The sequence below is a fragment of the Engystomops pustulosus genome, chromosome 9, assembly GCF_040894005.1.
Source record: "Engystomops pustulosus chromosome 9, aEngPut4.maternal, whole genome shotgun sequence".
In the NCBI taxonomy this organism is placed as follows: domain Eukaryota; kingdom Metazoa; phylum Chordata; class Amphibia; order Anura; family Leptodactylidae; genus Engystomops; species Engystomops pustulosus.
Window position 1 is genome coordinate 25,237,650 of NC_092419.1, and position 56,235 is coordinate 25,293,884.

A 56,235-nucleotide genomic window follows, 5' to 3' on the forward strand; every position below is an offset into this window, starting at 1 on the left:
GTCCATCATAGACATCTCCAGCTCCACTACGGCATTACACAAGATTTTTGTTACCTTTACAATACAAAACAACATGATTTCTGCCTCGGCCTGTATGGCACAGTTGTATATTTTCTGCTCAATATCCCCCAATGAATCTTCAGTTTTGGCCGCTATGAGTTATGATCGCTATGTAGCCATCTGTAGGGCTTTGCATTATCACTCTATCATGGGTTATAGACTCTGTGGTCTGGTGGCCTCAGTCTGCTGGGGACTGGGGTCCATAGAATCGGTTCCCATCACTGTGATAATTGTAAGATTCACTTGTTACATTTCCAAGGAAATTGATCATTATTTTTGTGATATTTTGCCCATCCGGGACATTACATGCAGTGATACTTTAATTCTGGATCTTTATATTCTCATATTTGCCAGTGTGAACATGTATCTATTACTTCTCCTCATCATATCTTCATATGTTTATATTATCACAAGTATTTTAAGAATAAGCTCTGGTGCCGGCAGACGTAAAGCCTTCTATACATGTTCCTCACACATCATGGTGGTTGTCATCTTCTATTTGTCTCTCGTCCTACAATATATGGCGACTCTTTCTTTCCGGGGGAAATATGGAATCCAACAAAAGCATCTCCCTGCTGAACCCTCCGATCTACAGCTTAAAAAATAAAGACATAAAATCTGCTCTACAACAAAAACTTAAATTTTGTGGGAAAAAAAATGTATATTTGAAAGTGTAACTCACCTTTGGAAAAAATGTTATCTATGAAAAAGTGCAGATGATAATTGTAAACACTGTAATATATTTTATTAAAGAAATCTGTTCCGGTGTCCTTGTTTTTCCCTTGCCTTTCTTCCTTATTTAAGCAGTTTGTGTAAATTAATTTTCTGCCTTGTATCCACTGACAGCTGAGAGATAAAGGAACCTGGTAAAGTGTTTAATGACTTCTCTTATCTCCTCCTTGGTAGAAGGATTAATGCTGAGGAAAGACCTGGGTTAGCTGTCCCCATCTCTGATGGCTGGTACCTTGGCCAAAGGGTAGGAGCCCAGGACCTATGGTAGAGTATCCCCTTCTTCTGGTCATTTGGGCAGTCTGGCAGAGTATGCTTATCCAATTTCTGTTCCCTAACAGCAGGACACTAGGGGCAGGGACTGTTCTTATATACCTTCTTCTGGGAAAGGGGGTAGTGGGTACATTTCAGCACAAACAATGACAAAGCATTCTACCATACACTTGCATTGAGTCCAGATAATATTCCATGGCAGCAAGTTTCTAAGGAGGTAAACAAGTTTCCAGACAGCACCTTTCAAGGTGTCTGCTCTAGTAGTAAACAAGTCTGTTTTTTCCTCCAAAAATTTTCTACAATAGCTGTGGAAATTGCTAGCTTCTCTATAGTAAGGGATAAATGTTTCCTATGTTTGTATAGGGGGAATATTTAAAATGCTCAATGATCCCCAGATTTTCATCCCATCAATGGTTGGGTGTTTGCAGTATTGAAGTGCTCACTATGTAATGTAATGGGCACCGTGAGACCAAATTATGTTCTGTTAAGCAGAGACCAAAAGGTGAAATTAAAGGACCACCTGTGTCTGGGCCTCTGCTTGTGAATGTTAGTGGATCCACTGATATTCCCTACTAGTGCTTCTTTCAGCAAGGTCAGAACAGCCTAGGTGGTGAGCAATCTGTTAAATGGTACCATCATCATTTGGTTCAAAAATATACAATCTTAAAGGACACCTACCCTTTGTTTCGATGCATTATGAAGCAAACATACCTTGAGACTGCTGTAGCTACACTGATGCAGGATCATATCTTGGTTAATCCCTGAGCGGAATGGTTTTGCTGATAAAACAATTATAACATTATGATAATGTAGCTCTGTCCCTTCTATGGCTCTTTCAGCACTTCTCCTAGCACGTGAGTTACTCACTGCAGGAGAGGATGATGTAATACATGGGTTGTGCCTGAAGGCAGAATAATCAATTGCTGCACCATCCCCCAGCTGCAGTGTATGAGTGATCCAGCTCAGGTTGATTAGTCATGTCTTGACTAACCTCCATTTGTAATTACAAGCTCTAGTGTCTAATGCGTTTATCCCAAGGTGCTGAGGTATGTTGGCTTCATAATGCATCAAATCAAATGGTAGGTTTCCTTTAAATTCTATAAACAGGGGAAATATGTGTTCAAGTTAATCACAGAGGCGCGTCTAGTGGTCAACAATCTCTAACCATGTGGGACATATCCTAAGAGGTCCTTTATATTTGTCATGGAGTACATATTTTTTTTGGCAATGAATGTATTCAACAGTGAAAAAGCATATTATAATCTAAAGGCTGAGGAGACAAACTTGGGGTGGGAGGTTTTCAATATATATCAAGCTCCATTGCTTTCACAGTTTGCAGTATTGTACCCAGGCACACTTACACATTGGTGTGCCTTTTCTGAAAAAGGATCTGTTCTTTTTTTCTAATGGCCTCGCTTTGGAGAAAATGCATATGAGCTTCAGGGGCTCCCGTCTACATCACAGAAGCCCCTCCTAACTCTGCCTTCTACTATCTACGTTTCTGTTCAGAATTACTGCCCATCCCCTCCCTCCCTTCCCAGAGAGACAATGGGGTCATTTACTAAGGGCCCGATTCGCGTTTTCCCGACGTGTTACCCAAATATTTCCGACGATTTTCCCTGAATTGCCCCGGGATTTTGGCGCACGCGATCGGTTTGTGGCGCATCGGCGCTGGCATGCATGCGACGTAAATCGGGGGGGCGTGGTCGAACGGTAACCCTGACAGATTCGGAAAAACCGCCGCATTTAAAAAAAAATAAAATAATTGGTCGCACGGGCCATACTCGCATGCACCACGATGAAGACGATGAACTCCGGGGCACCTCGGCGGACTTCAGCGCAGCAGCGCCACCTGGTGGACATCGGGCGCAGGACCTTCATGAATCGCTGGAAGACCCGAACGCTCGTCAGAGAAGCCGCCGCTGGAACGCGAATGGACCGGGTAAGTAAATGTGCCCCAATGACTCCATAATTAGATGAATGAGCCAGAAAGGGCTCCTGTGGTGAGCCTCAGGGGCTCCTGACTACACTTGAATAACTTTAAAAGACTATTTTCTCCAATATAAGGCCATTAGAAGAAAAAGAAGAACAGATCATATTGCAGGGGATACTCACCGGCATGTAAGTGTACTTGGTCTTCAATTCTGCATCAATTTGGTAGATTTCCTTTAAGTCACTTTAAGATATAATTTCGTAAAATAAGGCAAGTGTAGTCGGCTTCTGCACAATATTAACTTTAATAATAAACAAATATTAGAACTTGTTTTTATTAACCTGTGATTATCAGAACATAAATACAAACACAAAACCAAATCCACACTCACAAGGTTCCCGCCTCTTCTTCCATAATCGGCGAGATAAAACTTTTGTCTCCATTCTTTTTTTTCAGGATATTTTACCTGTAATAAAAACTTTGTCATTTGTTACATATGTACAGAAATACTGGAAAACATCGAAGAGCCGTTAGAAAACGTGTACAGAACGTAGAGATCTCGAGTGGAAGTGCTGATCACTCACAACATTGTGAGGTCTGATCAATATATTTTAGTAGGTTAGTAACCGTCAATGTGTAGCAAGACATCTTTGCAGGTAGGTACCAAAACAGACAAAATGTTAAAACCTTCAAAAAAACTTTAAGGTTTCTTATTTACGCCAAGTTATGCCTAAGGTCAAGTTGACATGTTCTGATCTTCTCTTTCATCAACCAAATTTTCATGTCTTTTTGATGTTCTAGGCATCATCATTGGTGATTGCCGTGAATTTACCATTAACATTTGAACAAAAACTTGGAAAACAAGAACAAGAGTACTCTGTTCCCCCAAATAAATGGGGTGGCTGGTCCTTAAAGTCTCTTTCCGCCGAATGGGGGAATCCTCCATTCACATCAAACCATTTGACAAGAAACCCAAGATTGTGCTCGAAATCAAAACGGCCTGAAGGAGCAACCACAGGAAGTGGGAAGTACCACTTCGTCTAAATGAAGGGGTGCCCTGAGTAGAAGGACATTTGGTTATGACTAACCTCGGACAACTGTACAGTTTAGACGCATGGTTGGGCCTCCACTGGCAATCATAGGGCCAAAAATGTCCACCCAATGAAAAAAAGTGCAAAGTAACTGAATACTATCAAACTCAGCAAAAAACATCTAGCAAAGTGTGTGTCATGGAGGAGCAAGGTCTCCAAAGAAGTTCTTCGGTCCTGCAGGACAGTGACTGCTGAGACGACGCAGCAAAGCCGTGTCCTGCCTCACTGGTCATTGATCTTCTCCCTCATGAGCTGCAGCATCATGTCCGAGTAATGCTCCAGTAACCGCAGCGCTGGGGTGCTAGAGCTCCTCTCATGGGCCAACAGATCCTTCACGGAAGGGTTCTTCTTCTGCCTCAGCCCTGTTAGGTCTATTTCACTTTGTATGTAATCGAAGGCGTCGGAGAATAAGGATCGGAGGTGGGATTTCTCTTCATTGGAACCGCCACAGTCTTCAATCTGTAAGAGACCAATAGAAACAGGTAAATGAGGGGTGGACTTCTCAAAATTTAAACCATAGAGGTAAAGGGGTGGTTTGGGATGACCATACTGGAATGCAGCACACTTCTTTAAAAGAAATCTCCCATCAGAATCGATCCTGATAAACCAGGGGCATTACTCATGGATCCAGGCACCGGGAGTGTTGGAATCTTCTCATATTTACTATCCATGGCCTCTTCCCTTCTAAAATCAACTATTAAAATTATGTTAATGAGCCAGAAGGTCAACAAATATAAGAATATTCCCACAGTCCCGGTGCTTGGATCTATAAGTAATGTCCCTAGTTTTTCATGATGGACTCGGATGGTAGATTTCCTTTAGCATGTGGCAAAAGTTAAGGCTACGTGATCTTTTGGACGGTCTCACCCGATTGTCTGACTCCAAAGTCTAGTTCTGCATATTATATGTGTATTGTGGATAATGTGTATCCTTTGCCATCAAGAGTTTGTGTCTGATAGCTAGAATTCTGTGATTGTTACATAAACTGAAACTATGGAACCAATCTTCATCATGTTCATGTTCTCCCAATCACTTACCTCTTTGTAAGTCTTCAGAGTCTTCTGGAAGGCGCCATGAAGCTCATGTATCACCCGCTCACATTGGATCGCCAGGAGAGAGACCTCTGACAGAGGGAGATTAGAAAACAAACCAGATCATTATAACGTATATCAACAATATCCGACTGCAAACCATACAGAAGATAAAAGACAACCTGTCACTTCCTGCTCTGTAGAGATCACTTTTCCTCAGCCATCTTTTTGCAGGTTGTATTGAAATAAAATGGTAGCAATTCTATTAGAAAACTAACATTACATTACATCACAAGTGGATACAGCCAACCTCGACCTCCATATTCCGCCACGCCACATGAAACCCGTAGCCATTACTGGAAGATAGTAACTACGCTTCTGTATTATTGGACAACCCATTGAAGCACAAGTCACGAGAAGCTCAAAATTCCCAGAAGTCACACTTCTAGTCATCCAGGAAATGGTGACGTGGAAATACATTTTTTTCATGTTCATATGCCAGAAATGTTTTTTGAAAGTCCTATACTATCACTATAGTAGATTTTACATACAATTTCAAATCAGGAAGACAGTGTTCTGACCCAAACATAGAACTTCCCATTCGTGAACTACAGAATCCCCCCCAAGACCCAGATACGAGGGAAAGAAACAAGATCAGAGGTTAATTGTCGTCCTGCTTAAATTTTTTAGGTTTGGTTGGATACTTAGTTTTGGATGCTTTAGACCATTGAGTAGCATCTACTTACTTGGTTCTCCAGGACTCCAACATGAAGACATTTGTGAAGGTGATGAGCTGTTGCTTTTAGGTTCTTCCATACCCTGGTTGCCTGTATGGAGACTGACCCCTGCATGGTTTGGGAAGCCCGCTATAGACGCTCTTCTGGGCAAGTCCTGGACCTCCGGTGGCCTACTGATGGCTGAAGAGCTTCTCCTTTTCTGTACGTCGTTGGCAGGTCCACTCTTGAGGACATCTCCGCCTTTGGCCTTCACATCATTCTCCTCTTTTCTAGACGCCTTGGGAAGGTTATTGACCGATTTTGCCTTCTTCTTTAGCCGAGGAACAACTCCACAGGTGGAGGGCGGTGGCATTAGGAGCTTATCAGATATTGGGTTGGAGGAGATGACTGAAGGTTTTCCCCTCTCTTGGTGTGAGGAGGAGATCTGCTCACAAGAGGCGGAGGTTGGGAGAGGTCTATAACTATTGTCCTCCGCAGGAGGCAGAGAGTACAAGTCAATGCTGGAGACCGGCCGAGACAGATGGGACAACCTCTTGTGGTCTTCTGCTTGGGCGCCATTAATGCTGTCTCCCATTGATACGCTACGGAATATTTTCGCCTTGAAGCTGGCCGTGGCTTCCATGTAAGATCTCTCTTTGTTGGGTTTGTTCTTATTTGGCCAACATCCGGGGAACGAGGATCGCGAGGACGCCGCCTTCTCATTTACTTGAAGTTTTTGAAGACTGGAGGGCAATTTTGAGGTTTCTTAGCAAAAACAGAGAAAAAATAAAATAAAAAGAGACTTATTGATCAGTTTATTCCAGAAACTTCTCATAATTTACACTAATTAGTTGTAAGGAAAAGGGGGGCAGTCCCTGTAGATCCACTCACCAGCGCTCTTTTCGGTTCTTCTCCTTTCAGTTCTGTCTGGTTCTTTTTCCGTCAGTTTCTTACACAAAGAAAAAAAAAATTACATTTTTTAAAATAACATTATCCACTTATTCTTGTGCTACTAAATTCATAAACCTTTATTGAGAACGAGGGTCCCATGATACAAAGGAGACCCTGTTGATGAATAGTGACATTAAAGGAAATCTACCATCAAAATCAGGGCCTCGTTCCTTCTAAAATCAACTTATAAAATTATGCTAATGAACCTGAAGGCCTCTACCCTCCACAAGCTCCTCCTGCTATTTTCCCAGCAGCACACAGTGGGGGCAGGGAGAGAGTCTGTGAAGCTAAGGCATGGGGAGGCTATGGCAACACCAAAGCATAATTATAAAAGGTGATGTTAGAAGGAAGGAGGGGCGTTAACAGAGCCCCTCCTTGCTGTAGTCTCCCCTCCCTTGACCTGTGGTAATCTCACTACACAGCACAGGAATATTCAGCACACAGTGGGAGGGAGGAAGTGCTCCTGCACAGTGTAACAGCCTGTGAAGCTGCAGCATGTGGTAATACCCCCATAGCCACACATTAGCAGGATTTAAAAAATTGATTTTAGATGGAAGGAGGCCATGATTAACAGATATAAGAACATTACCAAAGCCCCGGTGTCTGGATCTATGAGTAATGTCCCTGGTTTATCAGGATGGATTTTAAAAGGTAGATTCTTGAAAAGACAAGGCCTCATGGGGAAAATAAGGAAGCAAGTTGGATTTACACCAGAACCAAAAAAACACAAGTGTAGCCAAAGAGATCTTCAAAAGGAGATTTCTTAATCAGACATCCTGTGACCAAGTAATGTCCATAAATGGGTGTATCCCTTTAAGAGGTCCCAGCAGCTGTCCCAGTGATCAGCCAATCTCCAAGCCCAGGCTCCTTACACCGCTCTCTGTGGGGCTCCACGCATGGTACCTCTCCCCTATGAAATCCCACGTGTACAATTCGAGGGATTGTCCATTCACCAGATTTCTATACTTGTATAAAAGAACGGAGATGGACCGACATCTTAGGTTTACAATGTTCAGGGTTTCTTTTCTATTAATCCTCTTACATCAGTAAATCTCTTCTGGGATCGGTCAGATTGAGGTTCTGTACTCAACGCTGTCGCCACCTGCTGGCCGTCTGGAAGGAAGTTATATCCATTCCTGCAGAATTAGAGGAACATATGGTAAATGTAGGGACGCAGAACGTCTAGCGTAGTGGGCTGAACCTTGAGGTATCGGGTCGTTACCGGTTGCTCCTAAGGCTCCGCGATAAGAACCTGGCGGAGAAGCTCAGGCGTGGGTTCAGCTCCTCGTCATCTTCAACCGGCTTCAGTTGGTCCAGTGTGTTGTCAAACTTCTCTGCACAGACAAGACAGCAATGGGTTAAAAAAAACACTAGCGATGATATGGACAGAACCAGAGCATCTCTACAGAATGGGCCAAACCAAGTACATCTACCACTAGGATGAAGGATTGTATACCCAGCACACAGACATACTGGTGTGCGCCCGCTCTGACAGGATTTGCTCTTCTTTAAGCTTTCTAGTCCCTTGTTTTTAATTAAAAAAAAAAAAAGACTTCAAAATTATGCAAATGAGCGTGAGGGGCTCCAGACTTCATTAACACCTTTGAAGCACAGAGCCCCAAAGGCTCATTTGCAGAATTTTAACTGCCTTTTTTTAGTATAAGAAGAGACGGTCCTGCCATAGGGGATGCGCACCAGTGTGTCAGTGTGCTGGGTGTACAATCCTTCATCCTGGTGGTAGATGTCCATTAAAGTGACCCCCTACCCATAACAATGAATTACGAGACATAACCTTCCTTTATCGGACCTCCTCCCATAGTCACCTTCGGCGAGTGCGTCCGCTAATGTATCAAAGTGTTTCCAGAGGAATCGCTCTTGTTCGGGGGTCTCTGGGCGGAAGTTCTCCTCCGCATCATCCGCCTCTGCTTCAGAGCAATTGTCTGACGCCAATGAATCTTCGTCTATGGAAAGAAATATACAGTCATGATGCTCCTACGAGACACATAACCCCTTTAACTGATGGCCAGCAACAGTGCCATGCCTCTGCTAGTGGCCATACCCGGTATTCCAGCTCATTGCCAACAACATGAATACAATTGAGCTGCAATAACCAACGACAGCCTCTAAGAAAGAAATTGCGCCGTATTCAGTAAAATATAACCTGTACATGTGATGTCAGTCACCTGGGTCACAGCCGGATACCGACTCCGTAACATGCGAGTCGTTGCTCTTGTCAAAAGTCCGTTCTTCGATGGAAAACTCACTGAAAAAGAACAGAAATGAAACATTGGGGCATATTTACTAAGGGTCCGCACACCGCATTTCCGTCGGGTTTCTCAACTATTTCCGTTTTGCGCCGCATTTAACAGGGGTTTTTGGCGCACTTGATCAGATTTTGCCGCAATCGCGCCGACTTTCACGTGACACAAAACGGGGGCCTTGCCGTCGGACAACCCGACTGATTCGGACCAAGCGCGGGCTGTGACAATAGGGAGGGGGGTTGTGTGGCCCTGTTGGCTCTGTACATAAGGGAATGGGAGGGGAAGCTTCTGCTGCGACTACTGGGGCAAGTTCTAAGAGGTGGTCTTCTCCCAGAGGTGGTCTTCTCGAGATGTTTTACCTTTCCTCCTGCTGGGACACCTGCAGAGATGAAGGGTAGCATATTCCATTGGACCCTGAGGACTGGGACTGTAGGTCGGTGTCTTCTAGAGCGGATGACGTCTCGGTGATGAATGTCCGGTTGTCCAGGAAGTCGTTCCCGTCCTCACACTGCGGAGAATAAAGGATAAATACAGGATGGGAGTATTTAGGGTTGGAAATCCGCAGGGTCCCGCCGTCACTTACCTCCAGCAGTTCCTGCAGACTTTTCGGCTCGATGTGGGTGGTCTCGTCCAGGAAGGAGTTCTCCCCTTGCTCGTGATTCGGGGTCCCGCAAAAGCTCAGGTCATTGCCGTTTAAGAAATTTCGGATCAGGACGGTGCTGTCGCTTTGGGCCCATCGTCCCTGAGGCCGGTATTGGTTTTGGGACAGGACGACCAGGGGCTCATTCTTTTCTTTATCCTATCAGATCGGAGAAGACGTGTGACTGACATAACAACACCAATGGCCATGGTTTCCTATTTGACAACATCAAAGAGATTTTCCGGCACCGGATTCTACTGGTCTGTAGGAAATCTTCCATCAAAATCCATCCTGATAAACCAGGGACAATACTCATAGATCCAGGCACCGGGGCTGTGGCATCTTCTGATACGTGTTATCCCTTATAATTATACTAATGATGGACAGAAGTTACCAGAGCTACTCTGTGCTATAGTCTCCCCTCTCCCTACTCCTTCAGCACTTTCCCCTCCCTCTGCCTTATGTAATATCACTACAGCAGAGGAAGTTCTAGCACACAGGGGGTGGGGGTAAGTGCTTCTGCACAGTGTAACAGCCTATGAACAGCAAGGAGAGGCTCTGGTAATGCGCCCTATAGCCCTTCCAGCTTATTAGCATAATTATAGAAGTTGATTTTAGAAGGGAGGCAGCCATGGGTAACAAATATAAGAATATTACCACAGTCCCGGTGCCTGGATCAATGAGTAATGTCCCTGGTTTATCAGGATGGACTTTGTTGGTAGTTTTCTGTTAAATAGGGGCTAACTTGATGATCGGTGGGGTTCTTAGTGATGGCACCCCCACAAATCATGGGGGGGGGGGGTTTGTTTTTTCCCCTTCATCAGCACAGAGCAGGTTCTGGAGGGCTGGGAAACAAGCCTGTAAAATCGTCCACAGCCGGAATGGACATTCTTTAGAGGAAAAGCTCCATAAGGCAATAATATGCAAATGAGCTCTCCTCCAAAAAGGAAGACAACTGGTGAGAAGTAGAATCGGTCCATATCTCGAGACATAAAGGGGAAGCAAGAGAACAAACGGATAGAGAGCTGGGCCAAAGAGGGATGAGGAGATGCAACAGAGACTGTGGGCAATATAAAGGGAAAATAATTACAATCAAGGATATTTTTTTTTTATTTGAGAACAATTCAGATTGGTTAATATTCTCCTACAGGGTCCATCTTACCAGTTTCCTCGCCCACAGGGGGAGTTTCCCATTGGTCTGTAGAAAGGTGGGGTCTACAATACAATAAAAAGCTTTGTCAGTCATATCTGCCCTGGTACATCCCAGGTATTTTAGTACCTTCCTAGATGTAGTAGGGTCCGAAGCACCGGGTGTAGCTACAAGCCGTTTGTGTCCCCCCCTCCCCTCTCCATAGACTATAATCAGAGCAGAGATACCTGCTCAAAGCGCACTGCTGCAAATTTCTCTGACGAGACATACTACAATAATTTCACATATTAACCTTCAATATTCCCTATGGTCCTCATTTATTATGAGATTTAACGAAAAAAATCCGCGCCCCTCCTCTCTTCTGCAGCCAGTAGTTGGCGACGTTTATATGATTTGTTATACACACTATATACTTCTGAGGGGGCCGGCTCTTCTCATGGATTCCATCCAATAACAATCCTTTCCTGTTGCCCCTCCCTCAAAAGTGTGGGAAGCTGCAGCTGCATCCCCCTCCTCCTCCCTCTCAGTATTACTACAATAAAGCATTAGCTTCGGGTTAATGGCTAAAAGACCATCGCCGAGAGATGTTTAGAATAAGAAGGGATAGGAAGATGAGCGTTACCGGCTTCAAAGCTGTCGCTTATGGGGGTATCGGGTGTGGGCTCCTCCACATCACTGCTCCGGTCCAGGAACAAGTCGTCCTGGGAGCTTTCGTCCAGGGGGCCAACGACAAAGGTCTCCCTCCTAGGTAGAGCACAGATCACAGGTGGTCAGTAATAAAACATATATATCAGTGTATAGCAGGTGGCGGGTGACTGCCATTACCAAGGAGAGGTTGGTGCTCGTGACTCACTTGTTATTAAGGAGGCCTCTTCCCACCACAGCTCCGGTGGTCTTCCCCTCCAGAGACATCCCCATCAGCTGGTGCCTCATACATGTGGTCATGATGGGGTCCAGCTGCCAGACGAATACGCAGCTGCAGAAGACGATCACAAGACGTTACCGCGGCTAATATTTCTTTTTGTCATATTCATCAAACAGGCTGAGCCAAATCCATACAAGCCGGGTGTTTGTTGCATATTGCGGTAACATTTACGGTAAGTGCTGGCACCGATCACGGGTGGCAACCCTTTCACGGCTTTTGGCAAAGCCAAAGTCGCCAGTCAATGGCTAGTCAATTTCCTTATCAAATCTAATGAAATAACCCCTTTAGGAGAACAGACCTGTCTCCGGACACGGTGATCAGTCTTCTGCAGTCGGAGGTAAACTTCATGTCGGTCACAATATCTGGAAGAAGAAGAAGAAGAAGAAGAAGAAGGTGATCACCTCCTTGTATAGACACCTGCAGGCTACAATATACTATAGAGAAGCTTGTGGCGCAGGTTCTCCCTACCCGAGTGTCCGTACATGGTAGAGACACATTCTCCAGTCTGTAAATCGTAGATGGAGATGTTCTTATTGGAGCAGCTTGTAGCAAAGAACCTGCCTGATGGATCCATCTGGACCTGGTGGTCAGTAGAGACGGCACAATGACACACATGACCTTTTACATCACAGAACACCCCTATGGATCCACAGAGACCATGTATTTCACTGTACAGGGTCCGTGTAGATGGTTTGGTGAACATCATGAAACCGAGAGGAGTTTGAGAGGAACTAGGTCCCAAGCCATACAAGACCTTAGGCGGCCACCTACCTTCAGCAGCGCTCCTCCACTTGTGGAGCCTTTCAGAGCTTTCTCCTGCTTCCCGGATGAAATATTGTACAACCTGCAAACAAACCACCGCTGTAACATGGATCATGGAGTCTGGAGATGAACATGAGGATCACACATTAGGATGGGAGGAAACATCAGAAATGAAGAAGGACGTCCATCATGTAATATACTCCGCGTACTGGTCATGTACATACACGACTTACCTGACATTCTTATCCTGACAGGCGACTATGGCTGTTTTCTGCGTGACATCAACGTCCAGGTCGTACAGGGTGGTCTTCTCCACCGCATGGTGCAGACGCACAAAACTAATCCCCTCGGGGAGCTGGAAACAAGGAAACAGAGACCTTCACCTTCCCAGACTCCGGAGATGCCAAAATTAGTCCCCCCGAGTCACTCATTGATAGTCTGGACATTTAATGGTGCCAACAACCTAGATCCAGACCTTTGGTCTTCACAAGGAAATATGAAACATGGTCCAAGTCCACCATGATCCCCACATGTAATGTATCACCATCTAAGGTATCAGAGGAGGTCATCTGCTCCAGATAATGAACCGCCCATGTGAAGCCATCTACAGAGTACAATCAAGTGCCACTCGCCTCATGTTTGGGGCCAATTAAAAGGACCAGACAGATGAAGTCCATAAATAAAAGAATTACCATGTGTGCAGGACGGAAATAAATGCTCTTATCGGCTCCGCAGCTTATCATGTGCATCTGCTCCTCATCACCTGGAAGACACAACCGGACAACACACATGAAAATACCTCACCACACACAGATATATATATATACATATACACACACACACACACACACACACACACCATACATACAGGGAGCACACCTGCAAACTTCACTGCGGTAATAGAGGACGAGTGGTCGTCCAGGGTCTGCAACAAAGTATAATCATGACCAGCGTCTAGTATATGGATCAAGCGATCTCTGCTAGCGGACGCCAAGAGCGTCATTCCTAGAAGGGAGAAGAATACACATAGACTTTACATACGGATCAGTATTATAGTAGTCATATTCTTGTACATAGGGGGCAGTATTATAGTAGTTATATTCTTGTACATAGGAGGCAGTATTATAGTAGTTATATTCTTGTACATAGGGGGCAGTATTATAGTAGTTATATTCTTGTACATAGGGGGCAGTATTATAGTAGTTATATTCTTGTACATAGGAGGCAGTATTATAGTAGTTATATTCTTGTACATAGGAGGCAGTATTATAGTAGTTATATTCTTGTACATAGGGGGCAGTATTATAGTAGTTATATTCTTGTACATAGGGGGCAGTATTATAGTAGTTATATTCTTGTACATAGGGGGCAGTATTATAGTAGTTATATTCCTGTACATAGGGGGCAGTATTATAGTAGTTATATTCCTGTACATAGGGGGCAGTATTATAGTAGTTATATTCCTGTACATAGGGGGCAGTATTATAGTAGTTATATTCCTGTACATAGGGGGCAGTATTATAGTAGTTATATTCCTGTACATAGGGGGCAGTATTATAGTAGTTATATTCTTGTACATAGGGGCAGTATTATAGTAGTTATATTCTTGTACATAGGGGCAGTATTATAGTAGTTATATTCCTGTACATAGGAGGCAGTATTATAGTAGTTATATTCTTGTACATAGGGGCAGTATTATAGTAGTTATATTCCTGTACATAGGAGGCAGTATTATAGTAGTTATATTCTTGTACATAGGGGGCAGTATTATAGTAGTTATATTCTTGTATATAGGAGGCAGTATTATAGTAGTTATATTCTTGTACATAGGAGGCAGTATTATAGTAGTTATATTCTTGTACATAGGAGGCAGTATTATAGTAGTTATATTCTTGTACATAGGGGCAGTATTATAGTAGTTATATTCCTGTACATAGGAGGCAGTATTATAGTAGTTATATTCTTGTACATAGGGGGCAGTATTATAGTAGTTATATTCTTGTATATAGGAGGCAGTATTATAGTAGTTATATTCTTGTACATAGGAGGCAGTATTATAGTAGTTATATTCTTGTACATAGGAGGCAGTATTATAGTAGTTATATTCTTGTACATAGGGGACAGTATTATAGTAGTTATATTCTTGTACATAGGAGGCAGTATTATAGTAGTTATATTCTTGTACATAGGGGCAGTATTATAGTAGTTATATTCTTGTACATAGGGGGCAGTATTATAGTAGTCATATTCTTGTACATAGGGGGCAGTATTATAGTAGTTATATTCTTGTACATAGGGGGCAGTATTATAGTAGTTATATTGTTGCACATAGGGGGCAGTATTATAGTAGTTATATTCCTGTACATAGGGGGCAGTATTATAGTAGTCATATTCTTGTACATAGGGGACAGTATTATAGTAGTCATATTCTTGTACATAGGGGGCAGTATTATAGAAGTCATATTCTTGTACATAGGGGGCAGTATTATAGTAGTCATATTCTTGTACATAGGGGGCAGTATTATAGTAGTTATATTCTTGTACATAGGGGGCAGTATTATAGTAGTTATATTTTTGTACATAGGGGGGCAGTATTATAGTAGTTATATTCTTGTACATAGGGGGGCAGTATTATAGTAGTTATATTCTTGTACATAGGGGGGCAGTATTATAGTAGTTATATTCTTGTATACAGGGGGCAGTATTATAGTAGTTATATTGTTGCACATAGGGGGCAGTATTATAGCAGTTATATTCTTGTACATAGGGGGCAGTATTATAGCAGTTATATTCTTGTACATAGGGGGCAGTATTATAGTAGTTATATTCCTGTACATAGGGGGCAGTATTATAGTAGTTATATTCCTGTACATAGGGGGCAGTATTATAGTAGTTATATTCCTGTACATAGGGGGCAGTATTATAGTAGTTATATTCTTGTATACAGGGGGCAGTATTATAGTAGTTATATTCTTGTATACAGGGGGCAGTATTATAGTAGTTATATTCCTGTACATAGGGGGCAGTATTATAGTAGTTATATTCTTGTATACAGGGGGCAGTATTATAGTAGTTATATTCTTGTACATAGGGGGCAGTATTATAGTAGTTATATTCCTGTACATAGGGGGCAGTATTATAGTAGTTATATTCCTGTACATAGGGGCAGTATTATAGTAGGTTATATTATAAAAATTGTACGTAAACTAAATTTCGTATATTGTCCCAGTGACACATACCAGTCCAGGGTCTGGAGTACTCAAGACACAGGACCTCCCCATCATGAGCTTCAATAGTTAACATCTCCTCAAAGCTTCCCAAATCATAGATTCTAATGAGGGAAAAGAAGAGATAATAAACCCCCCTCACTCATGTCCAGTTCTCCAGTCTTGGTAAAACCACAACTTCCATAATCACATCCTAGAGGAGATCTACCGTATGTTCCCTGTCCGGTCTCCAGAGGCCAGCTGATGCCCATCATGGCGAATTTTCATGACACGGATTCCACTCTTTGAGTCTTTGGGCTCTGGCTTCTCGGCGGTCCCCGATGTGTCCTTCAAGTAAACCAGGTTGTCTTCCACATAAATCACTTTAAATAAATCCTGAATGGAAAAAGTAAAAAAAAATTATTTTTTTTTAAACTCAGCTATGGTGGGATGAGATGCAGAGGCGCCTACTACACAGGTCATTACGTTGCTGTAGATGTTCCTCTGCAGCCGGTGGTCGGGGCTCCTCTCCAGGTTCCATAAGCGGATGGTGTTATCAGAAGAACAGGTGAAGAAGGATCCGGGGGGTAAGCTCCGCTTCTGTCTGCTCTCCGGATAGACCTACGCGATACAGCAGATACATGGAGACCATTAATAGATGGTCCCTATAACGCAATGGTGTGTTGGCCACCACCCAGGAGCTACTTACCTCTATATTCCATACATAGGAGCTGTGGTACAGGGCTGAGTACACCTTCCCGACCTTGCGGGTGTTACTGACATCCCAGACATAGACGCTGTGGTCATTGTACACACAGCAAAGCCATTGACTGTCCTCATCATATACCAGGGCGCACGTATCCGGGAAACTGCTACTGCCATGTTTACTAAAAAGTGCACTGAAAAGTAGAAAGAAAAAAAAGAGATAAAAGGCAAAAATGTATCAGGTGAAAAAACACTGGACTCACAGTTAATTATGGTGACTCTTAGGTCAATGCAAGCCTTTAATCACCGAGTTTACCTGGCGTCAAGGCCTAGAGCAATGTCCGTGCCCAGGCTGTGAGGTTTGGGGAGGTCGCTCACGTATTGGAGGTTGTGGCCATGGAATATCCTTACGATTCCTTCTTCGCAGCCGCAGAATACAAACTCCTCAGTCACACACAGACAACTGGAGGAAGACACCTGAAGGTAAGGAGGACACAGATCACATCAAGTGAACCAAGGTAGCCGATACACGGGGAACCCGAGCAGCCGGTACTCGTGACCTCTCACCTTCAGCTTCAGCCATTTCTCCAGGAGTCTCTTCTCGCTGAACTGACACAGGACCCCGGAGTAGGACACACAGTACGTGCTCCCCGCGTTCTTCCCCTTACCACATGCCACTCCTCCAAATATATTATTATGGAGGTCGCCCAGAAGTCCGGAGCGGCCCACCAGCGGAACCGTTCCATTAACCTGGAAGAATTTACAGAGGGGGGAAAAAAAAGGGTTCATATCATTATCATACAAATTTGTAAAAACTCTGAAAATTGTATCCGTCTCAAATTTCACATTGCATAAATCTCACCTTTCACCATGGGTGCACCGATTATGTTTTGCTAGCAATCTCATGATGCCTCAGCCTAACACATGACCATTTAAAGCCAGAACCATCCCTGCCAGCTGAAGGTGCACGGATTGTGTTTTGCTATTAATCTTATGATGCCTCAGCCCAACAACGCATGATCATCAAATAACAGAATCATCTTTGATTATCATCTCCAGTGGCATTTTCCGCGCCATATGGACTCAGTCAGGGAGACAGCGAGCTCCTCATTGTGAAGTGTGAGGTAGGAACCTTTCGGATCATTATTAGTAACTATGATAGAAGTTTTTGCCCCTCCCCCGGTTTTATGGTGCACCCACATTTCCCTGTTATACACAGGTACCTGAGACTGCTTAGAACTCTCCAGATACCAGAACTTGACGTGTCGGTGCCCAGCGGTCACAAAGTAGTTGCTGTCTTCGGAGAATGACACGGCGCTGACCTTACTGGAGACCTTGTTCTTCGCCACTATGTTATTGTTCTGTGAAGATTGTAGGAGGAGTCCATTAAAATTTGGGGGGTTAAAAAAAAAAAATTAAAACTTTAGTTAAATAAAAAAAACTTTTGACTCTGACTGTGCCATGCTCCAACCGGATGTCAATCACCAAACTATATCGTAGCCCCCCCCCCCCCCCCCCCAACTACGGATCCTGGGAATAGAAAAATCGGACAAGGTTAACCTTCCAGTCCCAGACGTTGACCACCATGTCGTGCTGATAGCCCACGGAGACCACGTACTTCATGTTGGGGGAGAAGCAGACGCAGGAGACGCCATATTTGTGACCGAGCATCTCGGAGACCTGGGTCTTCTCGGCCACGTCCCAGACCCGGACCGCTGGCTTGTGGCCACTCTGAAGGTAGAAGATACAGTGAGGAGGCGGGAAGAAAAAGAAAGGAAGGGGATAAATGGGGACGTGGCCACCTACCTCACCACTGACGATAAACTTCCCATCGGGGGAGAATGAGAGAGCGCTCAGCTGTTTACTGTGGAGAAGGAGACCACAAGGTTATTGCCAGGATGTGAGTAACAACTGCAACGGGAGAACTCCGCCCCATAAAACTTATACTCTAGGTAGGGCCTAAGAAGGCGGAGCTAGAGTCCATTTCCTGTGTTATGCTCCACCCCCTTCAGCCTCAACCCTTGAAAACCAACTTACCTTGCTGAGCTTCCCGTTCCCAACAGAGACTCATCAAGAACAAGAAGCCGGAGAAAGGCAAGTACTAGTTTTATTTTCTGCCCTGAGAAAATTTCTTTCCAGGGGTCATGGAGGTTTGGGTGGGAGCAAATAATACTTATCCTTTAATTGGCTCTCAGCATCACAGTGGTCTCCCATTTTCCGGCTTGGGTGACAGGTCAAGGTCAAGGTCAGAGATGGTCAGACCTGACGTTTGTGTTCGGCTGCATAACCTAGACATATTGCCGAATAGCCAAAAGGGCAAACTAACAACCATAGCAATGGCTCCAATTGGCTAGGGGTGTCCAATCATAGCCATGGCTAGCTGCTAGAGGTAACACTTTTCCAAATGGGCTGATCCGGCTGCCAATACGGTAATACGTCGGGGGTCGCATGGCTGAACCTGTACTCAAATAATGGGTCCACTCATCTCTAGTCAAAGTGGGTCCCATGATCGCCGACACTACTGGGGCACCCAGCAATGCTGAAAAACAGGAGGCCGGTGTGGCTCTAGAAATGGGAGCTGTAGTAAGGTAGGTGCACTATTTTTTCGTGTGTGGGGGGTCTGGTAACCTCAGCACTGGCACAAGGTGGTTTTTTTCGGGATCCCGTGAAATCCCCTTTAAGAAATTCTCAGAAATGAAAGCAACAAATATTTTATCATCATGGCCCTACAAGTGTCACACACCGTACTATGACCGCCCAGCGATCCGGAATATCCGATAATCTGCCTGGATAAACGGAATAAATTGATTGGGATCATTTCCCATAACCCACCTGGATAAATTGAAGATGTGAGACTGATTGTTCTTCCTCGGGCACAAGAGGACGATGACGCATCTGGGGAAAGAGAGGAGACACACAAGGAGATCCAGGTCAGACCAACGTATTGTATAATACCGCCACATAGTACTACGGCTGGAGACAAGAATCAGCAACATGGGGGATCCACAACATGATGGAGGAGAGGTAACAGTCTGTCTACACCAGAAAGTAATTTGCACCTGAAATGCCGTGCGCCACATCTGAAGGTTTTAGACCAATTTTAGGCGGTTTCCCGACTCCTATGAAAAAGGGGTGTGGCCTCGGTAAAAGGGGGTGTGTCTGCACCAGAATTAACTAGTGCGCCAGATAATTCAATATTGTGGAGTAGCAAACTAGACGAACCAATAGGAGGCGCAAAGTACAAGTCACCGTCTTATCCTGCACCAGATTCATCATCAGCATCAGACACAGGGATTAATCTGGTGCAGCAGAGATCTGTCTAGTCCTTCTCTGCACTAAAGAGCAACACATTCATACATCTCCCCCCACTGTCACAAATACTTACCCTGCTGGATAGGCTACCAGCCCGCTACCAGGGTCACAGGTCAGACCGCTGCTGCTAGAGAGCGTAATACCCAGGACCTTCTCCAACTCCACCTAATAAATAATCATATACTCATATTATAGTAGTTATATTCTTGTACATAGGGGGCAGTATTATAGTAGTTATATTCTTGTACATAGGGGGCAGTATTATAGTAGTTATATTCTTGTACATAGGGGGCAGTATTATAGTAGTTATATTCTTGTACATAGGGGGCAGTATTATAGTAGTTATATTCTTGTACATAGGGGGCAGTATTATAGTAGAGATATTCTTGTACATAGGGGGCAGTATTATAGTAATTATATTCTTGTACATAGGGGGCAGTATTATAGTACTGTAGTTATATTCTTGTACATAGGGGGCAGTATTATAGTAGTTATATTCTTGTACATAGGGGGCAGTATTATAGTAGTTATATTCTTGTACATAGGGGGCAGTATTATAGTAGTTATATTCTTGTACATAGGGGGCAGTATTATAGTAGTTATATTCTTGTACATAGGGGGCAGTATTATAGTAGTTATATTCTTGTACATAGGGGGCAGTATTATAGTAGTTATATTCTAGTACATGGGGGGCAGTATTATAGTAGTTATATTCTTGTACATGGGGGGCAGTATTATAGTAGTTATATTCTTGTACATGGGGGGCAGTATTATAGTACTTATATTCTTGTACATGGGGGACAGTATTATAGTACTTATATTCTTGTACATGGGGGACAGTATTATAGTACTTATATTCTTGTACATGGGGGACAGTATTATAGTACTTATATTCTTGTACATGGGGGACAGTATTATAGTAGTTATATTCTTGTACATAGGGGGCAGTATTATAGTAGTTATATTCTTGTACATGGGGGACAGTATTATAGTAGTTATATTCTTGTACATGGGGGACAGTATTATAGTAGCTATATTCTTGTACATGGGGGGCAGTATTATAGTAGTTATATATCTGTACATAGGGGGCAGTATTATAGTAGTTATATTTCTGTACATAGGGGGCAGTATTATAGTAGTTATATTTCTGTACATAGGGGGCAGTATTATAGTAGTTATATTTCTGTACATAGGGGGCAGTATTATAGTAGTTATATTCTTGTACATAGGGGGCAGTATTATAGTAGTTATATTCTTGTACATAGGGGGCAGTATTATAGTAGTTATATTCTTGTACATAGGGGGCTGTATTATAGTAGCTATATTCTTGTACATAGGGGGCAGTATTATAGTAGTTATATTCTTGTAAATAGGGGGCAGTATTATAGTAGTTATATTCTTGTACATAGGGGCAGTATTATAGTAGTTATATTCTTGTACATAGGGGGCAGTATTATAGTAGTTATATTCTTGTACATAGGGGCAGTATTATAGTAGTTATATTCTTGTACATAGGGGGCAGTATTATAGTAGTTATATTCTTGTACATAGGGGGCAGTATTATAGTAGTTATATTCTTGTACATAGGGGCAGTATTATAGTAGTTATATTCTTGTACATAGGGGGCAGTATTATAGTAGTTATATTCTTGTACATAGGGGGCAGTATTATAGTAGTTATATTCTTGTACATAGGGAGCAGTATTATAGTAGTTTTAGTCTTGTACATAGGGGGCAGTATTATAGTAGTTATATTCTTGTACATAGGGGCAGTATAATAGTAGTTATATTCTTGTACATAGGGAGCAGTATTATAGTAGTTATATTCCTGTCCATAGGGAGCAGTATTATAGTAGTTATATTCCTGTACATAGGGAGCAGTATTATAGTAGTTATATTCTTGTACATAGGGGGCAGTATTATAGTAGTTATATTCTTGTACATAGGGGGCAGTATTATAGTAGTTATATTCCTGTACATAGGGGGCAGTATTATAGCAGTTATATTCTTGTACATAGGGGCAGTACTATAGTAGTTATATTCTTGTACATAGGGGGCAGTATTATAGTAGTTATATTCTTGTACATAGGGGGCAGTATTATAGTAGTTATATTCTTGTACATAGGGAGCAGTATTATAGTAGTTTTAGTCTTGTACATAGGGGGCAGTATTATAGTAGTTATGTTCTTGTACATAGGGGCAGTATAATAGTAGTTATATTCTTGTACATAGGGAGCAGTATTATAGTAGTTATATTCCTGTACATAGGGAGCAGTATTATAGTAGTTATATTCTTGTACATAGGGGGCAGTATTATAGTAGTTATATTCTTGTACATAGGGAGCAGTATTATAGTAGTTATATTCCTGTACATAGGGAGCAGTATTATAGTAGTTATATTCTTGTACATAGGGGGCAGTATTATAGTAGTTATATTCTTGTACATAGGGGGCAGTATTATAGTAGTTATATTCCTGTACATAGGGGGCAGTATTATAGCAGTTATATTCTTGTACATAGGGGCAGTATTATAGTAGTTATATTCTTGTACATAGGGGGCAGTATTATAGCAGTTATATTCTTGTACATAGGGGGCAGTATTATAGTAGTTATATTCTTGTACATAGGGGGCAGTATTATAGTAGTTATATTCTTGTACATAGGGGGCAGTATTATAGTAGTTATATTCCTGTACATAGGGGGCAGTATTATAGCAGTTATATTCTTGTACATAGGGGGCAGTATTATAGTAGTTATATTCTAGTACATGGGGGGCAGTATTATAGTAGTTATATTCTTGTACATGGGGGGCAGTATTATAGTACTTATATTCTTGTACATGGGGGGCAGTATTATAGTACTTATATTCTTGTACATGGGGGACAGTATTATAGTACTTATATTCTTGTACATGGGGGACAGTATTATAGTACTTATATTCTTGTACATGGGGGACAGTATTATAGTATTTATATTCTTGTACATGGGGGACAGTATTATAGTAGTTATATTCTTGTACATAGGGGGCAGTATTATAGTAGTTATATTCTTGTACATGGGGGACAGTATTATAGTAGTTATATTCTTGTACATGGGGGACAGTATTATAGTAGCTATATTCTTGTACATGGGGGGCAGTATTATAGTAGTTATATATCTGTACATAGGGGGCAGTATTATAGTAGTTATATTTCTGTACATAGGGGGCAGTATTATAGTAGTTATATTTCTGTACATAGGGGGCAGTATTATAGTAGTTATATTTCTGTACATAGGGGGCAGTATTATAGTAGTTATATTCTTGTACATAGGGGGCAGTATTATAGTAGTTATATTCTTGTACATAGGGGGCAGTATTATAGTAGTTATATTCTTGTACATAGGGGGCTGTATTATAGTAGCTATATTCTTGTACATAGGGGGCAGTATTATAGTAGTTATATTCTTGTAAATAGTGGGCAGTATTATAGTAGTTATATTCTTGTACATAGGGGGCAGTATTATAGTAGTTATATTCTTGTACATAGGGGCAGTATTATAGTAGTTATATTCTTGTACATAGGGGGCAGTATTATAGTAGTTATATTCTTGTACATAGGGGGCAGTATTATAGTAGTTATATTCTTGTACATAGGGGCAGTATTATAGTAGTTATATTCTTGTACATAGGGGGCAGTATTATAGTAGTTATATTCTTGTACATAGGGGGCAGTATTATAGTAGTTATATTCTTGTACATAGGGAGCAGTATTATAGTAGTTTTAGTCTTGTACATAGGGGGCAGTATTATAGTAGTTATATTCTTGTACATAGGGGCAGTATAATAGTAGTTATATTCTTGTACATAGGGAGCAGTATTATAGTAGTTATATTCCTGTCCATAGGGAGCAGTATTATAGTAGTTATATTCCTGTACATAGGGAGCAGTATTATAGTAGTTATATTCTTGTACATAGGGGGCAGTATTATAGTAGTTATATTCTTGTACATAGGGGGCAGTATTATAGTAGTTATATTCCTGTACATAGGGGGCAGTATTATAGCAGTTATATTCTTGTACATAGGGGCAGTACTATAGTAGTTATATTCTTGTACATAGGGGGCAGTATTATAGTAGTTATATTCTTGTACATAGGGGGCAGTATTATAGTAGTTATATTCTTGTACATAGGGAGCAGTATTATAGTAGTTTTAGTCTTGTACATAGGGGGCAGTATTATAGTAGTTATATTCTTGTACATAGGGGCAGTATAATAGTAGTTATATTCTTGTACATAGGGAGCAGTATTATAGTAGTTATATTCCTGTACATAGGGAGCAGTATTATAGTAGTTATATTCTTGTACATAGGGGGCAGTATTATAGTAGTTATATTCTTGTACATAGGGAGCAGTATTATAGTAGTTATATTCCTGTACATAGGGAGCAGTATTATAGTAGTTATATTCTTGTACATAGGGGGCAGTATTATAGTAGTTATATTCTTGTACATAGGGGGCAGTATTATAGTAGTTATATTCCTGTACATAGGGGGCAGTATTATAGCAGTTATATTCTTGTACATAGGGGCAGTATTATAGTAGTTATATTCTTGTACATAGGGGCAGTATTATAGTAGTTATATTCTTGTACATAGGGGGCAGTATTATAGTAGTTATATTCTTGTACATAGGGGGCAGTATTATAGTAGTTATATTCTTGTACATAGGGGGCAGTATTATAGTAGTTATATTCCTGTACATAGGGGGCAGTATTATAGTAGTTATATTCCTGTACATAAGGGGCAGTATTATAGTAGTTATATTCTTGTACATAGGGGGCAGTATTATAGTAGTTATATTCTTGTACATAGGGGGCAGTATTATAGTAGTTATATTCTTGTACATAGGGGGCAGTATTATAGTAGTTATATTCTTGTACATAGGGGGCAGTATTATAGTAGTTATATTCTTGTACATAGGGGGCAGTATTATAGTAGTTATATTCCTGTACATAGGGGGCAGTATTATAGTAGTTATATTCCTGTACATAAGGGGCAGTATTATAGTAGTTATATTCTTGTACATAGGGGGCAGTATTCTAGTAGTTATATTCTTGTACATAGGGGGCAGTATTCTAGTAGTTATATTCTTGTACATAGGGGGCAGTATTCTAGTAGTTATATTCTTGTACATAGGGGCAGTATTATAGTAGTTATATTCCTGTACATAGGGGGCAGTATTCTAGTAGTTATATTCTTGTACATAGGGGCAGTATTATAGTAGTTATAGTCTTGTACATAGCGGGCGGTATTATAGTAGTTATATTCCTGTACATAGGGGCAGTATAATAGTAGTTATATTCTTGTACATAGGGGGCAGTATTATAGTAGTTATATTCCTGTACATAGGGAGCAGTATTATAGTAGTTATATTCTTGTACATAGGGGGCAGTATTATAGTAGTTATATTCTTGTACATAGGGGGCAGTATTATAGTAGTTATATTCTTGTACATAGGGGGCAGTATTATAGTAGTTATATTCCTGTACATAGGGGGCAGTATTATAGCAGTTATATTCTTGTACATAGGGGCAGTATTATAGTAGTTATATTCCTGTACATAAGGGGCAGTATTATAGTAGTTATATTCTTGTACATAGGGGGCAGTATTATAGTAGTTATATTCTTGTACATAGGGGGCAGTATTATAGTAGTTATAGTCTTGTACATAGGGGGCAGTATTATAGTAGTTATATTCCTGTACATAGCGGGCGGTATTATAGTAGTTATATTCCTGTACATAGGGGCAGTATAATAGTAGTTATATTCTTGTACATAGGGGGCAGTATTATAGTAGTTATATTCCTGTACATAGGGAGCAGTATTATAGTAGTTATATTCTTGTACATAGGGGGCAGTATTATAGTAGTTATATTCTTGTACATAGGGGGCAGTATTATAGTAGTTATATTCCTGTACATAGGGGGCAGTATTATAGCAGTTATATTCTTGTACATAGGGGCAGTACTATAGTAGTTATATTCTTGTACATAGGGGCAGTATTATAGTAGTTATATTCCTGTACATAGGGGGCAGTATTATAGCAGTTATATTCTTGTACATAGGGGCAGTATTATAGTAGTTATATTCCTGTACATAAGGGGCAGTATTATAGTAGTTATATTCTTGTACATAGGGGGCAGTATTATAGTAGTTATATTCTTGTACATAGGGGGCAGTATTATAGTAGTTATAGTCTTGTACATAGCGGGCGGTATTATAGTAGTTATATTCTTGTACATAGCGGGCGGTATTATAGTAGTTATATTCCTGTACATAGGGGCAGTATAATAGTAGTTATATTCTTGTACATAGGGGGCAGTATTATAGTAGTTATATTCCTGTACATAGGGAGCAGTATTATAGTAGTTATATTCTTGTACATAGGGGGCAGTATTATAGTAGTTATATTCTTGTACATAGGGGGCAGTATTATAGTAGTTATATTCCTGTACATAGGGGGCAGTATTATAGCAGTTATATTCTTGTACATAGGGGCAGTACTATAGTAGTTATATTCTTGTACATAGGGGCAGTATTATAGTAGTTATATTCTTGTACATAGGGGGCAGTATTATAGTAGTTATAGTCTTGTACATAGGGGGCAGTATTATAGTAGTTATATTCTTGTACATAGCGGGCGGTATTATAGTAGTTTTATTCCTGTACATAGGCGGCAGTATTATAGTAGTTATATTCTTGTACATAGGGGGCAGTATTATAGTAGTTATATTCTTGTACATAGGGGCAGTATTATAGTAGTTATATTCTTGTACATAGGGGGCAGTATTATAGTAGTTATAGTCTTGTACATAGGGGCAGTATTATAGTAGTTATATTCTTGTACATAGGGAGCAGTATTATAGTAGTTATATTCTTGTACATAGGGGGCAGTATTATAGTAGTTATATTCTTGTACATAGGGAGCAGTATTATAGTAGTTATATTCTTGTACATAGGGGGCAGTATTATAGTAGTTATATTCTTGTACATAGGGGGCAGTATTATAGCAGTTATATTCTTGTACATAGGGGGCAGTATTCTAGCAGTTATGTATAACACTCCTCTACCCGGTAGATGGTTCATGCCCCGCTGACCTGTCTGCTCCCCTTCCCGGTGCCGGCGGTCCCCATGCCTCCTCGGGATGAGCGGCGCCGGGCGGGCGGGGAGCTGCTCTGTATCCGGTGGTTTGCGCTGTTCCCCTCCGACATGTCCCGTTCAAAACTGCCGCTAAACCCAGCATCAACTGCCAGTTCTCTGATTGGACAAAAACATAAGAGGCGGAGTTCCTCAGAAGCGATTCCACGCCCATCCAAGTTTATTGATCACAGGACAGGCCCCGAGATATGTCAATCGTCAAAGAACATATCGCTACTTCCTTTCCGGATTGGCTGTGACTTAAAAGGGGCGGTGTTATGGTATAGCAATACGAAATGTAGCTGTCATTGGCTTGAACCGTTCGCTGCTTTGATTGGCTAATCCTTTAAAACGTTAGCCCCCTTTCACTACAACTCCCAGCAATCATTGCTTCTGGAGGTCACATGACACAAAAGTAACCAATCGAAGCAGAGCCCGTTTCTAAGGAAGGTAAGAACTGTCTTTCTGGCTGTTTGTTCTGTCTGTGAGAGTTTTATGCTCCCCGCTGCATCTCTGTGACCGCACTATGTACAGGGGGTGGTGGACTACAACTCCCAGCATGCTTTGGCACCTCGCATTCCTCAGCGCTCGCTGTAACGCATATCTCCGCTGCTGCCCCGCTCGCGCAGAGCTTTCGCTGTGTTGTTACATGAAGCGCAATGATAACGCCCCATGGAGAGGCGAATGTGCTGCGTTTTCTAGCAAAATCGTCCATTTGCAGCCGCAACCAATCAGGCACTTGCTTGCATGCTGACGGTTGGATGTTTGAGGTGTTAGCTGATCGCTGATTGGCTGCCGCGGCCATTTTGCTTTCTGTGCAGTGTCGACCTCTTCCTGTGAATGTTGTGGCGTTTCTGTTCCCCTCAGCTGCCTCCCCCTCTCCTGTTTCTCCAGTTTATCAACAATTAAAGCTATAACTGGCTGATAACTTTCCATAAATCCTCTTTTTCTTCCCCTCCACACCCATTATGGCCCATCTCCTGTTCAAAATACTTTTTCCACCATATTTAGGGGTATCCACCCAAAATGTGCACAAATGGCAACAACCTGTGTCCCAATGACAAAAGTAAAATATAATCTGATAACAAAACATCAATTTTTGGAAGGGTGTTTGTGATTTGGGAACGTTTTAAGATCTCTGCTTGCTGTCAGTGAATAGAAACGTTCATTCTAATGGGATCACTCTTCACAGATGAGGGTTTGCTGCCGTAGAATCCATGGAATATCCTATACCTGATGATCTGGACCACACTGTTGTGCTAGGAGCGGGGGTCCTGGGTATAATTTTGGTTAGGTACATGCAGTGCAACTCTATTCACTGACTGCATGCGGTTCTGTGATGTGTCAGATCACATTCGTGAGTATCAGCCACTTCAAATCCTTGGGATATGGTTAGGACCCCTATTTTGGGGATCCTTAAAGTCATATAGGGAATCGTTGTGTAATAATCAGCAGCACATGACTCTATACTGCGCTACATTGTATCACATGAGATCCAGGCTGATCTTCTAAAGCCACTGGGCACAATTGTAACAAACTATCAGCAGTGAATAGTATCTGGAGTAAAAGCCGGAAGGAGAAATCAATACGCCTGGGAGAGGACAGGGATATAGGAGAATGAGGAGGGTTAAAAGGAGGCAACTATTAACCCCTACGGGACACAGCATCTTTTGGCCTAAAGGACGCGGACCCATTTTTCAAATCTGCCCTGTGTCACTATAAGTGGTTATAGCGTGGGAACGCTATGAGAAATCCAGGGGATTTTGAGATTGTTTTCTCGTGACACATTGTACTTCAAATTAGTTTAAAAATTTGGATGAAATCTTTTGCGTTTAGTTATGAAAAAAAAACAAAATTTGGCAAAAAATTGGAAAAATTCTATATTTTCAACGTTCTAAATTCTCTACTTTTGATGCAGATAGTCATAGCACCCAAATAAATTCATAACTTACATTTCCCAAATGTCTGCTTTATGTTGGCATGGTTTTTTTAAGATTCCACATATTTTACTAGAATGTTCTGAGGCTCAGAATTTAGGTATCATTTTTCACATTTTTTGTAAAATCACCAAAACCCGTACTTAGATGGACCTGCTCAACTTCTAATTGACACTGAGAGGCCTAAATAATAGCGAGACTCGTAAATTACCCCATTGTGGAAACTACACCCCTCAACGTATGAAAAACCACTTTTAAGAAGTTTGTTAACCCTTTAGGTGTTTTATAGGGGTTAAAACAAAACGGAGGTGCAGTCTGAAAATTGTAATATTTTTTCACAATACACTCATTTTGGGTGGAAAATTAAACATTTACAATGGATTAAATGAAAAAAGGCTCCACAAAGTTTGATACCCAATTTCTCCCGAGTACACCGATACCCTATATGTGGTGGTAACCTGCTGTATGGGCGCACGGCCGGGCATAGAAGGGAAGGAGGCGCCATCCAAATCAGATTTGCTATGTCACATTGTACAGGCTATAATTTTTTTCTTTTTTTATTGTGCACCTATAGGGGCTTATTTCTTTTGCCACATGAGATGCACTTTTCTGGTACATAATTTTGGGGCATCTATAGCTAATTGGTGAGATTTAATTAAAGCTTTGTTGGTGGAGGAAATGAAAATCGTCAATTTTTAGGAACATTTTTATGTGGTTTTTTTTTGCCCGTTTACCATACCATAAAAATAGTATATTATTTTTATTCTATGGGTCGCCACGATTACAAAAATACTTCATTTATATATATTTTTAATTTTTTCCCATTTTTACTGAATAAAAAGTAATTTGGCAAAATTGTTGTTAATTTTAGCATCACCGTCTTTCATATGCATAACTTTTTTATTTTTCACCTCACAAATCTGTTTAAGGGCTTATTTTTTGCGAGAAGGATTGTTCTTTTTAGTGGTCTTATTTTAGATTGCGTAACTTTTTTAAATCACTTTTTAGAGCATTTTTAAAGGGCATTAATAAAAAATCATCTTTTTTTCAGAGAGTTTTTTGAGGTTGTTTTTTACGGGGTTCACTTTGCGGATCTAATAACGATTCTGTTTTATTATGCAGATTGTTACGGACGCAGGGATACCAAATATGTGGGGGTTTTGTGTATTTTATTCAATTGTACTGAATAAAAACTAATTTGGAGAAAATCTTATTCATTTTAGCCGGGCAGCTCCGGGGCACATGCCAGTCCTCGGAGCTGCCCAGGAGAGGATCGGATCCCCCGGTAAGCGGCACGGGGGATCCGATCCATAGGGGGAAGACCCTTACACGCCGCGGTCATGCTTGACCGCGGCGTGTAAGGGGTTAACACCCGCGATCGGAGTCGGCTCCGATCGCGGGTGTTAGCGCAGGCTGTCAGCTGTACTAGACAGCTGACAGCCGCTGCTTCTGGTACCGGCTCCGTTCGTGAGCCGGTGCCAGAAGCAGGACGTTATAGTGCGTCCTGGTGCGCTAAGTATCTAGCCACCGGGACGTACTATAACGTCCTGGTGCGCCTAGGGGTTAAAAATGTGTGACTGGATAGACTGGGAATTCTGTTTTATAAGAAAATAAATCCCCATCAGAATCCATCATGATAAACCAGGGACATTACTCATAGATCCAGGCACCGGGACTGTGGTAACTTCTTATGTGTGTTATCCATGGCCTCCGTCCTTCTAAAATCAACTTTTATAATTATCATAATGAGTCAGAAGGACTCTAGGGGTGTAACCAGAGCCCCTCTGTGCTGTAGCTTTATAGGCTGTTACACTGTGCAGGAGCAATTATCGCTCCCACTGTGTTAGATTATATCAGCCAGAGGTAGGGGAAAAGTGCTGAGGGGGTATTGGAGACAGTGTAACAGCCTGTGAAGCTGCAGCACAGAGGGGCTCTGGTAACACATCAAACAGCCCTTAAGGTACATTTGTATAACTTTAAAAGTTAGAAGGAAGGAGGGCATGGATAACACTTATCAGAAGATACCACCGTCCCGGTGCCTGGACCTATGAATAATGTCCCTGGTTTATCAGGATGGGTTTTGATGTGCATTTTCAATGAGGGTTTTAAATCTACCAACTAATCCCAAGTACCTGTCGGAAATCTGAAGTCTCCTATGAGGCTTCTGCTTCAGGAGTTACTCACAGCAAGCAGAGATTTTAAAATCAGGGATTGTAGTATATTGGATATTATAAAGTGACCCTATATTAAAGGGGGGTCAAATCACAATATTGGGGTTCTGTGCACCCAGAACTTGTAGTTAATCTCTAGCGATTTACAGAAGATCTTACGTCTTGGCTGGTTATAGCCACAAATGTCTGAACATGATGGGAGTTGTGTTTTTTTTCAGTGCTGGGGGAAGCAGAGGTCCATAATTGGTCAGGCATCGGCAGTGGAGCTTCACACTGAGGATATGGGGGGGGGGACTTTGGTGTCCTGTACTATTCATCTGTCTTCTCCTCTTCACCCGCAGCCTTCGTTGACAATGCTGGATCACATTGCATCAAATCTGGGCCTCTCCAAGGAGAAGATATCTGAGAAGATCCTCAATCACGCCCTGGAGATCATCTACCTGCTGACGGGAGAAGTAAGACGTATCACATCACTATATCCAGGCAGTACCTTCATTTAAAGGGGCTTTCTAGGAACTCTGAGGTGGCTCCTGGATCCCGCGTTGCTCCGGTACTTCCAGTTTACGACTCTGCGCCCACCCGGAAGTTCTAGAGGGTCCGGGGACCACACTTGACTAACAAATGGACCAGGGGGCAACAAAGGAAGTGAATTCCTTTGGTCTAAGAGTGGGTGTAATGGTTCCTGTGACCACCCTAGATCCAAGCCAAATACCGTATGTACTGGAACAACGTAGGAACTTCTTTTCCCCTTCAGTTATCCTAGAAAACCCCTTTAAATTACAGCTGTGATCCGTGACTGCTGCCTTGTCTATCGGAGTCTAAAGTAGTGTGAAATCCAACGGTCTGTCTCGGAAGTATTAGCTGTCCCTCCTCCGTGCTTTACACTGCAGCTCTGCCTCCTTTTACAGGCTGCTAGGACTTGCAGCACATTTTGTACATACACAGTGGCAGGTATGAGCAGGCAGAGCTGCAGTGTAAAGCATCAGGGGGAGGTGGAAGCAGACGTCCTATATATAGAGACCTGTGTAGTATCATTACTACAGGAGTAACAATCCTCTGTCTGTGCACTTCTGTCTTGTAGAAATATGTCCTTGTGATGAAGAAGTCTCCGCACTGCTGCATTCACCCAAAAGCAGAGACGGTGAGCACCCATCATGTTGTGATAACGCTGTCTGCCGATTCTATACTCTACTGGACCCTGAGAAGCCTAAAGGGGTTGGGTTCCTGTTCTAATGACGTGGCAGTCCAACCCCTTTACAGTGGGGGTCCGATTCCCTCATCTGGAGATATTGTGTGTGAACATGGCCCAAGCTCGTATTTATGAGCCAGTACAGCAGAGTAGTGCTGGATGTGCTCCTTGTGTATTGTAATTGGTCTCTTCTGAACTGACCTAGAGGTCGGCCTCCTTGCGGCCATCACTGTGTTTGTAGGTGCCTGTGAAATGCGATGACATCGCCGTCTATTTCTCTATGGAGGAATGGGACTATGTGAAAGGACACAAGCAGCAGTACCAGAACATCATAACCGAGACCGGACCTGTCACCGACACAATGGACATCGCAGACCCAGAGACGGCAGAGGATGACCATGACCGGAGCTCCCCAGGTAATCTCCATAGAATAACTTTATTAGTAGAATTACACATAAATCAGACAGAGCGCCAGTCATGGGAGGAGGAATGGATGGCGACTCCTCATAAGGGGTCACACAATAACTTACCCTGGAAATACGGCTTAGGAGGAACACTGTGGGTATGGATGTAGACCCCAGTATAGCACCTCAGGGGCAAAAATTACTCATAATGCTGGTGCCTGGGTCTGGTATACTGCTCATAGTCCTTTATATCCTTCTATATTTCTTTATTAAGAATTATCAGATCTCCATGTGGAAGAAATAGACTACGACTCCATCAGTGCAAAGAATGTTGTGGAGTGTGATGAGGAGGAAGAGGAGGACTACAAGGAGAAACACAGATATGCCCGGAGCAGTGCACACCCCGGGACCTCTGCAGGTAGGAGGGCAAATAATATGCTGGGAACATACATAACACGTATTATACTCAGGAGCTGCACTCACTATTCTGCTGCTGGTGCAGTCACTGTGTACATACATGACATTACTTATCCTGTACTGATCCTGAGTTACATCCAGTATTATACACCAGAGCTGCACTCACTATTCTGCTGCTGGTGCAGTCACTATGTACATACATGACATTACTTATCCTGTACTGATCCTGAGTTACATCCTGTATTATACCCCAGAGCTGCACTCACTATTCTGCTGCTGGTGCAGTCACTGTATACATACATGACATTACTTATCCTGTACTGATCCTGAGTTACATCCTGTATTATACCCCAGAGCTGCACTCACTATTCTGTGAAGGAATAACCCTTTATGCTGTGATTTCTCGGCAGCCACCTCCTTTCCGTCCATCATAGATGACTCCATCCCTGTGACCTCATTACTGAATGAAAGTGAAATCAAGGTAGAGATGACGGAAGAGATAAAGGAGGACGGTACATATGAGAGCCTAGTTAATAAGACTTATACCCCGGCCGCTGCACCTGCCCCCCACTATCGCTGGCACCCCAACATCTGGAGCGTCAGCGAACGCTTTATATGTGGCGGCAACAGCAGAAGCTTTTACCCGTTCACGAACATTAAACCCTCCAACCAGGACAAGCCCCCGGAGCCGTCGCGCCTGCAGTTCATCGACCGGGTGCTCTTGGAGGAGAAGCCTTTCCGGTGCATCGCCTGCGGACAGATGTTCAAGCACAAGTCCAGCGCCATGAGACATTACAGCGTGGTGCACGGGGTGAAGCCCCACCAGTGCGACGAGTGCGGCAAAAGGTTCTCCACCAAGTTCAAGTCTGTCATCCACAAGTGCAACCCCCGCAAAAACAGGGATGTCTGGGATGACCAGGCGGGGTTCAACACCTAGGAATCAATGGTGATGGCGTCTTCTATTCGTATTCTATCCTTCTTAAAGGGGCACTCTAGATTAAACTGACCGGGGTGTGATGTCAATGGGGAGCCTGAATGGGAGTTCTCAGTTTTATCTGGAGTGTTCCTTTAACATCTAAAACAATCAATCAGTCCTTGAGTTTAGCCCATATGGTCATCATTAGATCTTAAAGGGGTGGTCCCACCTCTGCCTCGCAGGTGCTGCCCTCTTCTTTAACTTTGGCTATTGAATTCCCCTATAAGTCGATGGAAAGAGGCCACATGCGACCACCTTCCAAATCACAGTGCATGACCCATGTTATTGTGAACGGGATAAAGGGGATGTCAATTAATGGACACTAAGTTGGTGTCTCTTGATCTAATTGGGTTCCAAATTATCTGTAGATTTAATTTCATACGTGTTTTATAGCTTTATTTTTTTGCTGCTGCAAATCTCCTGCAGAGATGTAGATTTATGTAAAATATATGAAGTTAATATTGAGCATCCACTAGGGGGAGCTGACTGCATTCTGCTTTTGCATTAAAGGAAACCTACCACTTGAAGCAATGGCAATACCGAGCACCAGCTCAGGGTGAGCTGATGCCGGAGCTTATTTTAGTTAGTGTTTTAAACCGCGGTATCGCGGTTTAAAACACTTTTTAAACTTTATAGCCGGCGCAGGCAGGTACGCGCTCGGCGCTTACCGTGCGCGCGGCTACATAGGAAGTGAATGAGAGCCGCGTGCACGGTGAGCGCCGAGCGCGTACCTCCCTGCGCCGGCTATAAAGTTTAAAACACTAACTAAAATAAGCTCCGGCACCAGCTCACCCTGAGCTGGTGCTCAGTATTGCCATCGGAAACCTGCCACTTCAAGTGGTAGGTTTCCTTTAAAGGACTTTTCCTTAAAGGGGTTTTCTCATGAAGACAAGTGGATAGGGGCCTAGCTTGCTGATCAGTGGGGGGTCTCAGTGCTGAGACCCCCACAGATCACGAAATTGGCCACGCATGACCGTTCTGCTCCATTAATCTCTATGGAGCTGAGGGAAATTGCTGAGCGCCGCGCTCACTGATCACCATCAGCACCATAGAGATTAATGGAGCAGGACGGTCATGCGCAGCCATCTGCTCCATTAGTCTGATGGAGCAACAAGGGGTCTGACGGAGGTACGTAGGACCCCATTGGTCCCCTTGTTTTTGTGATCTGTGGGGGTCTCAGCTCTGAGACCCCCACTGATTGGGAAGTAAAGGTAGGGCCTAACTTGTGTTCATGATAAAAATAAAAACCCCTTTAAGTCTTCAGTATGAGATTGGTTGAGGCTTAACCCAACTGATCAGATGTTCTCTGCTGCTAATAAACAGAAGAGGAGGCAGATGGCGCCGTTCTCTGTGTAATGGTCAGCTTTCGTTACTGCAGATTAGGACTGATTCATTTGTATGGGAGCTACGCTGCAGTGACTATTTTCAGCCACAGCACAGAGAATGGAGCTGTCAGCTTCCTCAAGGGGTGGCTAGGTGTAGGACCTCCATGAATCTAATAATGACTGACATGACATATACCTGGATATGCTATCAATATTATTAGATCTGTGACGAAATGTATGCAGTGAACTCATAAGCTCCCTCTAGGGGCGACTAGGGTCAATCATTTAATTTTGGGTCTGTGCAGACACTTTGAATTCGAAAAGTTGATCTGGACCTAAAGGATGCTGTTACAGTTATTGGATCCAGGATGGAAGTGATGGATTGATCACTTTTGTGTCACTTCAGCTCTTTCAGGGCCCCTCACCCAGCTTTCCTCAAGTCCTGAATTGTATCCGTTCCATGATATGAGATGCTTCTGAGTATTTAACTTGTTCCATATGTGATGATAGAAAAGCTGGAAGAGACCCTGGAGGGAGGTGAAACGGTGGGAAAAGTGTGTGAATTATGGAAAAAGTGAAAACCTGATAATAATGGTGAGATTTTGTATTGATTAATTACAGGGGAAGCTGGGTGACCTTTTTCCCACCCTGACCCCAGGGACATTTTTCTGATTCTTGGAGGTGTTATCCAATTTCAGCAAAATAATTCATATTGTTTGTGTAATGAAAAGTTATAGAATTTAGCAGTTTACTTTCTGTATCAATTCCTCAGTTTCCTAGATCTCTGCTTGCTGTCATTCTATAGGAGGCTTCACTGTTTACTTCCTGTAGATAAACACCGTTCCCTGGTCATGTGATGTCACACAGGTGCATGGCTCATAACACACAGGTCTGATTGCACTTGTGTGACATCACATGACCAGGGATATGAGCCGTGCACCTGTGTGACATCACTTGACCGGGGATATAATGAGCCGTGCACCTGTGTGACATCACATGACCGGGGATATGAGCCGTGCACCTGTGTGACATCACATGACTGGGTATATAACGAGACGTGCACCTGTGTGACATCAAATGACCGGGGATATAATGAGCCGTGCACCTGTGTGACATCAAATGACCGGGGATATAATGAGCCGTGCACCTGTGTGACATCAAATGACCAGTTTTTGTCCACAAGAAATAAACTATAAATCTTCTAGAAATCCATCCAAGTAATTGGAAAATTTTAGAACTTTTTGTTACACAAATAATTTACTTTTTTTTTTTTTATATATATATATATGGGAGTGCAGGTAGTAACAGTTTCCCCCATTGGACAACCATTAAACATGTCCGGGGGATCCCAGCGTGAATTGTACCTATTATGTCTCTGCATCCCAATTATGTGATGGATATTGGATTCTTACTGTGTTATGAAGGATGTTGGAAGATTTTGGAATTTGCCTTTTTTTTTTTTGTAATTGAATGGTCCAATGGAAATTACTTAAGATAAACTTTTTGTAGAGTTTGTTTTTTTTTTTTTCCATTTCGAGTCCGTAAAGCAGAAGCGCATCTCTGCGCAGAAATAAAGCCTTGAGTTCTGCTCCAGGAACCGGTGTGATCCTGAACTCGGAACGTTATCCAAAAAAAAAAAACTATTGTTTGTCAGAATCCCGATGTAAAGCCAACAGGGCCGCGGAGTCCAACTCTGCAAACATATAAAAACATAAATGAAAAATCTGAAAGAGAAAATAATTTAAAGGAAACCTACCATTTGCTTTTATACATTATGAACCAATCATACCTTGAGAATGCTGTAGCGACACTGATGCAGAAACATATCTTGTTTATTCCTTGTATCAGGTGGTTTTACTCAATAAACAAATTATAAAATTTTGATAATGAGGCTCTTACCCTAATTATACACTCCGACAGCAGCCATAAGGCTGCCTCATCCCGCCCCCCATAAGCCTTCCTAGGAGCCTGTGACAGTATACTGCAGGGCCTTATGCTGCAATGTCATTCAGGACCTTGGGAAAGCTGGCTGCCATACATAAACACATTAGTCACACACACACCACACACACTGCCTCAACTGTCCAGACAGGACTAATCAACGTAAGCCGATGACTCATACACAGCAGTTGGGAAATGGTGCAGTGATTGATTACTTCTGCCTGTCAGGGACAACACAGTGATTACATCGTTCTCTGGAACAGTGCATAATTAGGGTGAGGAGAAGCACAGAGCAGCCACAGGAGTGACAGAGCCTCTTTATCGTAATTTTATAATTGTTTTCAGCAAAACCACTTGGCTCAGTGATTAAACAAGATAGGTTTCTGCATCAGTGTAGCTACAGCATTCTCAAGGTAGGTTTGCTTCATAATGCTTCAAAGCAAATGGTAGATGTTCTTTAAATGCTGATCTAATGATTTATTCCAGGGGTGAACAACATTTATTGGTCCAAGGGTTACATTGTCAAACTTTAAGGGGCCGCATCACTAAGCGGCACCCTAGAAGCAACAGCAATCTCAGTACAGTGGAATATACCATCTCCAAGATATTATAAACATCACCCCAGAAACTGCATTCAGACAGGTTCTCCGAGAGCAGATAATAATGGTACCCAAGAGTGAACAAAAATAAAATGTTCTTCTTTCCTGGCTCTTCTGCAGTTTTTCTCTTCTCCATGTGCTGCTGTGTATCCCCTACTGGCGGTATGTGCTGGCATCAGGACCCAGAGTGAAGCTGCATCTGAAAAGGACCTGAGAGCAGTACAGTACAGCTGATAAGAACTTGCCACTCCGAGGTTGGCTCTGCTCCGTGTCCTTACTCTGACACATACAACCAGAGTTGGGACTCAGAACAACAGGAGAGAACCATAGAGCAGTGAGAACTTCTCAGCTGCACTGCCCTCTACCCAACCCCCTGCAGCAATGATCTGGCATCAGTTATGGAAGTGCTCGTCAGACTCTTGACCATTAGGTGGCATGTGACCTGTTGGCCACAGGTTGAGCACTCCTGTTCCAGTTGAGATGAATGTGGCTGCACTTTATGTACATGCTCAGCAGTGAAGAGAGATGACTATGGCTGCACTTTATGTACATGCTCAGTAGGGAAACAAGATGAATGTGGCTGCACTTTATGTACATGCTCAGCAGTGAAGCTATTTTACTACAAATTGAATGAATGAGACACTGGAAAGGAATAGCCACATTTATCTCAGCACTGCTAGAGCGACCAGGAAAACAGGGCTGTGGAGTTGGTGACCATTTTGGTGGAGTTGGAGTCGAAATTAGGGAATATGAAGTTTTGCTTGGTGACTGCACAGCCCTGAAAGCGAGAAGTCCCCCATCACCCAGTAGGGAAGAGTGGTAGATGCTCAGCTATAGGCTCCAAGGCCCAGCTCTCAGTACAGTAGAGGCTTCAGATTACACAACTACAGGCAGTCCCCGGGTTACATACAAGATCGGGTCTGTAGGTTTGTTCTTAAGTTGAGTTTGTATGTGAGTCGGAACTGTATATTTTATCATTGTAATCCCAGCCAGAACTTTTTTGGTCTCTGTGACAATTGGATTTTAAAAATGTTGGGTTGTCATAAGAATTAAAAAACTATAAAGTTTCATTACAGACCCCTGTGATAACTGTTACAGCTCTTTATTGTAACCTAGGACTAAAGTACAATAAATTACCAATATCCAGAGGTCCGTTTGTAACTAGGGGTCGTATGTAAGTCGAGTGTTCTTAAGTAGGGGACCGCCGGTACTATGATTATCGCTTCCTATTGTACAATCACTTATAACAGGAGTCACCACCACGCTGTCAAATGTTTAACCCCTTTAAATCTGAGCTTGATAGCCTCATAGGCAACTACGGCCCAAATCTTCAATGAGGACATGCATATGCCACATATAATCAGAGGGAAATTTATAATAATCCTAGGTAGGATCATAACATTTCCCTTGTTTAGATGAAAGAATATGGAGGATCTTCTTTACTCTGATTTGATCTATGGTCGGGAAGCCAAGGTAACGCTTGAAGCACCCAGGGAAAAAAAAAAAAAAAGGGTCTTAGATCCTCAGCTACGGGATCTAAGGCCAAGCTCTCAATACTGTCTTGCCTTTGGATTACACAACAGTTAGGGTAGCACTACCTACTGTATGATCACTTATAACAAGAGGAACTTCTAAAAGGTTCCAATCCAGTAGAGATAGGCCCCGCCCAGGAGGTTCTAACATTCCCCGCCGATGAGGTTCCAATCTGAGATGGAAATGAAGAGAACATAGGAGCTACGGGGCCACACCTGCTCCAGGTGCAGTGAACAATGATAAGGAAACGGAACTCCCCACATTGGTTATCTATTGCCCGATGAAATACTGAACCCAATATATGGACCCTGGATCACTGACCAGGCACAGCCATATATAGTTTCCTCTTTGGTCTGGTGTCTGAAGTGAATGGGTCGGATTCGTAACTGCTGGTGTCAGCTATGTAAGCTCCCCCCTTCCCGGCCGAGTACAACACTCAACGCAAGCTGGTTGGACATGATTTTATTTTATGCCTTTGGATCACAGTCGCTGAATAGATGAAAACATGTTACATTTGTGTCCCTTCTAAAGGAGCACCAGGGACACTTGGATCGGAACAGGCCCGGAAGTGTTTGTGCAGCTCTGGCTCTTCGGGACATGCAAGTTACCATCCAGCCCTATATATTTATATATATATGATTTCGCCTCTGTCAAGAAGATACAAGTTTGTTTCTTGTATTCTCCCTCGACGTCCTAGTCTACAGATATAACTAGTCATTGGGGGTCATTTATCTTATCTCCGTTAGTTTTTAATCGTCATTTTTCCGTCTTCTTCTTTGGTAATTTATCAGACTCACTTTTTACTTAAATGGTTGTTTTTTTTTTTTCTTCAGATCTCTATTTGAGACATTTGTTACACAAATGTCGCACAAAATGTCTCAAGTCACTTCTTTCCATTTACTAAGTTTTCTTCACTATGGTTTAGTCTGGAGTTTTTTAGCGCCAATAAATGTTGCAGATTTGAGACAATATGAAATGATAAATGTCACTGGACATCTGGAATAGAAGACAAATCAGTCTTCCTGACGAAAAAAAAAAATGTCAAAGGGTCCCCAAAAAGGCGCAGAAATTGCAATGCGCCAAAAAAAAGGTCTAATAAAAAACGAATAAAGATAAATGACCCCCATTATGTCTCCAATCTCAAGGATTCTTTTCATTTCCTCTTCTGGAAGAGTCATGGTGCCTCGGTCCTGGTCATCCCTTGGTCTGGTTCTGCTAGGACTTCTCCGACTCCTTGGCGTGGACTTTACGTTTGTGCTTGTTGAGGGTTGAGTTGTCGAAAAAGCATTTATCGCACTGCGGGCAGGAGAAGGGCTTCTCCCCGGTGTGGGACAGTTCATGGCGAAGCATGGTGGCCTTACAGGCAAAGCCCTGCTCGCAGTGTCTGCAGGTGAACGGCTTCTCCCCCGAGTGTAGTCGCCGGTGGACCACCAGGTTGGCATACTGGCAGTAGCTCTTCCCACAGTCTTGGCACACGTGTGGCTTCTTCTCGGCATGCATACCGGAGTGCTTGACCACACTGGATTGCCTGGTGAAACGCTTCCCGCAGACAGGACAGGTATACGGCTTCTCCTTGGTGTGGACCACCTTGTGGAGCACCAGATGGGAATGGTTAGTGAATCTCCGTCCACACTCGGCACAGGAGAAGGGTCTTTCCCCGGTGTGGATCCTGTGGTGGGTCTGCACATGGTTCTTGCAGGAGAACTTCTTCCCGCATACGTCGCACGGATACTGTCCTTTCCCTGTATGCATTTTCATGTGACGGCTGAGAGACGCTTTGGTGCTGAATCTTTTCTTGCACATTCCACACGGATTCGGCTTTGCTCCTGACTTTGATTTTCTCCGTCTTTTATTGGTGACGGTTATTTGGTAGATAATTTCCGACCTCATGGTCTCATTGTCTATGAAGTTGTTATCTGGTAGAAGAAAGACAAAAGTTTAAACAAAGACGTCCAGCTTATTAGTAGAGATGAGCAGACCCGAGCTTCTGGTGCGGATGCCCAACTCGACGTATTGTTAGCAAAACAACCAATCCAGCAACTTGACGCCCCTAACAATGGCTATGACTGGCCACAAATGTCCCCCTGGCAAATCATGGCCCGACCCCGTGACCTCCACCAATCACGAGAGTCCTGTTTTCACTAATGAATAGAGCAGAAGGTTGAGCATGGCTCTTGTGGCTCTATTCATACCAAGAGATCATCAGAACGTGTTGAGCACAGTGCTCAGGTATCTCAGGTAATCATTTATTGTCCGGGGATAGTGAAGGGCTGTGCTCAGCAACTTCAGACACTCACATAGACAGGGAATGGAGCGACAGGACACATGCTCAACCTGCTGCTCCATTCGTTAGCAAGAGCGGTGATTGGCGTAGGTCCCATCAGTAGGGATCAGATTGTTACATAACCCCTATAACATCTGCTGCGTCATTATCTAGTAGCGGGACCATTCTGTAGTCATCTTACTTCCCAGGGGTCTTACCTAGTGCAGAGAGTGGAGCCGCGAACGTCTCCTCAGGCTCCTTTGAGATTGGAACCAGAACTGAAGGAAACTGGGAGAAATCTGGAGATAAATGAAATTCAAAAATAAGTCAAATATCGACCATCGTACATCAATGAAAATTCCTGGACAATCCCTTTAAGTTGACAATACTAAGTAGATGAGTAGCCCCCACTGATGATGGGACTATAATAAATCTACAGAATGAAGATAAGGCCTTGATCCTCGGACCTGTGCGGCTGGGGTCCTCGCTGGGCTCCTCGGGGACGTCCATAGGCTCTGACTTCACAGCACATGGCAGGACACAACCCACACTGACTACAGGCGGCACATCTAGAAAGGAGAACATATCATCACAACACTGATACCGACACATACAGCGGATGTCTCCACCCTGTCTTAAAGGCAAAGGTTTCTTCCGTACCCCCATAATCTCCAGTGTCCGGCTCCTGCTTGATACAAGGCTCCGCAGGGATCACATGCTCAGCGTCATGCTGGTTTATAGGATCGGGATCTGCTGTGAGGGATGAAGGAAGAGAACATTAACCACCACTTTCCTATAGGCAGTTATCAAGGATATTTTCAGATGGACATCACCTTTAAAGGAAACCAACCGCATGGGTGTGGCGCTACTAAGCCAAGTACGCGTACATGTAGGCGTGTACATCCGGAAACCAGATCAGTTCTTCTTTTTGCTTCCAACAGATTTATTTTTTTTAGAAAAAGCCTTTTAAAATCATGCAAATGAGCCTCAGGGGCCCCTGTATACATAACATCAGCTCCTCCAGGCTCAGTAGCATGCTAATTTTTTACGTCTCCATTCGGAAAAGGCAGAAACGCCAAAGAAAGGTGTGAACAATTAGACAATGGAGCCAAACGGGGCTTTTGTAAGTATCAGGAGCCCCTGAGGCTCATTTGCATACGTTTAAGAGATGTTTTCTCACAAACTAAGCTATTAGAAGCATAAAGAAGGACAGATCCTGCTTCAGGAGGCACACGCCAGGGTAGATTTCCCTTAAAGGACATTATCATCAGTTTAGACGTGTATCGGAACGGGAGGAGACGAGGTGATGTAACTCTATATTATCGCAGTCGCTGCGTAAGGAGTTATAATAAAAGAAGAAAGTCTTAGTAGGACACATCTACCGTCTGTAAAAAGGAAGTGAGAATTCCAGGGGACTATGCTACCATCTTTGGCCAAGATCGGGTAGATTAACTTTCAACATGCCTGATCCCATGTTCTCAAAGGAGGCAGGACCCCATCAGGCAACAATCTTTCCCCCACCCCCATTGAGATACAGGATGATACTGCTCCAGGACACATCCCAAGACTCCACTTTACCTCTCGCTTCAGTCATTTGCTTGTAGTCATAATGTTCCCCGTGCCCTTCCAGATACTCCCACTCATCCTTAGAGAAGTAGACCGCCACGTCCTGACACTTTAAGGGCACCTGAAATACAAGAAGGGCACCAAATACTCTGGGTCAACCTGTCGTTCCATCAATAACGATTAAACGTGGAACCGCCCCTTTAAGTTAAAGGGAACCCGTTACCAAATTTTACCCTACTGAACTACAAACCCCCTTAAGTAGAGGATGAAATGTCCTTTCTAAAATTCTCCTCCTTTATGTGAAATTTCCCCGTTTACCTATAAAAAATATCCCACAAAGTCAGGCAAACATGACTCTTCTCACATGAGATAAGTCAAGTTCAGTCATTTCAGGTGGATAGGGGGAGCCCCGATCTTCTGTTCTATAGCACCTAGAGACTTGCAGTAGGCGTCACATTAAATATATAGATCTCATCTTTCAGAGCACACCAGGCTTATGGCATTGTGAGCTACAGAAGATACAGGCAGCTAAAGACATAGCTGGAAATGTAAGCTGCAGATAAAGATCCAGTTTTTGCCTATTATTTACCTGCCTGTGTGTCCAATTCTGTAGCTCACCGAACCACAAGCTTTATGGGATCTGAGAGATTAGATTCTTTTCTTTAATGTGACACCAGCACAATGTTTCTAGGTGCTACAGAACAGAAGATAAGGGTTTCAGAAGAGACACTCCTGCTGCAACCACTAAACTTGACTCATCTCATGTGAAATACAATGAGAAGAGTCATATTTGACTGACTTTGGAGGAAAATTTTTATGGGAAAATGGACGAGAACTCTAGAAAGGACATTTTATCCCCTACCTGAGGGGGCTGCTAGTTTAATAGGACAAAATCTGATGACAGGTTCCCTTTAACACGCTGTTATCAATTTAGTCGAAATACAACCTGTAAAGATAAGTCCTTACTGGACCATCCCTTTAAGAACCTTTTGAAGCTTTCTCCAATCCAAGTTTCTCACCTCACACGTCAACAGCCCGATGATCTTATTGGCCAGCTCCAGGATCTTCTTCTGATCCGAGTCCTGTATTCCAAGGAGGGTGAACGAGAGATCGGGACTCGTCACTGGAGGGTCTGTGGCGCCGTTGCGAATTTCGGCTGCGCAGAGGCTGTAAGTGCACTTGTCTTCATCAGTCGCTCTCTTCACAATAATGTAGTCCTACAAGAAGAGCAGAAGACCCTGAAGGTCCAGTAGAAACCCTCACAGATCTATAATAGCAGAAGAGTGGACAGTCCTGTGGGCAGAGAGTGCTTAGAGCAGCTCGCTCTCTGCCTCTATCACAGCAGGAAGTCTCAGCATTATCTCAACAAACCCCGACTACAAGCCTCACCTCCACAGTCAGGAGACAAATCATCTCCAGGGTGTGGTTCAATATGGCCTCTGCCTTCTCCATCGTCTCCACACATATATCGCGCCCTAGAAAGAGAAGATTTTGGTTACAGTCGTGGAAGTGATAAACTTTGGCACCGCACCTGCCTGCGGGTTGCGTCTGACATTGTGCCTCCAATACAGTTAATTAGGATAGAGCTGCAAAAGCACATACGACCTGTAGACAGTAGATGCTGTTTTTTGGATAAAGTTTTTTGGATACAGAATGTTAGTAGAAGCAGGACTGTGAAAACTGGATTTATATTCTAGGATTGTCGCTCTTTCTAGTGAACTGGGGATGTGTCCTCACACTGCTGCGCTCTCTGCAGCCAGTATAAGGTTTTGTCCCTGGAGAGATGTGTAGGATCGTAGGACTGTAAAATATGCATTTACATTCCAGGATTGTATCTTCTCCAAGTGCACATGGGTGTCCTCACCCTGCTGTGCTCTTAGCCCAATGCAATCATCTGCTCTGCAGCCCCACTTCTCTGCATAAAAGCTGTTCAAGGCTTCAGTTTGAACACTACAGTAGTCACTACAATGGGGAGCAGTAGAAGGCAGGCCCTATGTGACAGCTCGGTCCAAAGCGCTGAGAGCACAGCAGTGTGAGGACACATACCTAGTGCAAACACACAATGAAACCACTCGGATGTGGAGGCGACTACATGCTGGACAGCACTCCTGACAATGAAATCGGATCTTGGCACAATACTGGATCAGATGGGCGCCTCCTAGGATCACTCTGCATATCCCAAATCACCCCACAGCAGAGAAAATCCCTTTAGACTAGTCTGTTACTGACAGCAAGCAGAGATTTTGCCATTTTAGTTTATAAAGTAGAACCTGATCTATGGGCGGAGCCCTGGTCACTAAGGGCGGGGCCTCTCCTCTGGATACTACAAGGGCGGGGCCTTAATCCTAAACATGAGTGGACGTGAAGGAGGGGCACTTGTCGGTTTATGGTAGAGCCCCTAAAACAACTAATCAGCTCTCACTTTCTCCTCTGCAGGCTATAAGAATGCTATACGGTAGTCATTTTCCATATGTGACTTAAAGGGGCAGATCCCAGGTGCATGTATGGAGTCACGTGATCACCTGCGGCTCTGCCTGTGTATGACACCGTACAGACACGATAACGCGTACCCCCCGCTCCTGTCCCCGCACACAGACAGCGCTATGACGCGCACATGTAAACACTTAGCGCACTCCAAACAAAGCTCCTACCTTCTCCGACCATGTGAGTGGGCGTGTCCGTCAATGCTCTGCTCCTATTGGCTCCCTGGGGTATGCCATCCAAAGGCATTCTGGGAGTCGTAGTCGCTGCTTTATAATCCGTTAACAATCACTTGCTTCGTGAAACTACAACTCCTATGATTCCATTATTTTCACAGCGGTTTGGGATTTGTAGTTCCGCAGCGCTGATTCGTCGATACACACAGCAGCAGCGGGACTACAATTCCCGAGATTCCACCGAAGACTCTCTGCACTTTCATTGGTTGTTTTCTATCGCCCTTTGCATGTCGGGATGTGTAGTTCAGAGTAGCTAATTGGTCGTAAGGTTGTAGGACCTATGGACTACATTGCCCAAGATTCCACAGTAACATTCGCGCGTGATATTCACCAGCTCCCGATGCATTCTGGGATGTGTAGTTCAGCGTTGGTTACTGATTTCCAGCCCCATCCCAGAGTTTTGGGGGCAGTGGATATTGAGGTTACTGTCCTGGGGGGTCGTCCTATCCTGTAGCGTGTGATGTAGTAGGATAATAGCAGAATACACAGAACAGTTCTGTCCTAAGTGGCTAAAATTCAACAGTGGGACAGTGTTTTGTTTATAAACTCCAATCTTTTGCAATTTTCTACAAGTTGTGTATCAGTTTCTCTACATGTTCGTGATCTCTGCTTGCTTTCTGTGAATGGAAACTAGAAATCTTTACTGGCAGTGCTCCGGACACAAACAGGTACCAGGACACCCGCTGTGTACATCACATGAGGGGGGGAAAGTGGCAGATCGAGAGGTGACCCCGGGTCATTGGGCAACTGTTCACCATCTGCAATCTGCAGATAACCATTCACTTACAGCAAGCAGAGGCAGGAGAGCAGCTGTCAATATGGAAGACACAATTTTTGACAAAGAAAACGCCTAAACCAGTGGCTGAAGTCACACAAGTGTCGGAGCTCAAAGCAAAAGGATCCATTCATTTCATAGTGGCCGTACTGGGGTACTGCAACTCCGCTTCTATTTCAGCGAATGATGGTTAAAGGAAATCTACCATCACAATCCATCATGAAAAACCAGGGAAATTAGTGATTGATCCGGACACCGGGACTGTGGTCTCCTTATATTTATTATCCATGGCCTCCTTCCTTCTAACATCAACTTGTAAAATAGTATGGAAGTATTTTGTAGGATCAATCAGACAACCTAGGGTTAAGGTACTCTAGGGGTTCTGAAAAATAGTAAAAAAAAAAGTTAAAAGAATAAATAAAATAAGTAAAGTAAAACATTTAAATCACCCCTTGAACTGATATAAATAAACGGAAAAAAATTATAAACATGTTAGGTATTGCTGCATCCCCAAATGTCTGATATATCAAACTTCGATCTAATCTTCCTACCAGTATGTTTTGGAGTGTGGGAGGAAACCGGAGGAAAACCACGCAAACACGGCTACATTGTCAAGCTATAAAAACACCATGTAAACACTTGAAAACTGGAAACAATGTAGCGTTTGGGCTTTTGGGTGATAGCGCAAGTGACAGATTCCGTTTAAACTGCCCAATAATCCAGCACCGGACTCTTTAGACATTTGTGTGATAATGGCACAGGCAACAGTCTGATTTTTTGTTAAGATTTATTTGGACTGGGACACACTGTACAATGTACACCACATGCCCGACCTCCACCTGCAGGCAGTCACTTCCAGTAAAAGGGGCTCACGACCCCCAAAATACTGCAGTCAGTCAATGGCCGCAATGTTGACATGTGGGCACCACTGAGGTCTCTCTGGCCGGTGGCTTATCGATGGAGTCAGGTGAACACGACTGAGGGGGGGGGGGGGGGGGGCTATAGACAACTATTAACAATTACTAGAAAATGGAAGAAACACAAGATAACCGTCAGTCTTCCTCGATCTGGTGAAGATGTCGTCTCATGGGATTAGGATGATTCTGAGAAAGGTCAAGATTCATCCCAGGACTACACAGAAGGACCTGGCCGATGACCTGTGGCCTACAATAAAACTGCAGACCTCTCCATTCTTTGTAGGTGAGAAAACTTGTCAGTTTATCAAATACTTATTTTCTCCCCTGTAGGTACAGAATGAATTTTGATGTCACTGTGTTGAGGGATGTTCGATACCTTAGAGTCTGGTCTGGCTGTGTAAGCCAAGATCATGCCGAGTCCTCCAGAGCTACAGACCTCCAGTAGCTACTGTTTTACCTATCTGATAAATGACCCCAAGTTAATATATCCCATTAGGTCGCAAAGTTTCAAGCCCTAGACCAGTAGTGGCGAACCTATGGCACGGGTGCCAGAGGTGGCACTCGGAGCCCTCTCTGTGGGCACCCAGGTCATCACCCAGCACAAAGGTCACCATACAGGACTCCTCCTCCTGCAGTAACAGGCAGCCCAGAAAGTGCCATGTTCAGCACTATTTTATAGAGACTTGAAGTAGAGGAGGAGCAAAGAGGTGTGGACAGAGCTGGATTATCATTGAAGCCCCTCCACAGTTCCTGTGATTCATCCTGTTAAGGGGGGCTACTGTATTGGTGTCTTCAGGACGCCAATATGTCCAAATCTGTGACACAAAGGGAGCAATAAGTTACTTTAAATTGGCATTTGGCACCTTGGCAAAAATATGTGGCTTTTGGTTGTAGTTTGGGCACTCAGTCTCTAAAAGGTTCGCCATCACTGCCCTAGACCTTATCTGGTACCACATATTAGCTTGAAAATACACCTTGACTCCTCAGTAGATTTCACATAGTGGTTGTTGGGTCCAGTGTTAAGAACAGTCTTGCCCCAAGGCAAAGGTTGGCTGAAGCTTTGCCTTACAATGAATCCTTTTATGTACCATGAGGGAAAACCATAAAATGAAACTTTTCCCACATTCACACTGATAAGGCTTTGCTCCAGAGTGCTCAATTTGGACATCACTGTCACAGTCCATGTCATCTCCTAGAAGCTCCTGAGTCTTGTGCGTTCTCTGGTGTCTGTACAGATGTGACGTGGAGGTATAACTTTTGCCACACTCACATTTATAAGGTTTCTCCATGGTTCTTTCTTCCGCCCGATATCTAGTGCTTCCGGAGACCACCCCATCTTGGTGACTCCTTTGATGCCGGTAGAGATGAGAACTAGAAGTGTAGCTTTTCCCGCATGGACACACATATGGTTTTATCCTCCCTGGAGCCTCTGCCTCGGTATCTTCTACACAGTCATCTCCGTGTTTTTCTATCAGGGGCGTCTCTTGGGTGTGGGTCTTCTGGTGGCTTTGCAGATGGGACCTACTGCTGAACATCTTCCCACAGTCACATATGTAAGTCTTAGCACTTTCTTTAGTTCCATCTACATGAGATCTCTGATGTCTATAGAGATGAGAGCTGCTGGTATATCGCTTGCCACAAGCACAGGCATACGGCTTCAATTGACTTTCCTCACCTTCAGACTCAAGGTTAGTCATGGAAATAGCTTGACATGTCTTCTGATGTCTGTACAGATGAGAACTTATGGTATAGCTCTTCCCACAGATGCATGCAAAAGATTTTTCACTGGAGAGTTTCACTTCACGAGGTTCTTCAACATTAGGACCACCACTTATCTCATTACCTCCTACGTGAGTCTTCTGATGTCTATGGAGGTTGGAGCTGCTGGTATAGCTTCTGCCACATTGGCAATAATATGACTTTGACTGTTTGGTTTTTGTTGGTTTCATACTTTCATCTGTTTTTTCTTCATAGGCAACATCATTTTTTAGAGTCTTCTGGAGTTCAGTCTGTCCTGGTGCCAAACAATTTTCTTCTACCAGATTGTCTTCATGATTATCGCCAGAACCTCCTGTATTTATTTCTTTACTACAAATGGAATCTAATTTTGCTTCATCAGTCCTAACACTCTCTACATTACTTATAGTTTCGTGGTCAGTCTTGGCTTGATGGTCCTCATCAGGACATGAGCCACAAGATACGTCAGAGGACGCCAAATCCATTGGTTTTGACTTCTTCACTTCATATGATGCTTGTAAGGATGTCTCTTGGGAAGCTCTCTTCCTGGTATGGTCCATGGGCAAATTCTTCTCTTACTGGATTAGGTGACCAGAATCTGCAAGATAGAAGAAAAAATTCCATTATCAGAACAGATACTGGCAATACATGGATGATCTAACGTTCAAGGGGTCTTACAATTCTATGAAATGCCCATTAGAAGTAGGGTTTTGAATACAGTTTAAAAAATATTTACCTCTTGGGAGGGATCCCATCGCTTCACCAACGCTACTGATCTACGGTGCTTCCTGCCTCATCGGACTAAAAGTTCATGTGAATTGTGTGACCGCTAAGAGCACTAATTGGCTCAGTGGTCCTATACACCAGAGGTCCCCAACCGCCGGTCCGTGGACCAGGCCGTTGGAGTTCATCAGCCGGTCTGCGCAGGGGCGGCACCGGTCAGCACTGAGCTCCCGCACCGGACAGGACCACGTTGCAGCCCTCCGTCCAGCACCTTGCTCCCCGACGCTGCCAGCACCTTGCGCCCACCCCCCGACGCCGCCGGCACCATACAACGGCCCCCAGACCCTACCGCAACCGAGCTCCCCCCCTCCAAGCTCTCGGCTCCCCGCTCAAGCTCCAGGTTCCTTTCCCGCTCCCTCCGCTAACGTCCTCCCTGCTACCGGCTCTCCGCCCCCCGCTCCCGGCTCTCCACTCCCGTCTCAACCTGTCTCTGCTAACGCCCCCCCTCCAGGCTCTCGGCTCCCTGCCCCTGCTCAAGCTCCACGCTCCCCTACTGCTACCTCCGCTCTCGGCTCTCCGCTCCCTCTGCCACCCCGCTCCCGGTTCTCGGCTCTTGACCTACCTGCTTCCGGCTCTCCGCTCCCGGCTCCCCTTCCACTCCAGTCTCAACCCGGCTCCCCCCGTCCCCCCCCTCCAGGCTCCCGGCTCCCTGCTCCCCCTGCCCCCGCTTAAGCTCCCGGCTCCCTAGCCTACCGGCTCTTACGACCTACCCGCTCCCGGCTACAGCGCCACCACCACTGCAGGACAAGGCAACGAAATTTCCAAGAACACAATAGGTAAGGTTACTTTATCTTTGCATATATATGTGTAATATGTGTATATATGTGTAAATATATGTAATATGTGTGTATATATGTGTGTGTGTGTATATTTGTATGTGTATGTATGTGTGTGTATATATGTATGTGTATGTATGTGTGTATGTGTATATGCTGTATCTACTGTTTGTTTATATATATGCTGTATGTATATGCAGCATTTGTGATATTTATCAGGGCTTCTATTTTGTACTACATGGCAGTACTCGGTATGCATTTTATACTACTTGGCGGTACGTTGTACCTATTTTATAATACTTGGTGGCATGCTGTGTGCATTTTATACTACTTGGTGGCACGCTGGATGCATTTTATACTACATGGCGGTATTCTGTATGCATTTTATACTACATGGTGATACGCTGTATGCATTTTATACTACATGGCGATACGCTGTATGCATTTTATACTACACGGTGATACGCTGTATGTATTTTATACTACATGGCGGTATTCTGTATGCATTTTATACTACATGGTGATACGCTGTACGCATTTTATACTACATGGTGATACGCTGTATGCATTTTATACTACATGGTGATACGCTGTAAGCATTTTATACTACATGGCGATACGCTGTATGCATTTTATACTACATGGCGGTATTCTGTATGCATTTTATACTACATGGTGATACGCTGTACGCATTTTATACTACATGGTGATACGCTGTATGCATTTTATACTACATGTTGATACGTTGTGTGTATTTTATACTACATGGCGATACGCTGTATGCATTTTATACTACATGGTGATACGCTATATGCATTTTATACTACATGACGATACGCTGTATGCATTTCATACTACATGGCGATACGCTGTATGCATTTTGCATTGCTTTATTTTTACAACAAACCAATATGATGGATCTGGTCCAGACACTCCCTGATATCTTATATTATAAGCTCCACCCCTCCATAACCCCACCCCATATGACCAAAGCCCCGCCCCCACCGGGCCATGGAAAACTGGTCTAGCTTACAACATCAGCTGTTCTGGTCCAACAAACAACAGGCCCAAGAACTGGAGGCCCTAATGGGTCTACTACAGGATCGCCGACAACAGGTAGATTATTGAAGGTTTACAATTTCTCATTTGCATATTTTTAGGCTGTGCGTAGAAGATATTACTGAGGCCAGGGATTGGGTCAAGCTTTGATCTATTCGAACAAAACATCAATGGGTAACAACCGAACCTTTACACCTCGATGTTCAAACTTTTATCATACTCGCAGTATCCCTTTAAGACTGTGGTTTTACTAATGAATTGGGGTGCGGAAATCTGTGTTTCCATATGTGAATGATACTGTATCTCTTGGGCACCACAATAAGACAAAGGAAGGCACTTTTGGTTGAATGTTTTTATACTTTTTTTTTTTATTATTATTTAAGTGCTCTTTAATTAACAAGAAGTAAATTCAACAGGTACAAAAGTAAAACTTTTCACAAAATAAAATAACTAACATAAGGCTTAACGTATCCTCTGGAGATTTGACATAGAGAGTATCAATTTCTAGGATCTGATCACTAAGGATCTGACTACTGGAACCCCTAAGACAGTGATGGCCAACCTATGGCACTGGTGCCAGAGGTGGCACTCAGAGCCCTTTCTGTGGGCACTCAGGCCATCACCAGAGAGGACTCCAGGTATCTTCCTGCAGTCCCAGACAGCACAGGACTTGCTGTGCACAGAGGTATATTAAAGTGACAGCTGTACCTGGGACTATTTTCTGCTTTATTGGTGCCTCAGGGGCTGGTATCAATAAAATCTGTGACAGAGAAGGAAGTATAAATCTTAAATTAAATTTCTGTGTTGGCACTTTGCGATAAATAAGTGGGTCTTTGTTGTAGTTTGGGCACTCGGTCTCTAAAAGGTTCACCATCACTGCCCTAAGAGATCACAAAAACAGGGGCTTGCAAGTCCCCAAAGGTTATTCACTTATATGGACTTTCTGGTATATCTACTGTATGTCCCATAGCCCCATAAAAGTGAATACAGTTCTGGTCCAGCAGCACATTCACATTGAGAACTTCTGGGGTTTGACGCCCCATGGTTTTGTGATCAATGGGGGTCCCAGCGGAAGGACCCCGAGAGATCAGACACCATAAAGCTAAGAGATATATGTCCATAGTGAGAAAACCCCCTTAAGGTTGTCCTGGCACTTCTTTGAACTATAAGGCCACTTCAACATAACTAGGTCGTGTCTTCTGGATGGACCACCTATAATAACTTTTACATGCAGTTTGACAAGAGGTTGCTTTTGAATTTTCCAACTTTTTGACTTCAAGACGCCTCAGGAAGGCATGTGATGAAGGTCGTAGAGATTTTCTGAGGTTAATTTGTTCTCTAGAAGTTGAGCTAGTGTAATAATATGGCCTTGCTTGGAAAACTGGGTTTTCTCTTGTCTACTGCCTTGTAGTGCCCAATGGGAACCCATAGGTGTCCATGTATGATAGGTCACTATCGATGTCACACTGTACTCCTCTGCTTGTCACCATAACTGCTTGCACCCCGATACTTCTCATATTTATATTCGGATCAGTCATGGTCCAGGCGTCTGTCTTATCTATGAAATAATCAGTATTCATTCCACTGGAAGTCTTCACTCTCTTCTCCGGGATTTCATCCTCGTTGTCCTCACTTGTCCTCTTCTCAGAAGATGGGGAAACTGAATGACCAGCCCAAAATATTGTAGGCACGGCATCCTTCCTAAGGCGTCTCCCAAATCCTTTGTAACACCATACAGAGAAATGTCTGGAACAAATTCTATACCAGTTTTTTTCTTCTAGAACTTTCTGGGCAAAGTCGTCAATATCACCAAAGTCTTGAGGGATTTGGCGCAACCACGATTTTATGGTTTCTTTATTTTTGGGGAAAAAGTGCAGAGTGATGTCAGTGTGGTTTTCCCAGCTCTTATAACATCCTTTTACAATACAGGACGGCATTCTGTAAAATAACGTACGTGCAGGGTTGTTACCGTGACATCATCATGAAGTCTCTGTTATTGGTGGAGTATTCTTTTTTTTTTTTTGGACTACTAGTCTGGTAGTTGATTCCACCACTTCCGATAAATCTCTGCCATTGGGTCTCATCTGAGCAAATATGGCAACCAATCAGAACTCTCCATGTTCTTAACTTACTCTAGAAAACAAAATCTGCTAAGTGATTAGTTGCTAGGGGAAACGTTGATTTTTTTTTTCCATTCTGAGGTCCCAAGTCTTGGTAGAAGAATTCGGAACCAAAGGATTTCTCAAAAGAGCTTCACTCCATTTACAGGGAGGATTCAGGTGGACTCTCAATCCCTGTTCTCCTGATTAATGACTGGGGGTATAACCACTGGGTTAAGGGTAATTGTTTCTAGTGGGACATGTCCTTTAAAGATGTTGCAGATTACAGTTATTATTTGTAAGGAGCCAATAAAAACTACAAATCAAAATGTGGTTGCTCTAGGCAACTCCTCAACTACATGCACCATTTTTCAAAATTTACACAAAAATAACACTTTTACCCAATTGTGAAGTGTGAACATAGCCTTACTGTTTTATGTCTCCCATTAAAAGAGAGAGCATTACGATACAAGGCAGAGGAGTCTGCAAAATCATTGTCTAGGCGGCCAACTAGGTCAATACTGGCAGCCAAAAGCCAACGGTCCAACTTCAGATAATCATGCCAACAGATGGCGACAGTTTTAGATCAGCTCTTCCCTGTATGGGCAATAATGAGATTGCGGTAGTCGGAGACTGTGCTGGTACCTTATCATAGACACCAGAATAATCTATCCTATGGAGTAGGTAGGTACAGACTTATGATGCCACTCAGTAGGTCGGTCACCTTGCGCAACATTTTTTTTTTTAGTGTAAGCCTCAAGGTGGAAGGAAGATAATATGATGGTCATATGGGGACTGGACGATGACCTGTAAGGCTTTATTCACACCCCCCACATCCGGTGAAAAATACATGACCCAGACACATACCCTACAGGATATGATGCCCAAAACAGACTTACCTAATAGGGGATTCTGGGTTAAAAATGTCGATGACCCCTAGTATGGGTAGATCTGTGGTATCAGATTGCTCGGGGGTTACCCAAATGATTACAGTCGTCACTGCTGTTTCGTGGGGAGACAAGGACTCCTTGCATCACACATCATTATGATGCTCAGATATCCGTCCCCAAGATAGGACAAGATTCACAGACTCACCAACGTTGTTCAAAACAGGTCTAAGGCTTCTGCTGGGCCCAGTTTCTTGTTTTTTCAATACATCTTAACTTTTTGCTAAAGATTTCAGTGATTTTTATTATGATCTGAAGTGGGAAAGAGTAATTTCCCGAACATATGTCAATTGAAAAATTTGAACACCTCCATGTATTTCTTATGGGCAGTGATATTACACTGATTTTTGTGGATTGTGACAAGAAGTCTAGGTCGAGACGCAGCATTAGGCAAAGGTTACATTCAGATGGCCATATTTGGGCCGGGATACACAGTCTGTGTGTCAGCCATGTTTCCCAGCCCCTGTAGCTCACCAGAACAGAACATGCTGTGAATTCCAGAATGCCCATGGTTGTATATGAGCTTATTGGTACATGATGGCCGGAGGGGTGAACCTAAACTCTCTGCTGCCTGAGAATGATGGCCCTTCCTGTAGTAATCTATCAGGTTATTTCTGTAGAAAGTGCAGTGTCTCTGACGTTTGGGTGTGAGGTAAGAGGTGCATCCCCTCTTGATGCCTGTAGTGCTGCATGAGGCAATAGGATCAACCTACCTCATAGCTAGTGCACCCCAGCCTTCTAGTCTTCAAATTTTAGGCTTTTCAGTATGCCAATTCTGGGAAGAAGTGTCCTATCAGCTATGACATGTCTTCCCCTGTGCTTGAGACATTGTTAACATCTATCCACTAAAGGGAAGATTCAAGATGGAAGACGTTGATGATGGCTCCAGCCAGTGTCGGACTAGAGTGCCTAGGGCCCACCGGTAAAATCTTTTAATAGGGCCCAGCACTGTACACCCTAGCTTGCTTTCTAGCCATTGCCTTGGACTGTTATGGTATTAGGAGTCCATCAGTAACCTACTGACCGGTCTTTTCCTTTAGCTTAGGCCCTCTAAGCTCTGTGACTTAACAATATACACCCATTACATAAGGCCTGGGGGCCCACCAAGCACAGGGGCCGCACGGTGAATCCACCTGTTCACCTGTGGGCCAGTCCGAGCATGGCTCCAGCTGAGGGCGGCCAT

At 43.3% G+C, this 56,235-nt stretch overlaps 3 protein-coding genes and 1 long non-coding RNA gene across 8 annotated transcripts; 2 read left to right on the forward strand and 2 right to left on the reverse strand.

The window, feature by feature from the left end:
* Positions 1-3,280: 3,280 nt before the first annotated feature.
* On the reverse strand, positions 3,281-27,312 carry LOC140078033 (WD repeat-containing protein 62-like). Its single transcript, XM_072125812.1, has 31 exons — positions 26,882-27,312; positions 19,819-19,910; positions 19,266-19,328; positions 18,240-18,297; positions 17,994-18,164; positions 17,657-17,794; positions 17,001-17,183; positions 16,750-16,910; positions 16,438-16,627; positions 16,215-16,349; positions 15,958-16,124; positions 15,762-15,853; positions 13,402-13,527; positions 13,215-13,285; positions 12,756-12,877; positions 12,532-12,604; positions 12,229-12,340; positions 12,059-12,122; positions 11,689-11,811; positions 11,458-11,579; positions 10,848-10,900; positions 9,629-9,844; positions 9,405-9,553; positions 8,968-9,047; positions 8,608-8,745; positions 8,007-8,118; positions 7,827-7,920; positions 6,725-6,782; positions 5,864-6,598; positions 5,124-5,209; positions 3,281-4,545 (listed from the first exon to the last, which is right to left on the reverse strand). The coding sequence occupies exons 1-31, from the start codon at positions 26,993-26,995 to the stop codon at positions 4,309-4,311; spliced, it is 4,335 nt and encodes a 1,444-aa protein (XP_071981913.1). The 5' UTR covers positions 26,996-27,312; the 3' UTR covers positions 3,281-4,308.
* On the forward strand, positions 27,243-34,389 carry LOC140078034 (uncharacterized). The gene is made up of 6 exons (XM_072125813.1): positions 27,243-27,371; positions 31,371-31,484; positions 32,111-32,170; positions 32,460-32,634; positions 32,897-33,040; positions 33,450-34,389. The coding sequence occupies exons 2-6, from the start codon at positions 31,383-31,385 to the stop codon at positions 33,974-33,976; spliced, it is 1,008 nt and encodes a 335-aa protein (XP_071981914.1). The 5' UTR covers positions 27,243-27,371; positions 31,371-31,382; the 3' UTR covers positions 33,977-34,389.
* Positions 34,390-34,795: 406 nt separating this feature from the next.
* LOC140078088 (uncharacterized) lies at positions 34,796-36,598 on the forward strand. Its single transcript, XR_011849892.1, has 2 exons — positions 34,796-35,491; positions 35,616-36,598. It is a non-coding gene; the product is annotated as an uncharacterized lncRNA (long non-coding RNA).
* A 3,261-nt stretch (positions 36,599-39,859) lies between these two features.
* LOC140077054 (uncharacterized) lies at positions 39,860-46,034 on the reverse strand. 5 transcript variants are annotated; one of them, XM_072123910.1, is made up of 8 exons: positions 45,894-46,034; positions 44,632-44,717; positions 44,262-44,459; positions 43,255-43,363; positions 42,337-42,426; positions 42,144-42,245; positions 41,895-41,975; positions 39,860-41,329 (listed from the first exon to the last, which is right to left on the reverse strand). In XM_072123910.1, exons 1-8 carry the CDS (start codon positions 45,970-45,972, stop codon positions 40,629-40,631), a joined length of 1,446 nt encoding a protein of 481 aa, XP_071980011.1. In that variant the 5' UTR covers positions 45,973-46,034; the 3' UTR covers positions 39,860-40,628. The 5 variants fall into 5 exon arrangements, with proteins under 5 accessions (XP_071980011.1, XP_071980010.1, XP_071980013.1 ...); XM_072123909.1 differs by having other exon boundaries at positions 42,337-42,429; positions 45,894-46,033; XM_072123912.1 differs by having other exon boundaries at positions 42,337-42,429; positions 45,765-45,894.
* Between the last annotated feature and the right edge of the window lie 10,201 nt (positions 46,035-56,235).

Coding starts and splice junctions, on each gene's coding strand:
- LOC140078033 (XM_072125812.1), bottom strand. CDS start 26,995: ATGTCGGAGGGGAACAGCGCAAACCACCGGATACAGAGCAGCTCCCCG. Junction 10,901..11,457: donor AAGCGACAGCTTTGAAGCCG/GTAACGCTCATC, acceptor ATTGTATTGTAG/ACCCCACCTTTCTACAGACC. Junction 9,048..9,404: donor GTGTCCCAGCAGGAGGAAAG/GTAAAACATCTC, acceptor GTTCTTTTTCAG/TGAGTTTTCCATCGAAGAAC.
- LOC140078034 (XM_072125813.1), top strand. CDS start 31,383: ATGCTGGATCACATTGCATCAAATCTGGGCCTCTCCAAGGAGAAGATA. Junction 32,171..32,459: donor TTCACCCAAAAGCAGAGACG/GTGAGCACCCAT, acceptor CTGTGTTTGTAG/GTGCCTGTGAAATGCGATGA. Junction 32,635..32,896: donor CCATGACCGGAGCTCCCCAG/GTAATCTCCATA, acceptor TTCTTTATTAAG/AATTATCAGATCTCCATGTG.
- LOC140077054 (XM_072123909.1), bottom strand. CDS start 45,972: ATGCCTTTGGATGGCATACCCCAGGGAGCCAATAGGAGCAGAGCATTG. Junction 42,430..43,254: donor GCAAATGACTGAAGCGAGAG/GTAAAGTGGAGT, acceptor CATCCCTCACAG/CAGATCCCGATCCTATAAAC. Junction 41,976..42,143: donor CGAGGACCCCAGCCGCACAG/GTCCGAGGATCA, acceptor ATTTATCTCCAG/ATTTCTCCCAGTTTCCTTCA.